This window comes from Gossypium raimondii, chromosome 4, assembly GCF_025698545.1.
Source record: "Gossypium raimondii isolate GPD5lz chromosome 4, ASM2569854v1, whole genome shotgun sequence".
NCBI classification, from domain to species: Eukaryota; Viridiplantae; Streptophyta; class Magnoliopsida; order Malvales; family Malvaceae; genus Gossypium; species Gossypium raimondii.
Genome location: NC_068568.1, coordinates 36,426,010 through 36,498,098, shown reverse-complemented (window position 1 = coordinate 36,498,098; position 72,089 = coordinate 36,426,010). Strand labels below are relative to the sequence as shown.

General features: G+C 33.5%; 3 protein-coding genes across 4 annotated transcripts; 2 read left to right on the top strand and 1 right to left on the bottom strand.

Moving 5' to 3' along the window:
- Nucleotides 1-25,778: 25,778 nt before the first annotated feature.
- Nucleotides 25,779-27,984, bottom strand: LOC105780919 (NAC domain-containing protein 83). The gene is made up of 3 exons (XM_012605456.2): nucleotides 27,620-27,984; nucleotides 27,270-27,499; nucleotides 25,779-26,161 (listed from the first exon to the last, which is right to left on the bottom strand). Exons 1-3 carry the CDS (start codon nucleotides 27,765-27,767, stop codon nucleotides 25,919-25,921), a joined length of 621 nt encoding a protein of 206 aa, XP_012460910.1. The 5' UTR covers nucleotides 27,768-27,984; the 3' UTR covers nucleotides 25,779-25,918.
- Nucleotides 27,985-38,994: 11,010 nt separating this feature from the next.
- LOC105780929 (exocyst complex component EXO70B1) lies at nucleotides 38,995-45,344 on the top strand. Its single transcript, XM_012605466.2, has 3 exons — nucleotides 38,995-39,629; nucleotides 41,818-41,878; nucleotides 42,718-45,344. Exons 1-3 carry the CDS (start codon nucleotides 38,995-38,997, stop codon nucleotides 44,944-44,946), a joined length of 2,925 nt encoding a protein of 974 aa, XP_012460920.2. The 3' UTR covers nucleotides 44,947-45,344.
- Nucleotides 45,345-53,440: 8,096 nt separating this feature from the next.
- LOC105780302 (uncharacterized) lies at nucleotides 53,441-57,550 on the top strand. 2 transcript variants are annotated; one of them, XM_012604544.2, is made up of 8 exons: nucleotides 53,441-53,652; nucleotides 54,237-54,389; nucleotides 54,645-54,892; nucleotides 55,617-55,736; nucleotides 55,831-55,987; nucleotides 56,204-56,343; nucleotides 56,425-56,460; nucleotides 56,561-57,550. In XM_012604544.2, exons 2-8 carry the CDS (start codon nucleotides 54,314-54,316, stop codon nucleotides 57,353-57,355), a joined length of 1,572 nt encoding a protein of 523 aa, XP_012459998.1. In that variant the 5' UTR covers nucleotides 53,441-53,652; nucleotides 54,237-54,313; the 3' UTR covers nucleotides 57,356-57,550. The 2 variants fall into 2 exon arrangements, with proteins under 2 accessions (XP_012459998.1, XP_052485526.1); XM_052629566.1 differs by having other exon boundaries at nucleotides 55,828-55,987.
- The last annotated feature ends 14,539 nt before the right edge of the window (nucleotides 57,551-72,089 follow it).

Genomic DNA, 72,089 nt, shown 5'->3' with positions numbered 1-72,089 from the left:
TATGTATATTCTTTTTTACAACAATGTTAGCTTAATTTTATTTATGCTAGGACGATTGCTTTGATTAAATAATATTTATTTGATTCATGCTTATAATGTTTGTGCCTAAATCGATCATGTTTTCAATTAAAATCAAGTCTGTATTTCATTCATATGTGATTGAAATTCACCTGAATTAGCTAAGTGATCCTAACCAGACAACGGCTAATGGACGCATAATTGAAATGTGCATGCTCAATTTAGATCTTAACACGATTAAATTGTAGGTTGCATAACAAATCTAACCAAGCTCTGTTATATGCATAGTTTTTAGATTTGTGTGATTAAATTGTTTCAAACCTAACACGTCCTTGTTACCTCACATAAATGCTAAGAAACCCATAGTAAATAAGGATCAGTAAAATGCATATTTACTAAGTAAATGATTCCGAAAGGACCTAATGTGGTTTCCAAACTCATAAAAGATCAAGTTGCCGTGGAATGTTTTTCTGAATGTTATTAAGCATGTTGATAATAAATTGAGTTTAATTAAAGTAATTGTCCTAGTTTATTTATGTTATAATTGTTGCAAATTGTGTTTAATTTTACTAAAATCTATTTCATTCATATAGTTTGCATACTTAGGATCATTTGCATTAGGGATCATTGTATTTAGTTTAATATATTTTAATCATCACTTCTCAACTATATTGTGTTTTTATTTACTAAACTGTTAATATAATTTTACAAAATTAAGTGACTTAGCACAAATACAATCCCTGTGGAGACGATAACTCGATACTTACTTATTACTTGATAACAACTGTGTACACTTGCACAAACCTAAGCGTTACAACCTGTCACTTGTATCTTCCCTCTTTGTATTTTTATATCCTGGCTCCCTGACTAACCCTTCTATTCAAGTCCCTTTTGTCGGGTTATTAACGCTCTTCACTCTATCTACCCCGTATTACTGTATGTCTCCCAACAGTTCTTAATGGGAAACCCCTTCTGCGATCCCTTATTTACTCTTGTTTTCAACTTCCTTATTCACCAAGCACTACTGGCTCGACGATTGGCATGACTAATTTCTGCCAAGTTACCACCATCATGCATTTTTGACTTCCATGATTAGTATTCTGACCTTCCTTTCTCGCCTCTTTTACACTTATCATCCGTTGGCGGATTCCTTCAACCTATTGGCTATCCATTGCATGTCTGCTCTTTTATTTTCCTTCTAACATTCTTTCATTGTTGTGGGGTTTCTTTTCCCCTAATTTTTGTCTGGTTTATTCACCCGTTTTGACTGTCCTGGCGGATTCTTATCTTTATACGCCACCACCAAACTATGGTCTCGTACAATCTGTTCCACGTCTAATGCTCTAGCGGATTCTATTAGTTGCCATAACCTAGCTATGGTCTTGCACCTTATGATCCATTTATTTAATGTCTTCTAAGAATGCCCCGATTTTAGTGTTTCGGCAGACTATCTCGTGTTTATTGTCTCGTCAAACTAACTATGATGTTATAGCATCTTTCAACCATGGTCTTACATGATATAACCCCGTGTTTACCATCCCAATAAACTACTAAAAGATGCCATAATGTCTTCTAGCTATATTCTTAGTCCTATTTACCATGATGCCATGTCATCTTTCAGCCATTATCTTACCCATTTCCATTATGATGCCATAGCATTTATCAACTATGGTCTTACGCATATTTTACCATGGTGCCATAACATCTTTCAGCTATAGGCTTACTCATTTTAGGCATATAGCATCCGATCAGTCCCATGGCCTCACCATGATCTTTCCTACGTACCCTTCCCATTACATTCATTCATTTCACCATTCTTATAACTTGATGCTCGAACACCGTAGTGTTTCCTCCACAAGGCTCGGAGCTTCGCTCATCATGAGTGCACACAGCAACACTGTATGACAATATCTAATAGAATTGTCTCTTTCCCATTTTCCCTCCCTAACTTTGCCTAAATCCGACAATATTTCACTCATAAGCATTACATACATTTTATAACTAAACACTATAGAATCATGAATATTGAACTAGGATCGTGGGTGCTTATAACCCATGCAACATTACAACATTTTTTAACATTTTACGGGTTGAGTGCAGAAACACACTTGATGCTTCCTTGCCTTGTTAACTTAGCTTTTCCGAATGTCGAAGCTTCCTTTCTTCTGGAAGCTAAGTAAGAGAACCAATTCCTAGGTTAAACTTAAAAAATCTCATATTAAAATTAGTTTTCCAGAAGCATGCAGAATCCTTAAAATGGTTTCTGGAAACTCTTAAATTTTTTTTCTACTTTTCTGACTTAAACCTTACGATCGTCGCTCCATGCAGAGGTTTCTTTAATCATTGTTTCCTCAAAGCGGTTGAGGAAGAAGATGAAGAATGAAATAGATTGGAGAAGAAGTTTCTCTCGGGAAGTCACACTCCAGCTATTTAAGCCCTACTTTCATAGTTTTCAACCATTTAGGAGCCATCCATTTAGAATCATTATGTCTTCCACTAAGAGACTAGCTGGTTCTAATCAAACCAAACCAGACTTGAATTTCAACCTTGTCCAATATAGTTTCTAACTTTTCCTATTTTTTTAATAGAGACTGCCAACTTTAAGTCTTTTTCAATTGAACCCATATAGTTCCAAATTTTCAGGTTTAAAGAAATTCAGGTGTGACAACTCTCCCACCCTAAAAAAATTATCCTAGAAATTTCCTGTCACGTCCATCTCTAGAGGTGAACTTAGAGAAAATCTCATTTATCCTCGCCTTATTATGACTTACAGAACCCTTAACTTGGGTCCTTATTTGTACTTCGTGTTGTTCTTGCTCTGCCCAGTTTACTAACCCCTTCAAACCTTAGTGAATTATAGATACCTGCTCATTGACGGGCACATGTCCATTCCAATGTTAGATGTATGCTAGTCCATCACCTTCCTTAGATCCATATTTTGGCGAATGCTATGGACCGAACAGTAACCTCCCTAACCCGACCCAGAAGTTATGACTGAATTTTGAAGGTCACATCAGCCACTGAAATGGCCCAGAAGAAACAAGCAGACTCTCAGAAACTTTTTTTCAAAACATTAACTTATTTTTTAGAAAATAAAAGTGGTCATCTCTTTATTTTTAACAAGTTTATTTAAAACATATTACATATTTGACCACTAATTGTTATTCAAAGTTTCCAAAAAATTTCTAGTTTTGTAGTGGAAGAATTAGTGCTCACAATTTGTTACTAAAACCATACTTACTAACTTTAAGGACGAATTACTAATTCAGTCATTTATTTAAATTATCCAATTCTTAACGTTAATGCATGCAATAACTAAATATATCCCCAAAACCAATCCCATGCCACAATTCGTAATTTAAATTATTACAAACCAAATGAATAAAAATATAAAATTTAATACTTTATTTAATAAAAACTGAGACAAGACCTCCAAATTGTTGAATCCAAGCCCAAACCTTGTGGAGTACCTAAAAAATGTTAAACTAATGGGATGAGCTTAAAAAGCCCAGTGTGAGTCTTAATCAAAGGTAAATAGAGTATGCAGAACTTACAAACCATGCAAGAAACCCATTTAAGAATTGAGCATAAAAGCTAACATATTATCAGTAATTACAGTTGTACACATAATTCACAAAATCATGATGTTTCCAATAGTTACGCATATGCATGCTCGAGAATGACAATGCGAAAAGGTCCTACCCATCCATCCACTACACACCACGAGTTCACTAGAACCTTGTCTACCAAATCACCAAAGCAATTAGGAATCGTAGCTCAGTGTGGATAAACCACCAATAATAGTTTGCAGACAAGTTGTTGATAATGTGGACGAGTCACCAAAAATGCAGATAAACTGCCAGTAAATTGTGGTAAACCTCCAATAATGCAGACAAGCTGCCAATAAGATGCAGAAGGTGCTGCCAATGTTGTGGTCAAGCCACCAATATCCAATACATCCTACAATACTCTGGTGCAGTGCACTGACAACAATATTGTGAATTTAAATACCGCTAAAACTCCACAGAACTCCTCTGTCACCCATCAATACCAATTCCTATGCAATGCAATATGACATGCTAAGAATGAAACACAATCATGCATGATAGAAATAGTTACAGTGCAAAAAATGGCATGTTTAACATGATTTTGGTAATAGTTTCAGTGTATGGCTTGCACACTTCCAGTCAATCAATCAATGGTATGTAACAAACAAACAAAGTACGATACAGATAGGGTATACTTAATATGAAATTCGAGCAGTCGTATGTTATACATGCAACCAATGCACAATAACAATTTTCATAATATACAATACAGTGCATGTTACAATCATGCATATAATCAACCTTAATAAAGGCAAACCATCTGAAACTTACATATGACGATTTCACATCAAAGTGATTCCAAATAGGGCTTTAACATTTGGTTAAATTACTTGATACATATCTTGCTCGGCATTTCCCTAATTTGAATTTAGGCGATTCGACCATTCCCAAGCCAACAAGCTTAATTTATTAATTATTAACACATTATATCAATTACAAATATTTCACACAAAGGTAAGATCTGTACTTCACATTCAGCGTGCATCAATAAGAAATATACGTGCATTTGGTTTCCCCCTTGAAGGGTACATACACAATTTAGCCAAACACCAAACGTAAGCATCAATCAAACAACTCCCAAAAACACATCATCATTCGACCAAATCAAACAATAAGTACTTATATACACAATTCACATTTAACTAAGTCCCACACCTGAATTACACAAGTTCGCAGCCTAATCACTAGTCTGTAATTTTCCCCGACTCAAAACACAACAAACCTAATCATGCAACTTGGATAAAACAAAGTTCAGCCTAAAACACCTTTATGGGGTTCGACGAATCAGTACGACATAAACGACACTTCAGATCCAACTTCAATAAATAAACTTACACTATTTCGTAACTAAACGAAAATACGAATTAGGTTTGATTCATTTTCACAACTGATCCAAGGATTTTAGATTCGATCCTTAAACATAAAAATCATAAAAAATTAGTGGCTAAAAAAATAGTTGGTTAAGGCCTTAGAGGCATTCGGCCATAACAGAAAAGTAATGAGAAAGAAAGCGATGTTAGATCACTATCGAAACAACACTTAGATCTAAGATGACGATTCAAACGAAATCAAATGCACATTTAAATGGCAACATTAGGGGTTTTTTTAACAAGGGAAAAGTGAAGAAAATGGCAACAAGGATGTGCAACATATGCAAAAAAACAATGACATCTTTTGATGTTTCTAAGGTCCGTAACACTACAAAAGTTGGTAGCAAAGGGGGTTGCTTTGTGCGACAAGAAGAAGGTTAAATGGATAGCAAAAGGGGAATTTTTGATGATCAAAACAACAGCCAAAGAGGCTGGTAAAATGCTAGAAAATGATAGCAAATTGAAGAAGGAAATAGATACAAAGTGAAGACGTTTTAGGCAGTAACGCAAGAGAAAAATCAGCAATAAAAGGGGCTACAATGGTGATGTAACAATAGTAAAAGATTCAACCAAGAAAGGTGTAAAAATGGCAGCAAACAAAAGGAATAAAACAATAAGAACGGAGAGATAGGGCGGCATAAAAATGGAGAAAGCTAGGTTGTAAGGGCTAGATACGTGAGAAAGTGGAGAGAAAAATTGAGAGATGAGAGGAAGAGGGAAAGAGGGACGAGAAAAATAAAAGAAAAGATAAAAAAATGAAAAACAAATTTAAAAAATCATATTACACTTTGAAAAAGATAATTTGTAAAAATAAATTATATTATTCAAGATAATATGATTTTATTTTAGTATCTTAGTCGGACTGGAATATGAATGGCACTGGCTTAAATGAAAATAAAAAAATATGAGCAAAAGGAATCAAACTCGAGCCTCAAGGTCTATTTACACTACTTCTTAACCACTAGGCTAGAATTCATTCTTTTCATAATTGATCAAACATAACTTTAAAAGTTAGAGCAAGAAAACTTCTAGTTCACTAACCCAATTTCTTCTAATCTGATTTTTGGGATGTGACATGGACATTGCTTGTCTAACATTCTCATATTTCAATTTCTAGCAGATAATCCCACAGTTCCTAAATTCATTTATTCGTTATCCCAATCTTGTCGAAGCACTAAGGCTAGTACCCTGAGTCTAGAGTTTTACACCAACAATATTAACGACTTATCAGCCTCATTCAAAAAGACTTGTCACTAAACGAACTTATGTTTAGCTCTACTTTCATAAAGGTTTCACCATAATGGGTAACCGTTGACAGATAATCCCATCTTGGGAATCTAAAAGATATATTCCTTCTCCTAATGCCAACAGGTGGCTTACATGTTTTAATGGGTTCAAATGGTTCCGTAGCACCCATTAAATTTCCCATCATTTTCATACTCTCCTTCGATTATAAATAAACCAAATCGTTAAGAGGAGTTTCACAACTCCTCTCCTTCTACTCGATCGTCTTACTTAATGTTTCTTGCCTTTTACTTTTTCCTATCTTTCTTTCCCTCTAATTACCTTTGTCGAGTGCAATTCCCTGGAGACTTCGGCATTAAGATTTCAAAAATAACTCTTATACTCATTTCCTTCCTTTCCTGTCTACTAGTTAATTCTTTTGTATAAGTTATAGGAAATGAGACAATTCCTGATTTTCAAGGATACATCCATCGAATATGGTATGCTAGGTTACTCGATACTCCAAAAAATCTATTTTCCTTTTCTTATTTTTGTTCTTGAGGTGAATCAAAAGAAAGGGTCATCTGGGTGACGCTAATAACTACCTCTGTTCCTCTTGGAGGAGATATTTGGTTACATGAAAGTACACATCTCCGTTTTCGGTCAATCTAGAATGAGGTAAGCATTTACCTCCAAGCCTAAGGAAATTTTGTTCCTCAACTTCCCAGATCCTCCCCCAGACTCAACTCATTACAAATCCTTCTATAACATCAAGGAGAGACTATACCAACATCGTTTATCTTTGATTTTGCCTTTCCTGCTGAGGGTTCATCTCTCCACCTCAACAACCCTATTGACTTCCTTCCACTATTGGCAAGATGCGAAAGGTCCCCAACTACCCTTCAAAGTGGAAGTGAAGCTAAGTAGGCTATACTAGAAAAGCGCACTTATTCTAGCAAACAGCGATGTGTACAACTCCCTAGATTCATACAAAATTGTCCACTAGAGTTAGGGATTTACCTATGCTTTGCTCTAGCTCCTCAGACTTGAAGGAGATCGATAGAAGAAATACAACAACTTTCTCCTCATCAGAGTCCAACTCACTCTCCTTCCTTCACCTCTTTAGGGGATTCAGTGAATGTACCTTTAAGGCAATGACTTACTCAGCGGATAACGATACCTTACTTTCATTGTATCTTTCCTTTTAATAAAATTTTATTTCTCTAGTGCTTTTACCTTTCAATCAATGTATCTACCATACCTTAATTTATGTCTTTCTCCTTATTCATCTGCTTTTACTTTCTTTTTGCCTGCCAATCTAGGCCATTGCATTTACAAACTCAGCACTTAACAACATAAATAAACAAGGACTCAAGAGACTTAGTCAGATCGATCGTCATGCACATAAGGGGTACTTCTTTCAATTCCTAGGTCAAGAGGACCGCCTAAACCTTTATTTTGATACAACTAAAATTGTAATGCCCCTACTAGAAGCTTAAACATTTATAGACTTTTTCAGCACTTTCTGACTAACAAATTTTCCAATGCTGAGCTCTTTTAACATATTTTTTTTGTAATTTTATTACAAAATATATAAATTGGAAAAATTATAAATACTTTTATATTTTTAAGTATTTTTATGCTAAACTTACAAAGTTTTTCCCATTTTCAGTAGCTTTACGCTAGGGAAGAGAACCTAATCTTAAAGGTACCTTGAGAAAGATCACAATTGCTGAAGCATCTCTCGGAGCATCTGTCACATGAGGATGGTTGATTGTTTGACAGCCATGGACACCCTAAATCAACTTCCTTGGACCCATTAAAGAATTTAATTCATCTAATGAAAATTAGATTGAATTAATTCCTAGCCTGATGTAGAGAAAAATGCCCAGAATAATTAAATTAGAAGGCACTGACCCTCAAGAAAGAGAGCAACCTAAGCCAACCCAATTTGCTGCCCAAATCAACCATTCAAGTTGATTTACTTATTATAAAACAAGCCCTCACATTTCTCTCATTGCTGACTCAACCCCTCTTCTTTTCATGACTTCTATTTCTAGCCACAAGCCAAAAATAGCAATGATATCCCAACCTCCCTTCCCCTTAGCATGCCCGACCACTTGAGGAGATTTTCAAGGCTCCTAATTGCTATTTTTAGGCCTCACCTATTAGTATAAATAGAGCCCTCAAGTTCCTCTCATACTCATTCATTCACTCATCAAACATTTATCTCATTCACTCTTATTCACTCTTCTTCTTACTAGTTTTTTTTCTTTTCCTTTCCATTCCCTCTCTTGAAAAAGAGCCTTTGCATATCTTGGGAGTAGCCTTAGTCAGATTTTTTTGGAGCAATTTTCTTAGCTGTGGTGGCAATCCATAAGAACAAAGGAAGGAGCAAATAATTTTTGCCTCTGGAACATCCAGAATCGGCTACAAGTTTCTCTTCCCCTTCTAATCTTTTGTTTTCTTCAATTCATAAACATGATTTTAATTAAGCATTTGATTTTCAATAATATCATAATTGCTTAAATTTATTTGTGTTGGAATGATTTGGTTTCCTTGGTTGGTTTTATTTAATTACATTAAATGATGTTATCGATTTTCGATTTATTTATTCATACAAGTAAAATCATGACTAAGTTTCATTGCATGATTAATCTAAAGGAATGTATGAATTAATTAGTTAATCTGAACAAGGTTTAAACTAATCGACACAATACTTGTATGGTGTAATGTTTAATCATGTAAGGATTAAATCTATAATAATACCAAAACTATTATTACCTTACATAACCATGTAAATTGTTTTACTTATGAAATTTTAAATCTATTAAACATAGAAATATGTGAGATATGTTTAATAATTAATTAATTTAAATATTTTACTAAGTGTGATTAGGGTTAATAAATGTTCAATTTGGCTACTGAAATTTTGTAATATCTTTTAATAAATGGAATAATTCAAAACTAGGAAAATGATTGTTCGACACTTAATGCTATTGTGATAAACTCTTAAGACTTGCCTAACTTTGTGTTTAATTTCATACTTAGATAATCTCTAATTTATTAATTTAGAATAATTAATTCACGTTTATTTTTTACCTATATTTTTAACTCATATTATTTTACTTAAGGCAATTTGCATAAATTCTAACTTTTTGCAAAGAATTGTTTAACAGTCCCTATAGAGATCATAACTCGATATACTTATCATTTTATTACTTGATAAGATTGTGTACAGTTGCTCATTTCCATCGTTTCATGTTTTTGGCTCCATTGTCGGGGAACTGTTAAAAAGACATTATTTGTGAATTTATTAATTTTTCATTTTGGTATATTTTTTTGTTAAATTTGAACCTAATTATTTTTGGCTCCGAAATTGAAAGGAATTTTAGAGAAAGAATTCCAGATGCTTCAGACAGTGGCCAGTTCAGTTGAATGCCTACAGAAGATCCTCAATGCAATAGAGTTCAAGCTTGGTTGAATTCGTTGCCACTCAATTCAATTTCTACATGGCAAGAGTTGACAAAACGTTTCCGAATGAGGTATTTCCCACCTAGCAAGAATGCTAAGTTGCGAAAAGAGATCACTACTTTCCAACAATTGGATGATGAATCTTTGTATGAGGCATGAGAGAGTCATCACGGAATTCCGCATTGCATCCAGCTAAAGTCATTCTATAGTGGTCTCAACGTACACACAATGATGGTGGTGGATGCTTTTGCAAATGGTGCTCTCCTTTCTAAGTCTTATAATGAGGCTTACGAAATTATTGAGAGAATTGTCAGTAATAATTACCAGTGGCCAACAGATCGAGCAGCTTTAGGAAGACGAGTAGTAAGAGTACATAAAGTAGACGTTTTCACTTCACTCGCAGCTCAAGTATCTTCGATACCTTCAATGCTTAATAATTTTATTGCTAATGGGTTTAATAATGTTGCAACTCAGCCTCCTAACCAATTCGAGAACATAGCCTGTGTATATTATGGGGAAGGGCACTTATTCAAAAATTTCCCATCAAACCCAAAGTCCATTTATTATATGGGTAGTTAGGACCAAAATAGATGAAGGCAGGGAATGTAGTCTAACTTTTATAACCCATCATGGCGAAACCACCTGAGTCTTTCTTGGAGTAACTAAGAAGCTGGACCTAGTAACACTCATGTGCAATCTATACAAATCAAACCACCGTGGTTCACCCAACAAGTTCAAAAATCACCACAAGCTGAACCTTCCAATGGTTTGGAAGACTTGTTGAAGGCATACATGACTAAAAGTGATGCCATGATCCAAAAGCAAGCAGTATTGATTCAACGTCAAGCCGCGACTTTGAAGAACTTAGAAAACTAAATGGGTTAGCTTGCTATTGAACTTAGAAACCGACCACAAGGCGTTTTACCCAGTAATACGAAAAATAGAAGAAATCCAGGTAAAGAACATTACAAAGCAATGACTACAAGAAGCGGAAAGACGTTAGAGCCCAACACTATCGAAATTGAATAGGAGCCCACTGGCGTACGAGCAAAAATGGAAGTTCAACCAAGTGTTGAAACTCTAATTTCACAAGAACCAGAATCTATAAATTCTTATAAGGTAACCCCTAAATCGGTCAATTTTGATAAACTAACATCTTCGTTAGATGCAGAAAAAATGTCGCAATAGAAAAATTGTTCAGTACAAGTTAAGAATCCTCCATCACCCTACCCTTAAAGACTTTAGAATCAAAAGTAGGAAGTCCAGTTCAAGAAGTTCTTAGACGTATTCATGCAACTTCATATCAACATTCTATTGGTAGAAAACCTTAAGCAAATGCCGAATTATGTCAAGTTCATGAAGGAGATCCTATCCAAAAAGAGGAGACTTGGTTAATATGAGATGGTAGCTCTGACGAAGGAGTGCAATGCATTCCTACAAGATAAGCTACCCCCAAAAATAAAGGATCTAGGATGTTTTACCATCCCATGTAATGTCAATACATCTTATTGTGGTAAGACATTGTGTGATTTGGGTGCGAGCTATAAATTAATAGCTATATCCTTATTTAAAAAGTTGAGGATAGGTGAAGTTAGACCTACTACGGTTACACTTCAATTAGCAAATCGATCCTTAGCACATCTTGAACGAAAAATTGATGATGTATTGATACGTGTAGATAAATTCATTTTTCTTATTGATTTTTATTTTAGATTTTGAAGCAGATAAAGAGATGCCAATCATCTTAGGAATGCCCTTTTTGGCAACTGAAAGGATTTTAATTTATGTGAAGAAAGATGAGCTTACCATGCGGGATCGAGATGACCAGGTAACATTTAATGTATTTAATTTTATGCGATTTCTTGATGCAATTGATGAGTGTTCTATAGAATCCAAATTAGATGCATTAGCCACATAATGGGACCTCAATTCTGCTAAGGACCAACTGATACGAGTTTTAATGTTAAACGCTCCAAGTGATAAGGAAGGGGAAGAGTACTTAGCTTTGCTTGAAGCTAACTCAAGGTGATTTTTCCTCCATCCCGTTTTGAATATTTGGAATTGGAAAACATAGAGCATGTTGAACTAAAAGTGATGATCGAGGAGCCGCCTAAATTAGACCTCAATGTATTACCCTCACATCTAAAATATATTTTTTTAGGTGACGCTTCTACTTTGCCTATGATTATTTTAGCCAAGTTAACTAAAGAACATGAAGAAAAACTGGTTGAAGTGCTGAAGAAATTCAAAAGGGCTACTGGATGGACCATACCCGATATCCGTGGTATTAGTCCATCAGTATGCATACACAAGATCACCTTTGAAGATGGTGAGAAGGGAAAAGTTGATGGACAATGGAGACTAAACTCGATTATGAAGGCTGTAGTAAAGAAAGAAATCATTAAATGGCTAGATGTTGGTATAATTTACCCCATCTCAAATAGTTCATGGGTAAGTCTAGTCCAGTGTGTGACAAAGAAAGGACGTATTACGGTCCTAGAGAATGAAAACAACGAGTTGATACCAACCAGAATAGTTACGGGTTGGAAAATCTGCATAGATTACCGAAAATTGAACAAGGTGACTCGGAAAGATCACTTTCCTTTGTTGTTCTTGGATCAAATGTTGGATAGACTCGTGGGGCGAGACTATTATTATTTCAAGACGGATACTCAGGTTACAACCAAATCACAGTAGCTCTAGAAGATCAACATAAAATGACATTCACATGCTCGTATGGTACGTTTGCCTTAACTGTATGCCTTTTGGTTTATGTGATGCTCCTGCTACATTTCAAAGATGTACGATGGTGATTTTTTCTAACATGAAAAAAAAATTTTGGAAGTTTTTATGAATGATTTTCAGTGTTCAGAGATACTTACGATGATTTCCTAGCCAATCTAGCCAAGGTACTAAGGCGGTGCGAAGAAACAAACCTTGTGCTTAATTGGGAAAAGTGTCATTTTATGGTAAGAGAAGGTATTGTTTTGGGACAAAAAATAACGAGATGGGGGATTGAAGTAAACAAAGAAAAAGTAGATGTCATTCAGAAACTCTCACCTCCTACATCTATAAAAGGTGTTAGGAGCTTTTTGGGACATGCCAGATTTTATCGAAGGTTCATCATAGACTTCTCCAAAATTGCTAAACCCTTATGCAAATTATTGGAGAAGGATGCAACATTCAATTTTGAAGAAGAATGTTTGATGGCTTTCGATGAATTGAAGGAACGATTGGTCTCGTTACCAATCAGTGTCACACTAGATTGGGAGTCTCTATTTGAATTAATGTGTGATGTGTGTGACTTTGGTATGGGGGTTGTAATGGGATAGCGAAGGAACTCGTCCCATTTACTATACAAGTCGGACTTTAACAGAGGCTCAACTGAATTATACGGTAACAGAAAAAGAGTTACATGCTACCTTATTTTCTTTTGACAAGTTTCAATATTACCTTGTAGGTACCAGTGTGACTCTTTTTATGGATCATTCGGCGATCAAGTACTTACTTTCCAATGAAGATGCTAAGTCGAGATTGATTCGGTGGGTACTTCTACTTCAAGAATTCGACCTTAAAATCCAAGATCAAAAAGGGGTAGAAAACCAAGTAGCAAATCACTTATCCAAATTAGAGTAACAAAAAGAAACTTCTTCTCTTGTTCCCATTAACGAGACATTTCTAAACAAGTACATATTCAAGGTAAATACCCCTTGGTTTGTAGATTATGCTAACTATTTAGTTTTTAGTTTGATTTCGCCTGATAAGTCATACCAGCAAAGGAAAAAGTTCCTTCACGATATAAAGTACTACTTTTTAGAGGAATATACTTATTCAAATAGTGTGCAGACCAAATAATCAGGAGATGTGTGGCAAAAAATTAGGTAAACGATATTTTATATCACTATCTTTTAGCCTCAAGTGGGGGACACTTCGAAGGATCACACACCATAGTTAAAGCCTTACAAGCCAGATTTCACATATGCTTATGTAAAGAATTGTGATCAATGCCAGAGGATTGGGAACATATCAAACAAAAATGAGAAGCCACGAATGAACATTGTTGAGATAAAATTATTTGAAGTTTGGGGAATTAACTTTCTTTGTCCTTTTCCTCCTTCTTTTGGTAATAGGAACATTCTAATAGTAGTCGACTATGTGTCAAAATGGATTGAAGCCAAGGCATATCCAACAAATGATGCCAATGTGGTGATGAAATTTTTATAGAAGCGTGTGTCCACAAGGTTTGGAAGCACGAGGGCTATTATTAGTGATGAAGGTTCCCACTTTGTGAACAAATGGTTAAAATGGTTGCTTGGCAAACATGGAGTAAAGCATAATATTGGCACAACTTACCATCCATAGACAAATGGGCAAGCTAAGTTAGCAAATAATGAGACAAAAGGTATACTAGAGAAGGTAGTCTGTCCAAACCGATGAGATTGATCCAAAAGATTGGATGATACTTTGTGGGTCTACCGGACAGCTTTCGAAACACCCTTAGGTATGTTTCCTTATCGATTAGATTTTGGGAAAGCTTGTCACTTGCTATTGGAGTTAGAAAATCGAGCTTATTGGGCTCTCAAACAGCTTAATTTGGATCTCAAGCTTGCTAGAGAGAAGCGAATGCTTCAACTTAATGAATTTGACGAACTTCAGATTTTTTCATATGAAAATGCCAAGCTATGTAAAGAAAGACTGAAAAGATGGCATGATAAACACATCCAAGTCCGCGAATATGAAGCAAGTCAACAAGTTTTGTTGTTGACCTCCAGGTTAAAAAAATTTCCCAGTAAGTTAAAATCCCGTTGGTCCCGTCCATTCACCATTTGTCTAGTCTTTCTATACGGGGTCATTGAACTATCTGATGGTGAGGGAGGTAAGTTTAAAGTCAATGGTTAATGCCTTAAACATTATTAGGGTGATAAAATTGAGCGAAATAAAACCTCGCTCATTTTAGTGGATCCTTAATTTTTCACTCTGATCTTTAATAAATTAACTTAGACATTATTTTCTTGATAATTATATTAAAAGAAATTTTGTCTAGGAGGTTAGATTTTAAGTGGGACCACTTCTGACCATTCCAATCTTTCCTGGGAATTGTTTTTTATATAATTTTTCGAGAAAATATTTTCTAAGTGTCTTAATAAAATTATATTTTGCTGAATAAAGGGTTTTTTTTTTACCTAATTTTAATGTTCTCTTTGATTTATTTTTCACTCAGGTACTTAAATTAAATTTTCTGAAATTAGAGGCTCTAATTTTGTAAACATTTTCGTAGCCCATAATAATATTAATAGTAACGGTAATATATATACACATATATTATATTTATTATATATATTATTAGTTTTTTATAACTTCTTGAATGTTTTAAATTATGGATGTAACCCTTTAATTTGTAAAACCTTAGACCATATTATTTCTTCCCTTCCAACCACCGGCCATACACCACCTTTTGCTCCTCTATTGGCTTCCATTCCCCAACACCGTCGGCCACCCTAGGAAATTACTCCACAACCGCACCTTTCCTTCAATTGAGCAGCACCTTAAGCCCTCTCCCCAACTCGACGCTGCAGCAACTCCCCAACTAGCAACATCTGCACGTCCCCTAACAACAACCAACAGTAGTCACAGGTCTCCCTACTCCCTTAAGCCATCAGCTGCTGCACCTTGCCCCAAGCTACTGCATCTCAAAACCACCACCCAAGCTACCGTTGTTCACCCTACAGCCCTAACCCAATGCCACAAAAATTTGTTGCACCTTGTTTCTTTGCATTTTTGTCAATTAATTACAAAGGTGGTAAGAGCTTGTTTTTCCCAAAAATCTTAATTAAATTTAATTTGTTTAACTTTTCAATTGTGCATGAATTGTGAATATCAAATTATTTCAAACTAAATTTTTGGGAAATTATTACTTTGAGTTGTCATCTTATGTCAAGTTTCAAGTTGTTAATATGACGTGGAAAAGAACCATTCCACAGTCCAAATTGCAAAATTGCTCCGAATAAGCAAAGGCAAGATACGAGAACATCTTCAAGAAACAACAAATGCTTTCGGAAAAAGGATTTAATTTGGGAGAAAGTAATCACACGAACTTCATGGCGAGCATTCAAAAAATTGCTGAAGCATTAAATTGGGAAGTGTTTTGTGATGAGAAACCGACCCTAGATCCTGATTTAGTTTGAGAATTCTATGCAAATTTGACCTCATCTACTGCAACAGAAGTAATTGTCCGAGGAGTTAAGGTACATTTTAATTCGAAAGCTATTAATGATTTCTGTGACTTACCTGACTTTGAAGATGACAATTATTCTCCTATAATGAAGAATATTCAAAAGGAGATTTTGCAAGAAATTCTACGGGAACTCACAATTCCCAGTTCTAAATGGACCATGTCAGGACTTGGGAGTCATACTTGTTGTAGAGATCAATTGACACCTTTAGCAAACGTATGATTTCATTTCGTCCATTTTAGTCTAATTCTAATTCTTTGTTATATTCCATTATGACAGCAAAGACAATTAATACAGGAAAGATTGTCCTAAAAGAAATTTGAGACTGTGCTGCAAAACGTTCAGGCTCAGCATATTTCCCTTCGATGATCACAATACTATGTATGAAAACTCGTATCTATCCAGCTGTAGAGATGGTAAGGTATAATCAAGGAATAATTACTGATTAGGACCTTGCCAGAGTAGCAGGAGATGCTATCTTTAAGAAGCAGTCTAAACTTGTAATATCCCGATTTTTTACCCTAATCGGAATAGTGGTTTCGGGACCACAAATCCGAGTCTGAAAAATATTTTAATATTATTTTTTGTGTTTATGATGTGTGAATTTACATGTGTGGAAGTTTCATGAATTAATTTCATTGTTTGTGTACTTAATTTGAGAAAATGGCTTAGTCGCGAAAAATAAAAATTTGAGGGTTAAACATGAAAGTGCCCAATTGTTATTGTTTATATAAATTGGAGGTTTTATATGGCAATTAAAATATTTTCCAAGTTAGTGGACGGCATTAGGTATAATATATAGTTTTCTTATATTAATATGTTATAATAAACATTAAAAGAAAGCCATTATCATTATTTTGGCTTTTTACTTCATCTTCTACACGAAATAAAAAAGAAAAAAGAAAATAAAGAAACAAAGCTAAGGTTCGGTCATTGTTAAGCTTGATTCAAGGTGAGTTCTAGCTCAGTTTTTAATAATTTTTATGTTTTTGAGATTTTTGCTTTGAATACTTCAAAACCTATGTCTTAATTTTGAGAATTGTGGATGATTTTGAAATGTGTCATTGATGAATGTTTGAGTTTTATGATGTTAGTTGATAAAATATGAAATATAAGGGTTAGATTAACATGTTTTGTCTTCGAATTTTTGGTGAATTTGAGTAATTAGGGCTAAATTGAGAAAATAAATTTTTGAAGGACTAAAATGCGAAATAAATGAAATGCATGAACTTGTATGTATACAAGGAAGACTCAGCCTAACTATGCTGTTGTGAAATTTTGTGTATTTTGTGTTTTATGCAATAAGAACTAAATAGTAAAAAGTGTAAAATGTCAAGGGAAAAATGGTAATTTGCCCATTTATGTGTTTTTGGATTAAATTGAGTGAATTGTGTGTTAAATTAGTTAATTTTGAACTTATTTAGATCAAGAACTGAAGAAAACAGAATTAGATCGAGGGAAGTCGAAAGTAGTCGAGTAGTTGATTTCGTCCGTCGATATCCGAGGTAAGTCGATAAGCATTTAAATGTTGTTAAATTCAAGAATATATAAATGATAAGTGATAAATTAAATTATTTTATTTGTTATATGTTTTGGCCGAATGGGATTATTGAGATAGGAATTTTGTTTCGAGTTTGATTCAATCGATAATCAACGCCTAAAAGCCCCATACGAACCCTAGGAATAGATAGGATACTTATGTCATGACATAGGACTCCGATATGTGTTTTCGTGTAAGACCACGTCTGGGACATCGGCATCGACCTGTGTTTACGTGTAAGACCCTGTCTGGGACAGTGACATCAGTATGTGATTACATGTAAGACCACGTCTGGGACGTTGGCATTGTACGAGCTTTCTGATTATCCGTGTATCCTTTATAATTCCGAACGGTTCAACGGGCAATGTTAAGTGAAGACCGAATGTGAAATAGAAATAATAATAGTGTTCAGGTATGTATTTATATCATGCTATGGAATTAAGGTAAATTGTATATTGAATTGATGATATAAAGTTATTTGATATATGAACAATATGTGAGCATGTTTGTGCTTATAAGTGATTCGGTAGTATAAGGAGATTTGGCCTATTATTATAGTTTTTGAATTATAAATTGTTAAGTATACAAATATTTGAGTATTTGTGCAATAAGCTTTATAAAGTTAAATGTTTACTTTTATTTGATTTGGTTGGCTTGGTAAAGTGGTTTGATATTAATGTTAAAATGAATAATGTTTGCTTACGACTTACTAAGCTGCAAAAGCTTACTATGCATGTGTTCTTGTTTACCTTTGTTTTATAGATTTAGAAGTCACGATACGAGCTCGGGGATCGTCAGCAAATTCTATCACACTATCGACGTCTTTTGGGTATTTTGATAAATTTTTGAACTCGATATTATGGCATGTATAGGCTTGCTTATGTTTTTGGTTAGTTTTGGAATGGCCATGCGAAAATGGCTCATCTTCTTTTGATCGAATTTGGTGTTTATGTATATGGTCTTTATGGTCATTGAAATGGAGTTTATAATTATGCATATTTGATTATGGTATAAGCTTGTGATATGAAAATAAATGTGATATATATATAGTTTGGACATATTAAATTTGGTTAAGTGATTAGTACATGTATAATTGTTATGCATTGGACGATAGATTGATTGGTTATGAGTTGAACTAAATTATCGAATGTATATATATTGTTGCTAAATGAAATATATGTGTGGATAGATACTAGCAAGTATATTATACTTGTATGGTGTAATTTGGCTTTTGGTATTATATAGATTCGGTTATGATTTATAAGTATAGAGCTATGTTTAGTCCATAAACTTTTGATAATTAGTTTGAAATGATATTATTAATTATGTATATTCGACTATGGTATGAGTTTTATATATGTGCATATTGAATTCGGTTTAAGAATTTAGCCTTAGCTTCTTATAAATGTAATATAATTGCCGTGTTTATGTTTGTGTGTATAATTTTGGTTAAGTAAGTTTATGTTTAACTTGTTATTATGTTTTGATAGTGGGTGATGAATTAAGTTACAGTATAGTAAGTATAAATCTTACATGGAAATATGAAAGTGTTAAGCCATTAGCTGAATTATTTGATTTGTAATCGATGGTATATTATATGTATATGTATATAATAGCCAAGCTTCATTAGGTTAAGTTTAAGTTTGAATATATTTATATATATTTGGCCTCATAGGTATTTGCCAAATTCCGCTATTATGTGCTTGTATATTTGGTTAAGTGAGCTATTAACTCGTTAAATTTATAACTTGGTTATGTAGCATATTCGGTTATAGTATTTGATTAAAATAAGTTCGTTTTATATAATGTGCTAAGGATTAAATAATTTATATGCAATGACCTAATATGCTTATGTTGACCATATGGGGACTGTGAAATATGGATGGCTGAATATGTCTAGGTTATTTGAGTTAGGTTAAAATGGTAAAATGTGCACTTTTAATTTGCTTGAATGATTAGTATATGTACTTGAATTAATTATTAAGCATGCAAATTTGTTTACTTGATTTGTTTTATTTTTGTTTATGCTATATAAAAACATATTTTATATATAGTGCATTATTCGGTTGTGTATAAAAAAATTTCATAAGTTAACTAAAATTTAAAATAAGCTTTGTGTCCGATAATGTCTCGTAACCCCAATCCGGCGACGAACACGAGTTAGGGGTCTTACAAAACTGATCAATGACATTGAAAAAGAGGGAAATCTTTTAGAACCAGTGCATCCAATTGAAATTCCTGACTTGGCAGAACATACTGAAGCGACTCATGAACCAAAGTTGGTAACTCCAACATTTAAAGACCCTTTTCTAGCACCATTCCATGGAGTGCCAGTCGAATGTAATGGACATATTGCAACAAATGCAATGGCAACAACAAGCTTTTTGGAGATACACAAAAATACGGGATAACTCATTCAGAGATGCATTTAAGAAAATATTTTGTAACTTGTTTGTTTTTGTGCCTGAATTTCCAAACTTTATATTCAAACCATGGACTTTGATGGAAAGGAAGGAACAAGGTGACTCAATCAAGAACAAGAATGATGAAGCAAAATATGGGTCGGATACTAAGGGGTCTTTACTTTTCTTTTCTTTTGTTTTCTTTTCTTTTCTTTTAGGATACTTTAAGTTTTCATTTCCTTATAGGTTATTTTTATTTTTATTTCTCACATAAAAAACACTAAGTTAGAATCATTAATAAAATTGAATAAACTGCGCTTTATTTCTTAAAATTCTTGAAAAATAAGAAGTATGGCAATGAATATGTACATGTTTATGATTGGATTTGTCTAGGAAAGGTTTGGTATTTAAGCAGTCTAATTTGACTCACATCCCTTTCCTGGAATCCTACCTGGTGTACAATATCCATTCACTTCTTTATTTTCGTTCATTTTATCTTTCGATTTTTTTTTACAATGGGGACATTGTTTCACCTAAGTGGGGGGGACCAGAAATTGAAATTTCTTATTTTTCTGAGATCATTAAAATTGCAAATTTTCTAAGAGTTTTGAAGAAGATGTATTTTTTCCATCAAGTTATGATTAAGTAAATTTTGCTCGAATATTTGAATTTTTGTCTAATTATGTTAGCTTTTGTATATATAAAATAGATTATTTCAATTATTTTATGTTAGCTTAATTTTGACAAAATGCTTATCTTAATAAATGTGTATAAACCAAACCATGAAATTTTCTTCTAGTAGAACTAGGTATGCATGAAGGTTTAAGTCTTTAGAATTGAGTCAATAATTTTTTTTAGGCAAAATCTTAGGGGAATAGTAGTTTAAAAATTATTTAGGTAATTTTTTTGGATCGTTTGAGCCTTTTGAGCCTACCCTATTAAAATTTATCTCTTGAAACCCAATTTTGAGCCTAATGACTTATTCTTTGTTTAGTCCTTATATTAAAACGAACCATCCCTTAATTGAAAAATTACTCATCTTGACTTTTCTCATTGAACTTTAAATTCGGCTTATTTTAGGATTTTTTTTTTTTTTGTCTTTAAGTTTGGGGGAGTTAAAAAAGGAGTATTTGGGACCTAAAATGCAAAAAGAGATTTTATGCTTAGAAAAAATATATGCCCTTACATTAGTGATGAAAAAAAAACCAGTTATTGTGAAAATGGACAAAATGAGCATATGATTCCAAATTGAAAAACAAGGAAGCGGATAGTTTTAGGGATGATTGTGTAGTTTCGAAGGCCTAAGGTAAGCTGAGTTTTAAGGTATCTTAGCCTAAAATGTCTATCTCTTTTTCCTACCTTGAAACCTAGCCCCGTTATAACCTTTCAAAAGACTTATTGATTTGAATTGATATATCTGCTACATTAGTGGAGAGAAATAGTTTAAGTCAACATATGAAGGCATCATTTAGAGCTAAGGATTGCTACTGGGAAAGATTAAATATACATTAATTAAGAGAAGGCATTTTAGTTCATCTTTTTGTTAGCATATTGATAATTGAAAATAATCGAATGGCATGTCTATATATACTTAAGTTGCATAGTACAAAATTTCTATTTTTGAACATAAATTCACTAAATCCACAACTATGGGGTAAATTGATTTTCCGAAAGGAATTTTTCAAAATGATTTCTTGAAGCTCTTCTCGTAAGTTAGCATTACTCAAGACGAGCAATGAATTAAGTTTGGGGGTGTGAAAGCGAAAAAATTTATAAACTTTTTTAGCACTTTCTAACTAACAATTTTTGCCAATTTCGATCTCTTTTAACATATTTTTTTGTAATTTTATTACAAAACATATAAATTGGAAAAATTAGAAAAAAATTTATATTTCTAAAGTATTTTTATGCTAAACTTACAAACTTTTTCCCATTTTCAGTAGTTTTATGCGATGGAAGAAAACCGAGTCTTAAAGGCACCTTGAGAAAGAACAGGATTGCTGAAGCATCTTTCGAAGCATTTGTCACATGAGGATGACTGATTATTTAACAGTCATGGATGCCCCAAATCAGCTTCCTTAGACCTATTAAAGACTTTATTTGATCCAATAAAAATTGGGTTGATTATCTTAATATTATATCTAATTTAATATTTATCTTGTGGATAAATATTCTATTAATTTAATAGAATTAATATTGAACTTAATTTAATATTTATCTTGATAAGTACTATATCAATTTAATATTAAAGTGATTAAGTTTAATCATAGTTGAACTCTCTAAACTCTCCCTATATAAAGAGAGCCAGATTCATTATTTTTCACACACTTGAATTCAAGAGAAAGTTGTAGAAAGAAATTTCTCAGAATAAATTATTCCAGAAGATTTCTAGAGATATATTTTTATTTACAATTTGACCCTAAAGTTTAGAGAAATTACAAAATTACCTCACTGGTAATTTTGTAGAAAGTTTTCTTATTCGAAGTGAGCCCACACTCGGTAGACGTGAGCTTGAGGATAGCGGAGAAAACTATTAGGTCGAAGCGTTCATCCTAAACGAATCGAAAAGGTACAATTTTGATTAAGTGTTGATTATTTTAGATATCACAACCAAGTTCTTTTTTTTGGAAAAAATATTAAAACTTTGATTTTTTCCTTAAACTTATTTTCCGCTACGTTTTCCAAACTCGTTTTTTCCTACAGTTTTATAATTTGGTCATTCTTAGTGTTAAGTAGCCGATTAGTGTAATTTACCCTTGACTTTGAATTGTCGTAATATGGTACTTAGTGAGCAATTAGCTAGACTTCCTATTTGCATGCTCATCGCTTAGGAATCACTTTGTCCCCGAACTATCTTAGGTTTGGTCCTTGGAATACTCGAGTGTTCCATTGTGACACTAAAAATGTTAAAACTCAACTTGTCACACTTGCAGTATACTACCCATATTTTTTTTTTTTGATTCTCAACCCTGGTGCATGCACACCGAGGCGCGGTCATATAGACATTTTGGTTGGTTAATTATATTTTGCAGGTTATTTTTTGTGCTATTTAATTATTTTGTTTTTTTGTGTTATTTGGCTGTTGTTTTTAATGTTGTTTTGTTGCCATGTTTTTTTGTTGTCTCACTACCATTTTGTTGTTGTTTAACTATCATTTCACTATTATTTTGTTGTCATTTCATTATCACTTCACTATTATATTGCTATTATTATTTTTGTTTATTGTTTGGATATTGTATAACTCTTGTTGTATTGTTAATTTTTCTACTAGTTTTTGTTTGGATATTGTATAACTCTTGTTGTATTGTTAATTTTTCTACTACTTTAGAGACATTTGTTTGCTAAGTTGCAACTATCTTAGTGTTATTTAAGTATAAAGACTTTTTAAATGTATTTTCAATTTGTTGGGAAACATTTATTTTAATATATTTAGTATATTTGTTGTATTATATTTTTTAAATTTGTTTTTATATAAAAAGTAATCTAAAAAATTTAATAAAGGTCAGGTCGAGTCGTGCTCAAGTTTAGCATTTTTAATCCAAGCCAGGCCCAAGCCTAAAATTCTATCCAACCTCGGCACGGCCCATGATTAGGTCTATCAAATAACTCCACTAAAAGCTTTGCATTTTACATTATTGTCCTCACGAGTGACGAGCTTGACGATGGCCTCAACACCATTTCAACACTAACAATATTCAATAGTAAGAGTGGTGGGTCATAAAGACACTCTTTAATACCAATTCTTTCCTAGCACTTTCACACAACTACATTTATATCTAGTAACTGATGAACCACAAAAATCTCTAATAGTGAAAATTTCTTTTCTGATATGAAAGCTCAGACAATGTTGTAACCACAGAGCATACCAAGAAAATTAGCACTTCTTCACCGAAACTCTAATACCAATTGTTGGGGGCACTAGGTAATATCCCTCACACGAATGTAGCTTCAATACTGAACACCAACAAATTAGTTGGGAGCAACGAAAGCAAATTGAAACTACCTAGGCACAGTGGATTAACTCGAAAAATTACTATTGAATATCAAATACGATAGAAAAATCAATAAATGCAAATTAAATAATAAAGGAGAGAACACACTAAATTTACAAGGTTTAACAGATTGCCTACATTCTCGGACAACAACACTGAATGATAACTTCACTAATACCAAAAAGATTACAAACTAATAGAAACCTTAATCAAAAGGATTTCTCAAATATATACTAAAGTATACCAAAGAGTGGGAGAAAAAACAAATGTTGGGATGCAATTCAAGTCAATGCATAAAGCCTTCTTTTATAGCAAGGTTGAGGCAACAACCTTTTGTCCCATTCAATGTGGGATAAAAGCACTCCAACTTCAACACTTTCAAAAACTTAGAACCTACAAATTTCGTTCTTACAGTGACTAGGGATTCAAATAGCAGTCGGATAGCGGTATCTCAATAGCTATTTCACAATAACAACATCTCCTACCACCATTAACCCCTAAATTAGGGTGTGAAAAAAATTGACCATAACAGCAGGTAATGGAATTTGTAAGTGACTAGATGAAAAGCTTGGAAGCAATGCATATATTTTATAAGAATATTTAGTGATACATGCACGGATTGGATGAAATTTATTAATTTCCATTCATCGAAGCTGTCAATTTTTAAGTTTGGAAAATCAGTAAACTTGCGACGACTTTTTAGATGGTATCCAGGTATTTCTTGGTTAAGATGTCTCATAGCATTTAAACATCTATCTCTTAGCTTCGAAACGCACTTTGAATCACTCGATTTTGAGTTCGGGAGTTCAATTTATGACTGTTTTAGTGAAGATTGCGCAAGTAGAATTTTTAGACGGAATTATTACGAAAATTGCAAATTTAGGGCTTTTAATTCGAGTTTAAATCATACTGGTTTCACTTTTTAGGCTTAATTTTATTACATATGAGCCCAATATTGTATTTGTTAAGTATTATTATTTTATTATTTATTTATTTCGAATTTTGGATATATTTCAAGTATCTTAAATTATTTAGAAATTTTATGTTTATTTGTTAACAAGAAAGTTTAGTTTAAAACTTCTTATTTAGATTAATTGGAGTTTTAGTATAGTTGAGAGTTTTATTTGAATTAACTTAGCTAGCCAATATAAAGGTGTCTTTATTGTTCATTAGAGAGACAATTGTTTTCCATTAATAAAATTTTCAACTCTAGGAGTTAGTTTCTTTGTGCAAGATTGCTTTCTTGTGATTTTTAGAAGCAATTTTCTTTAATGAGTCGTGGAAATTTATTCTTCATCTTTCAATTTACCAATGATTATTTCTTGGAGAGTTGATTAGAGCTATATATTAATTGAATTTGTTGGGGTTTATACATCAAAAGGGTTCAATTTGACATTTATTCATCTATCCATCATATCCGTTGGTTTTTCGATCCATCTTCCACTTTTTTTTTATTCTACCTTTTATTTATTTAGTTATTATCTTTAATATTTATTCTTTATTCTTAAATTTCTTGTTTTCCTAAATCTATTTAATTTTTTCTTTTCAAGTCAAATCTGAATTTTTTTTGGAATCCAACAATATGATATTCTTCCACCCTTTATTATTTAGTTTGTTGCTTGTTATAATTTTGGGGTATATATATAATAAAGTCAGCTTCTATGAGCCGATGCCCTTTAGTTCCATCAATCACCATGGTAGGAAATGTTGATTAAATGGACCACAGTCCTTTTTCTAACTTTTTCCTTGGATATTTAAAAAAAAAGTTCTGTATGCATTTATATTTGGACATTTTTCTGTCTCACAAATCATTTCCCTTTGATGATAAAAATAATTTGTGCCACCACATTCCCTCCCCTATATTGTTTCAATATTTGAAGAAAACTTATAAAGCTGAAAAGGGGAGCAAAGCAAATATGATGGTAACTGAAAAGGTTTTGGATTTTGCTTGCACAACACGATGAACTTGCCTTTTTCTCTTTTCCTTTTTTTACCTATTTCCTCATTTTCTTATGGAAGAGTGAAAATAGTAAAAGATGTGATATAAGTGATTGTCACTAGTTTCTGATACAAGAAGTAATGAAAGAACTGCTTTCTTCCTCATCTAAGCCATTGGGGGACACCTCTGTAATTTCACTTGAACTTGGTGAAGTGGGTGGAGGAGGTGGATAGAACACGGGGCAGTCTTCAGCTGTGAAATCGATACAAGTAGCCATCTTCGCTGCATGTTTTCTAGCTTTTCTTTTCCTCTGAAACACTTGGAAAACTAGCCAATCTCCATCCATTTCCCCCTTTACCATCTACAAATATGACAATTCCTTAGCTAAATCAATATCTTTGATAATTCTCCTTGTAATTAATTATACGCTTTCAACTTTTTTTTTAAAAACCAATTATAAGTACCTTTAATAAAAATACATTTAATTGAAGTCTCGGATATTAAATTTTTCATAAATTAAACCATTTAACCATTAATTTTAAAGGTTAATCATTAAAATGTACAGTTGCATTTTTTTAAGTTACTTTTGTCATGTGTAATATCGAGATTGTGTCATGTGACGAAAAGTGATTTTACTTTAAAATTGTTAAAAATATAAAGAATATAAAAATCATATAAAAATAAAATTATAAAAGCATCTATAATTTTATATATAGCATGGATTATTGTTTGCCCTCTCAGCCTAATTCACCACATTAGTTTACATCTCTAAACACTTCCCTTTTATTGGTCATCATTTTTTTAACCGCTTTTATCTATATAATCCATTCACAATTATCATTATCATTCAAAACATAAATAGAAATTACAACAGAAAATGGCAAAGTGAAGCTGAAAATGTTGGCACTGTCATGGATGATTTCCTTGGTTGTTAATGGGTGAGGGAGAATACTAGTGAACAACGTGAAGATAGATAAAAGACTCACAATAGACGAGCACAACAATGACCAACATAATAATAGTGGACGGGCACAGCAGTTAGAGTATTATTCTCTGATGGTGGAAGTAAAGAAATAATTGGTTTCAAGGATCAAATAATTAATATGTATTGTACTGTTAACGAAGGTTATTGGGGAAGTGGAAAAACTTTGGATTTTATTTTTTAAATTTTGTTTAATAATTTTTGTAACGTTTTGTAATTTTATATATATTCAGTAATTTCCTTCTTTTTTAAAAATCTATATTTTAAATTTTTTGTCATTTACAATAATATTTACACTTTTCTATATTTAATAATTTTAAAGAAAATCATTTTTTGTCAGGTAACATGAAAATAATTTAAAATAGAGAAAACATTAAGAATTACATTTTAAGGATAAACCATTAGCAGTTAAAAAGAATTGATAATTGAAAAATTGCATTAAGAAAAAAAGAAATCAGGTTGTACCCTTAAGCCTTAATTATATTACCTGAGTTGAATTAAAATGAAGAAGGCGATACTGATGCAAGAACCATCGAGTGTTGGTGTGATTAGAAGGCTTCCTTCCACAGAAAATCAAAGCTCTTCTCATCCCTACCACCTCATTGCTTCCTGTTTCTATTATTGGTTTCTCTTTCCCAATGGGCTTCCAGTACCCACCACTGCCCCCTCCGTCTCTGCCTCTGCTGCTAAAGAAATACCTCTTTTCATTCACCTCTCCTGAAACTCAAAACACCCACACCAATTATTAACACTCTCTTCTCTACCTGATGCAACATACATACATACATACATACATACATACATACATACATACATACATACATATAAATTACTGACCTGGTAAGCTCCAAGGATGAGTCCCCAAAACATCAAACTCGGAAATGACTGAAGCAGGTAAGGGAAGGCTTAAGGCCTTTCTCTTCAAGTAATGAACCACCAGCTCTTCATCTGTCGGATGGAACCTGAACCCTATCGGCATCTTCATCCCTCCTCTTCCACCCTACCTTATCTGGTATATGTCTCAAATTAATCTGAACCAACCAAACTCAGGTGATACAAATCAAGCAAAGACACGGAGGTCTGTTTTATATATAAATGTAAAAGAATGGCAATAGGCAAAATTGAAACAAAGTGTGTGACTGAGTGGGAGAACTCCTTCCTTGACTAAAACATCCATTCCGTTCCAATTGCTTTATGTTGACGGGTCGTTTCTCTTACACTTATAAGCGTGTAAGAAAACTTCTAACTTCCACTGTTTTTGGTCAACCATCCCTGTTTCCCCTACAGTGAGCCCCACGTGTGCCACGTTGCTCTTCATTTTCCGCCACCCACTTATTTCATGCTCTTTCACATGAAGATAAGCAGCCGCTTTCACATTCTGAGATAATAAAGTGTGTTTTTTTTAAAGGGAAGAGCAAGTCTGGTTTATTTTAAATTAAAATATTAACAGAGAAACATACTTTTATAATAATATTTATTATTTTAAAATAATTTTAATTTTTATTGAGTTAAATGCCTACAGAATTTTATATAAATATATAACAATATTGTCTCCATTTAACAATACATAAGACATGCTTTAGTAAAAACAAAATTTGTAATAAATTAAATTTTATGATGTGACAAGAAGATTAACTTAGTTAACAAAACTCAAATCTTAAAACAACAACATTATGATTATAATGAAGTTTATGTGTCTTATTATTATTCTTAAAATTAAAAATGAAGATGAAATGAGTATGAATGAATGTTGTCCCACTAATAGTTCTTTGGTCATTTCTAGTATATGTATATGCAAAGATGATGAAGGACAACCTTGCAATTCACCCAAAGTGAAGCCCCAATTCTTGGAGTCGACGAGATCAAAGATTTTGTTTGTACCATGATTACTTACCACATGCTAATTGCAAGTGTTTTTTTGCCTTAAAATCAATGCCGACATGAAAATTAAGCTTTCTTTGTTTATTCCCCGACTACAAGATTTGTTTCATAATGATGATCCTATGTTTTGAATTTTCCATCCCATGTAAAAGAATCAAACATAACCCAATAAGCAAAGCAATTTATGAGTCTCTTTAAAGGTCTCCCTTTGGGAGCCTTGATTTATAAGTCCTTGCTCTCTCTCTCTCAAAATATCCTTTGTCTGTCTTTGCGGGTAAGCCCAATAATAGGAAAACTGAAAAAGCCCATCCTTCTGTTCTTCATACATCACTGTTCAACCATTTCAACTTTTCTTGATTTGATTCTTCCCATATTAGCTTTAATCCTTATACTTGAAATACATAAAAAAAAATATTAAGTCATACTTTTTTTTATTTAAAATTCTTAGTCTAATCATTAACATTATTAGTATTTTTATTAAAATTTATCAATTTAATATGTTCATTAATCTACTCTCATATGATAAAAATATGATTGACCAAAAATAAACATGGTGCACTGACCAATTTTATTGGAAATTACCAACAACAATAATAATTAGCCTACAATCTTTTTAACTTAAAACTTTTAAGCTATAGAGTCTAAATATAAAATTCTATAAAAGTATATTTTAATCTAAAATTATTACTTATTTATACTACTATATAAAGGAAGGCCCTAAGGTCTTCCTTCTTTGACACCTGTCCTTACGTCTTCTTTTTTTTTTACATATCTAACAATAGTGGCTAAATTTCTTTTGTGATCCCTTTACTTTGTAATTATACAAAAATAGTTAAATTTCAATTTTAATCCTTATACTATGCTTAAATTTAATATTTGATCTTTATACTTTAGTTTTATACATAATCTGGTACCTCGACGTTTATAGTGTCATTAGTTAGTCTAAATATTTTATTTTAAATTTAAATGTTGATGTAAATTTAAAGAATTGTTAACATCATTAACTTTTTTGTTAAATTCAAGTCTATTGTAGTAATATTTTTTCGAATGAGTACTTTTTAAAAAAATTAGAATGTCACACCAACAAGTTTAGTAGAAGAATTTTAATTATATTAGCAATTGAATTGAAAAATAGAATGACTAAATTCTTTAAAATAAAAATATGGAGACTAAATTTCAAAAATAAGAGACATGTTGTATATCTTTAAATTTTAACTATTTAATTTAAAAGTAATCTGGGGTGAGTTGGAAACCATACTAACATAATTGAGAAGATAAGGGTTTTTTTTTCATTCTAAAATAAAGAAGACATAAGTTTCTTTTATAGTTTTTCTGTATGTTTAGTAAATGAATAAATAAAATTTAACTGAATTTTTATCAATTAGTATTTTGATAAATGAATAAATAATTTTTATCACTAGCGTCTGTATGTGGCAAATTATTTGTAATGAGAATTCAGGATTTAATAGTTTTATTTTAATTTAGAATTTGTATGTATTAGAGAAAAATTGAATGCATATGATTTGTTAATTACAAATTTTGAAAAGCTTTGATAAATATTTTTAATTGAAATTAAAATTCTTTAAAATAGGAATAAAAATATACTAAATAACTAAAATTTTACTTTTTTTTATTTATGGGATTTCAAAATTTATTTTTTTGATACTATTATACATCAGTGATCATCAGCCCAAATCTAAGGTAGGATCCGGGTCGCCTACTCGCAATCCGGATAGGTCTCACCAGACAATTGGGGATAGCGAGGGGAACTCGCGGACCCAACTCGCAAGGAGAGCTCTCACGAACCAAGGGAAGACCGCAGTCTTAGTTTGCATATACTCAAGGAGCTCGTAGAAGGGAGACCGCGTGGTCTGGCAAGCAACCTAAAGTGAAACACGTATCCAGTAGGGGTGTGCATAATTCGGGTAAAACAAAAAAAAAATCGGTTAACCAAATTTTTTCGGTCAGGGGTCGGTTAATTTTTTTATAATTTTTCGGTTAACTGTTAATTCGGTTCGAAACCGGTCGGTTAACCGATTTTTTTCGGTTAACCAAAAAAATTAATAAATAAAATTATCAAACCCAACCCAATTACCCAACCCAATTACCAACCCAATAAAACTAAAACTAAAGTCTACCCAATTACCCAACCAATTACCCAACCCAATAAAACTAAAACTAAAGTCTACCCAATTACCAACCCAATAAAAATAAAACTAAAGTCTAACTCTTAAGTATCTACCCAATTACACATGTTTTTGTTTTTTTAGGTTTAATGCAAATGGAGATTTTTTGGAGAGAAGAAATGGATATAAATGGAGAATATTAAAGACTTACATTTCAACTATGTGTTAATTTTAAGAATTATATAATGTTTTTAATTATGTAGTGATTCAAAGACTTATGTAATATTTTTAATTATGTAGTGATTCAATTCGGGTAATTCGGGTAATTCAGTTAATTTGGTTAATTTGGTTAATTTTTAACCAAAAATAAAAATCATACAATTTTCGGTTAATTCGGTTAACTGACCTAATTAACCGAAAAAATTTCGGTTCTGTTAATTTTTTTTAAAAAATTCGGTTCGGTTAACGGTCAAAAATTTTGGAAGGTCAGTTAATTCGGTTATAGCTATTTCGGGTCGGTTAACCGAATGCACACCCCTAGTATCCAGCATGCCTGAAGTCTGTTCAAAATGTCAGTCTTAGGAATAGTGGGGTCAAGTCATGAACAATGGGGTCATGTCGTGAACAGTAATAGTATGTATAAATATTCGAATATTCTCATTAATATGATACGAGATAAAATTACTCAACAGATACAATACCTAGAACTACCATAACCCCTTCTCAAATAAGAGGATTATGTGCTTTATCGCATTCGAACTTGTGTCCTTCTGCACTGGTAACAATGCTAATGTCAAATGAGCTAAGATTCAGTAGGTTCAATTTTTTTTTTGTATAATGTTTTAAATGTTTTAAATGTTTTGTTAATTTTTATATAAAAATAAATATAATACATAATTAAAATTAAATAATAATTTTATTTTACTTGCAAGCAATGATTTATTTATTTCAATAATTTTTTTTTGAAAAAAAGCCCTAAAAAAGTTAATTTCAATTAATAGCATCAACCATTACAAATTCAGGGATTGCCGTAGGGTAATCCATCCCAAAATTCAAGTTACAATTGTTTGTAATAGCATACTTGCTCATAAAATTCGTAGACTTATTACAATTACGATTGACCCATTTGAACTCCACATTGTTAAGCATATCCTTGGATTTAAACAAATCATTAATACGATGCCTCATAATTGTGATATCCACTCTCCGATTCCTAATTCTGTTGGCTAGGCTTGCGCAGTTTGTTTCGAAGATAGCTTTAGCAATGTTCAGGATCTTGCCACCTTAATACTTTTTTCAAACGCATATAATTCAGCCCACTCAGCCTGCATCCTATGCTATTTAAGACCACAACTCCCACCCATTACAAAACCCTCAGAGTCACGTGCTAGAACACCAAACCCTATTTTTCCGTTTATAATAGCTACATCAAAATTAATCTTTACTTTATCAATAGGTAGTTTCTCCCACTTCTTATCCACCAAGTGGGGCGGTAAGATTGGCCTGTTGATCACATTATGAATACGAAACTCCTTACTAAGACTTTTAACTCTCTTCCAGATAACCCAAGTAGCTTCCTCCTTACTCTGAAAAAGTATGTTATTTCGATTATTCCAGCTATTCCATAAAATGGTGATGAAATCGGTCATGGCTTTCTTATCCAAGACCCTTATCACCTCTTCCAGCCAGTCAATGCAGCTAGAGAAATCGTTATTAATAATTCTCCTACCAAGGCCCCCAATAGTAAGAATAGCCCGAGCATTTGGGCAGTCCTAGAGAGTGTAAAAGGGTTTCTCTCTTTTTACTGCACCTAAAGCGATCACTGTCAGCAGTCTGATGAATTGATGCAATCTTGTCTTTCATAGGAAGGAGCTTATGACCCAACTACCAAGCGAACACCCTAATTTTTGGGAGAGTTTTAAGTTTCCATATCGTTTTCCAAAAAAATCTATGAGGCCCCATGCCCACTTGTTTAAGAAGGAGCCACGAGTAAGCAGTTTTAGAAGTATAAGAACCATGATGGTTTTGGAATTAGATTATGCTATCATTCGGACCGTTGGGAAAGAAAGGAAGGTTGCATATTCGCTCCCCCATGCAACTGCCATAAATCTCATAAACTCTATTAATATTCCAGCACGTACTCTCCTTATTCCAAAGCTCGTGCACTTTCTTTTCATAAATAGTCTGACCAAAATCATGAATCAAATCGTTGTCAATCCTTTCGAAACCCTAGTTGTCCTTGTGGATATAAATTTTTCCATCATTCCCTATTTGCCACCCAAAACTATCTTTGAGGACTCTCGCAATAGTTGCAATACTGTTTCATGTGAACGACGGTTTATCAACTTTTTTGGATTGAAATATGTCACCTTTAGGGAAGTATTTAGAGCTAAGGACATCATAACACAACGTGTCCTTGATCGTGAGTAGCCTCCGCACTTGTCTGCCAAGAAGAGCTATGTTGAATAGTCGAATGTCTCCAAATTTCAGCTCTCCCATTCCTTTCAACATGCATACTTTGTCCCAAGCTAGCATAGCCCACCCATGCCCTTTATCTTTACATGCCCACCACATTCTTCATATATTTGCTTGCATCTCCTCGATAGAACCTCTAGGTGCGAGAAAAACATAAAAAGCGTAAGTTGGCAAGGATTGTAATATATATTTAATAAAGATTTCTTTGCCCCTATAAGAGATGAGTCTTTTTGACCAACTATTAATCCTGCATGAGAAACGATTAATAATACTAACGAAAGCCTTAGACATTTTCTTTCCAACATGGAGGGGAAAACCGAGATAGTTATCTAAACTTTCAACTACTTTCATGCGGAGCATGTTGCCCAACATTCGTCTTTAGTCCATGGGAGTCTTTAGACTAAATAAAACCATGGATTTTTCCAAGTTTATTTGTTGACCCGAAGCAAGCGTAAAATTTCTAAGGATTCTCATGAAAGCCTCAACTTCCTTCTTGTTGTTCCTTATAAAAAGAAGAGCATCATCAACGAAAAATAAGTGATTCACACGAGGGCTATTTCTGCTAGCTCTAATGCCTCTAATGAGGTTGGCTTCTTGCACGTTTAATAGCATTATCGAGAATGCTTCCATTCAAAATAAGAATAGGTAAGGAGAGAGGGGGTCCCCATATCTAAGACCCCTCTCGAGTAATAGTCTCCGAAAGAGTCGTGTTACATTTCACCACATATTTCACCGTTTTAACACATCGCATGACTTTATCGATCCAAGCATCTTCAAAACCCAACTTCTTCATAACTTTTTCGAGGAAATTCCACTCCACCCGATCATACGCCTTGCTCATATCGAGTTTTATGACAAGCCCTTTGTTAAACTATTCTTTGAGCTCTAGAGATAGTGCACCATCTCAGAGGAAATAAGGATGTTATCATGGATCATCTGGCCCGAAACAAAAGCGCTTTGGTTCTAACTGATATAAAAAGAGAGGGTGGTCTTGAAACGATTCGCTAAAACCTTAGTGATAATCTTGTAGATCACCCTGCATAAACTTATAAGTTTAAAGTTAGTCATGTCCACAGGATCTTTAATCTTAGGAATAAGCATGATAATCGTTTCATTAATACAAGAGATATCCTTGTTGCCATCTAAAATTTCATGACAAAGTTTAAGGACATCTTTACCCACAACCTCCTAGTTCTCTTTAAAGAAAATACCCAAGAGGCCATCAATCATTGGGGCTTTATGCGGATCCATATGGTTGAAGGCATCAAGGATTTCCTCATCTGTGAAATGCTTAGCCAACTTAGCATTCATATCATGAGTAACATTTACTTGAATGTCATTAATATAATTCTCAACATTTGGAGAAGCAGTAGACTTAAACAATTTACTAAAATAGTCCCTAGCAACTTTGCTAACATCATGGATATCCGTCACCCAATTACCATTATCATTATTGATTCTATCAATTCTAGTTTCTTTTAATCTACGAATAGCCCTGACGTGAAAGAATCGAATATTTCTATCGCATTCTTTAAGCCATCTAATTCGTAATCTTTACGCCCAGTAGCTTTCTTTCTTGTCATAAAGGTGTCCCAACTTGAGATGAACGACTCTAAAACTATCGGTGTTTGAATCTACATAAGGGTCATTGATAAGCTTATCAACTCTCGCCATTAGCCTTTTAATGTTGTTAACTATTTTCCTGTACTTATCATTTTGCCAAAAACTTAACACCTTCCGACCATTCTCCATTTTATCAATGATATTAGTATCCTCCCTACTCCAAACTCTTTTTATAATGTTCTTAGCCTCCGTATCTCTCACCTAACAAACATTAAACTTGAAGGAGAGTCTCGAGTCTTTGATATCCGCTTTAGGCTTCTGACCCAATGTGTCCAACATGACCGCATCATGGTTCGAGTTGGCTTGTCTAATAATGCTAGTCACAATGAAAGAAAATTTATTAATAGCATTAGCAAACATAAGAAATCTATCAAGCGTTTCTTTGACCAACTTATTACCTTCACGATTATTAACCCAAGTGAACCACCCTCTGTCCGCTTTTAAGTCCACAAGATCTAGATCCTCCAAGACATCCCTAAAGTCTTCCGTAGTTACCCTTGGCGTCCTTCAGCCACCTTCTTTTTCGGCTTCATTTATAATACCATTAAAGTTACCCCCAACAATCCGGTCTTCCTTCACCGATCTTCCCACCCTTCTATGAATATCCAGATCTATTTCTAGTGTTTGGATCAACATTGCCATAGAAGCTAGTAAACCTAATTTTTTTTGGTTTTCTATGCACACAATCGAGTCAATATGGTTGTTTGAGTAGTTTTGGATCACCACGTCGATATCATTTTCCATAGCATCGCCAGGCTTCCACTACGCCCCTTCGAGCTAACTGCCAGACAACCATCCATCTTGCAAATGTTTCTAATACGAGCAAAATTGTTAGAAAAGATTTTTGTTTCACAGAAAAAGACCATATCGGGGTTGTTAGCAATGATAAGTTGCTGAAGTTCCCAAACTATCGCAGGGTTCCCCAACCCACAACAGTTCCAACACAAAAGCTTCATGGCTCTTGGCGGGGCTGGTCTCCAGCCATCGCCTTACATGGTGATAGACTTTCTATAAGCCTCATTCGAACCATTCTGGATCGGCTCTCTTCTGTTAAATAAACTTAAATGAAAAGTTAAGAGTTATGTAAGTGAAAGGTCAAGAGTTGAAAGGTCAAGAGTTATGTTGTTTTTTAATGGGTTTAAATTAGTAGTTTTTGTTTAGGAAAATAAAAGGTCAAGAGTCATTGGTTATTATTAGATTTAATATTTTCAGTTTTTTTTTGTTTTAAAGGGTTATCTATAATCTATAAATAGTTTGTAAGCATTTTATATGAATGTGAACAATTTTACATTGAGAACAATTTTATCAAATTGGTATCAGAGCTATGGAGAGTGTGACTAGTAATGTGACATTGCCTCGACTAACAAAGGTGAATTATGAGAATTGGAGCATCCAAATGAAAGCTCTGCTCGGGTCTCAAGATGGTTGAGAGACGGTCCAAGAAGGTTTCGTAGAACCGACAACTACCGCGGGATATACGGCGGCTCAAAACAAGGCGCTGAAAGAAATACGATCGAAAGATAAAGCGGCATTGTACATGTTATTCCGAGCTGTTGACGAGTCGGGCTTTGAAAAGATTACAAGTACGACAACTTCAAAAGAAGCGTGAGACATTTTAGCAAAGGTGTACAAAGGAGCTGACCGAGTTAAACAAGTCCGCCTTCAAACTCTTCGTGGTGAGTTGGAAGGCATGAAGATGAATGAATCGGAAGGTGTCTCTGACTACATCACGCATGTTCAAACCGTGGTGAACCAACTCAACCAAAACGGAGAAACGTTAACCGATGTACGAGTTATGGAGAAGATTTTGAGATCATTAACTGACAATTTCGAAAATGTCGTATGTGCCATAGAAGAGTCAAATGATCTAGCAACGCTCACAGTCGATGAACTCACTGGTTCTCTCGAGGCACATGAACAACGTAAGAAGAAGAAGAAAGATGAAACACTAGAGCAAGCACTTCAAACCAAGGCATCAATCAAAGACGAAAAAGTTCTCTATTCTCAGAGCTTTCGAGGTAGAGGTCGTGGTCGTGGAGATCGAAGAAATGGTAGTGGTGGAAGAGGCCGAGGTCAAGAAGGGAATTATGAGGAGAATGAGCATTCAAACCAACAAAATTGGCGTGGAAAAAGACGTGGTCGTGGAAGAGGCGGATGGTCGAATTATTCCAATGTTAAGTGCTATAAGTGTGGCAAATATGGTCACTATGCGAAGGATTGTAACTCTGATAAGTGTTACAATTGTGGTAAGGTGAGATATTTCGCGAAAGAATGTCGCGTTTCAAAAAAGGTGGAAGAGACAACCAACCTAACCACGGAAAATGATGAGGCAAAAGAAGGTTTTCTCTTAATGGCACACAACGAAGTCAACACCAACAACAACATGGTGTGGTACCTTGACACGGGTGCAAGCAACTATATGTGCGGGCACAAGCACCTATTCAAAGAGATGCGAAAGGTTGAAACGGGACATGTGTCGTTTGGAGATGCGTCGAAGGTTGAGGTAAAAGGCCAAGGTACTATTTGTTATTTACAACAGGATGGGTTAGTTGGGTCAATCCAAGATGTGTATTACGTACCAAACCTCAAGAGCAACATTTTGAGTATGGGGCAACTAATGGAAAAAGGTTATTCGGTATTTATGAAAGATCGGGTGTTACACTTGAAAGATAAGGAAGGGCGTTTGGTTGCTCTAGTTGAAATGGAGAGAAATCGTATGTACAAGTTGAATTTGAAAAGTGTTCGAGGAAAATGTTTGCGAGTCGATGTTGAAGACAAGGCGTCGCTGTGGCATCTCCGTTTTGGCCACTTACATTATGGTGGTCTAAACGAGTTGACGAAGAAGAACATGGTGCATGGGCTACCAGATATGGACTATGAGGGAAAATTTTGTGAAGAATGTGTACTTGGCAAGCATGCGAGAATTTCATTTCAAAAGAAGGCAGAATATCGGGCTAAGCAACTTCTCGAATTGATTCATACTGACATATGTAGACCAATCACCCCTAAATCTTTTAGCGGTAAAAGGTATTTCATTTCTTTTATCGATGATTTCTCACGAAAAACATGGGTTTATTTTCTTAAAGAAAAATCTGAGGCATTCGAGGTGTTCAAGAAGTTCTAAGTGATGGTGGAAAAAGCAACTGGTAGACACATCAAATCTGTACGATCTGATAGAGGTGGCGAGTATACTTCGACGGCTTTCATGGAGTATTATGAGGAGCAAGGCATAAGACGATTCCTAACCGCACCGTACTTTCCCCAACAAAATGGTGTGGCCGAGAGGAAGAACCAGACTGTTCTCGACATGGTTTGATCAATGTTCAAGAGCAAGAAGATGCCGAAAGAATTTTGGGCAGAAGCGATGCAGTGTGCCATCTATGTGCAAAATCGATGTCCACATGTGAAGTTGGATGATCAAACACCACAAGAGGCTTGGAGCGAAAAAAAACCATCAGTTTCTCATCTCAAAGTATTCGGTAGTGAGGCCTATGCACATGTACCGGATCAACGAAGAACGAAGCTCGAAGACAAAAGTAAAAGGTTTATTTTTATTGGGTATGATGAGAAACAAAAGGATACAAGCTACTCGACCCGATAAGTAAGAAGGTTGTGGTAAGTCGTGATGTACGATTTAATGAAGCAAGCGAGTGGGATTGGAATAACTCAACGGAGGTTAACATCAAAGATGGAGGATCATCAATCGCTACACCAACAATCATACCGACAAATCCTGAAATTACCGATGATGAAGATGAACTGAAACAACCAAAAATGTGAAGTTTGCAAGATTTGTATGATTCAACAAATGAGGTACATATTGTATGTCTTTTGGCAGATTCCGAGAATATAAGTTTTGAAGAGGCGGTGTGAGACAAGAAGTGGCAAACTGCTATGGATGAGGAGATTAAAGCAATTGACCGCAACAACACATGAGAGTTAACGAAATTACCGAAAGGAAGTCAACCCATTGGTGTGAAGTGGGTGTTCAAAAGAAAGATGAATGCTCAAGGCGAGTTAGAACGATACAAGGCGCGACTTGTTGCAAAGGGATATAAGCAAAAGGAGGGGATCGATTATGATGAGGTATTTGCTCCCGTTGTATGAATGGAGACAATCCGGTTGCTCATTGTACAAGCGGCACAATTTAAATGGTCGATATTTCAAATGGATGTCAAGTTGGCATTCTTGAATGGTGTGCTCGAAGAAGAAGTATACATCGAAAAACCATCCGGGTACATAAAAAATAGAGAAGAGAAGAATGTGCTGAAATTGAAGAAGGCACTTTACGAGTTGAAGCAAGCACCGCGGGCATGGAATACTCGTATCGATACATACTTCAAGGAGAACGGGTTCAAACAATTTCCTTATGAACATGCCCTCTACGTGAAGAAGAATGGAGGTAATATGTTATTTGTTGCTCTTTATGTCGATGACCTCATTTTTATGGGGAACAATGGTGAGATGATACTAGATTTTAAGAACAAAATGACACAAGAATTCGAGATGACAGATTTGGGTTTACTGAAGTTTTTCCTTGGTTTGGAGGTTAGACAAGAAAAGACAGGTATTTTTGTGTCACGGGAGGCATATGCAAAGGAAATTTTGAAGAAGTACAATATGGCACATTGCAACCCAGTATCAACACCAATGGAACCAGGTGTAAAACTCTCGAAATTCGATAGAGGAGAACGAGTCGACGCAAGCAAAGATAGAAAAAGCATGCAACAAAGAATCGTCTCGTAATAAATGCATATATTTAAAACCCCAAGAAACTAATTTTTCATGCATATTACATAGAAAAGTCAAACTTTCTGGCTATTAATACATAAGAAAGGGACGATTTCCATGCAAGAAAACGAAAGTTCATGCAAGAAAGCACATAAAATGCAAGAAAACACATAAAATAAAGAAAAATAGTATACAGGGCGAAACGACAAGATTCACCGATTCACGAAGACCACCGTTCTCCGAAACACTCCCCCCGCAGATTTGACACAACGTCTACATCCACGTTAATTTCCACCGTACTATCATCGGTTAGAACACCAACCCCATTTTGGAAACTCTATTACATAGGGACACACAAAAACACACCTTCACTGCCCAATTATTCAATCAAAGAATAAATGCCGACACTCGAAAACAGAAAACAAAAAAAGCAATCGCACCAATCTTGGAGAAAATTTTCACGCGCTCTCTCCTCCTACCAGTATTTTTTTTCGATAATTATTATTTAGTTAAGGGGTAATAATTAACATGCATGAATGTGATAAAAACATACCCATATTATAAATTAGAGTTAATGATTTTCATTTTAAATTAGTCCCAAAATTTCTATACATTCTAATTATATCCTTAAACTACGGATGCTATATCAATTAAACTATTTTATCATTAAAATAATTAATTTAACCATTAAAAGTCGTGCCAATTCTTGAGGCATAATTTGAAATGAAAGTTTTAAAGAAAAGTAAAACATTACTACATAAATTTTAAAAATTAAAACTAAAATAAAGTAAAACAAAAAAAAGATTGTAAAGTTTTGAAAATCTTAAAATCAAGATTTTACAATATTCATTTTCTTTATTTTTTTATTTTAAACTATGACAAATAAGATTTGACGTCTCATTTAGTGATAAATTAATGATTTTAGTAATGAAAATGTCTTATTGATATAACCTAATAGTTTGGGATGTAATCAAAATGTTTTAAAATTTAGGGACTGATTTAAAAAGGAGGTTATTTTTAGGGATGCAAAGTGAATGTAACAGTCCATTTTTAGTGGTCTCAGAAACAGTAGTTTCGAGGTAAAAAATCTGATGAGTGAGTCCATAATATTATTTGATATTTACAAGTCAAATATAATATAATATTAAATTTTGATTTGATAGTTTTTGCTAATTGAACGAATAGTTAAGTAAAGTGGTTTGTCCCTAAAACCAAGTGATTTTGAAAAACGAAGGTATCAGGACCTCATTTTCGTAAACCGAGCCTGTAAATATTATTATTAAATGGTTACGGAGTTTTTATATAGGTGTATTGAAATTTGATTCGGAAATTTTAGTGATTTGATAGTTAATTAAAGGATAATGACTAAACCGTAAAAATCACAAAATTCAATCACTTTTAGTTTAAAAAGGGCTAATTGATTATAAAATCATAAGTTGGTGACTTTAAATGGTAAATAAACCTTAGTATCTATAGTGGACGGTTGTAAATAGATAAATAAATAGTTTATATGTTATTTTATATTCAAATATTAGCTAAGTTATAATAAAACAAAAGTAAAAACATTTTATTCCTATTCATTCTTCTTTTTCCACCGAAACTAAAAAGAAATAAACACCATAGCTAAAGCTTAGTTCGGTCAAGCTTTAAATCAAATGCATGGTATGTATTTTTCATCTGTTTTAATAATTTTTATGTTTTTGAGATCGTTGTAGTTTAATCTAACTAATCTAGGGACTAATTCATAAAAAAGTTATATGTTTTAAGTTATGTCGGATGAAATTATGATGTTTCTAAAGTTTGATGATATATTTATAAGATTGATAGTTAAATATGACTATTTTGTAAAGTGGGTTTGATTGATTTTAAAGTTTAAGGATTAAATTGTTAAAATAGGAAAGTTGCATGAAATTATTGTAAAAATGATAAATATGAGTTGTATAGGGACTATAGAGCTAGCTTTGATTGTGATAGATTTGAAAGTTTCGAGTTTAGGGACTAAATTGAATTAAAGGTAAAAGTTTAAGATAAAAGTGTAAAATGTTAATAAATAGTAAAAAAATGTGAACAGCATCATGTACTATGTAAAAATGTTGGTGTTACAGTATCAGACACTCTGTGCTGGTGTTATATTTATCTAGTACTATGTACTGGTGGAGGATATCGTACCAATGGCTTAAGATTCTGCATGTGTTGCAGGTTCTCTAAAGTTTATGTGAATAGCATCGTGTATTGGTTAATGTCTCATTTGTCAGCTTGTGTGAGCATTACCCTCCCGCGTATTTGAAGTCAATTTACTATTGTTCTCCGAGCAAAACAATTAATTATTGAAATGGAAATGAAACAAGATGACATGATGAATTATGTTACTTTGATTATAATTTGGTATATGAATCTTGGCATGTTATGTTTCGATGATTTGATTTATCCAGGCTTAACCATTTGACATGGTAGAAACGAGGAAACAAGGCAAAGGGAATGTAATTTCTATGTTATGTATGAATTGTAAACTTAAAATTGACAGGTATGAAATGTTTTATTTTATGAACTTACTAAGCTTTACGTAAGCTTATATTTATTTACTTTGGCTCGATTATAAGTGGCATGTAAATAGAGTTTTTGTATGTTTGTGTTAATAGGTATTTTAGTAATGTTTTATGCCATTTGAACTATATAATATGAATATTGATGTAATTCTAATTGATATTTGAAATAAGAAAATTAAATTTAACATGTATGAAATACATATTTTAACCTTTAAATTTTTATTTTATAATTTGACATAAATAAATAGTTATTCGAATGGAAAGCATATATTAATACTTAATAAATTTATACAAATTTCTTAAAAGATCAAAACTAGTTACTGAACCAGATTTAAGCTTTGTATCCAATATTTAAAATTGATACTACTATGCAATCTGGATCCATGTGCATATATAATCTTGATTAATTCATTCAAATTTTTGTTACAAAATAAGAAACAACCCTGCAGTTTCTTCAAATCGATAAAGTCATAGAACGTGGTGTGTGGTACATAATATAATATGGTCTGGTTCATAATTAATTATCTAACAGAGGTACCTGATATAATTGAAGTACTGGAAGAGCATAAGCAAAGAAGCGACGTGGGAAGCACCAAAAGGTGGCGAAAGAGGCCACTGGTCAACCCCTCACATCCCTAAAAACAGATTAAAACACACACACCCCACAACCATTTCCTGTCTTCACATTGGACCATTTCCAACCAAACCAATTTCACTAGTCGAAAATAGTTGCGAATTACAACACCGATATTTCTGCTACCTCTTTTGCATCTTGCTCTATCTACTTTTTCCTCTACCTTTCATCTTTGTTTTCCTTTTCCCTACAACCCTCTTCTTTAGCTTAGCCTTACCCCTGGAAATGAATCACAACCCTGACAAGTCTTCGAGTTTTAAGAGCAGAGACCATGACCATAAGAACTCGGTGCCACGGGCAGAGTCCCTCAAGAGTTCCAAGGAAAAGGACCCTGCTGCAGCTGACAAGAATGAAACTAATGAACAAGGAGGCGAAGCAAAGGAAGCTGAGATAAAATACACCTTGGAAAAAGCTTGGGAGGACATTCAACATTTCTTGTCGGGGGAGGAGGGTCTAGAGATTCCAGACATCATTGACAAGTATTTGGATCTCGTTGAACACAAAGTATCTAGGCTTGAAGTGCCTGAAAAGTCCAAGGGGTGTCCTGTTCCTGATCCTGAGGATGATGGGTGGTTTCATAAAGTTGTGGAGCAGATGTCTAAGCTGCATAGTCATGTTTCCACAGTCTTCAAATCGGATTCCAGTCGGGGTCCTTTAATCAACCGCATTGGGAGGATTCACCAACGAGTTATGAGTTATTTGGAGGATGAGTTCAGGGTTCTCCTGGAAGAGTCGAGAACCGTAGAGGCTGCTGCAGATCAAAGCCCTGACGCTGGTCAGGATCAAGCAAAAGAGGAGCCCAACTTTCCAGGGTATTCTAAGCAAGTTTTGGCCACCTTGAATAAAATTTCCAAGCTGATGATTTCGGGGGGATATGAGTTTGAATGCTACGAGGTGTACATGGTCACCAGGAGGAATACAATTGAGGAGACCTTGAACAAGCTAGGATTCGAGAAGATTAGTTTGGATGACATACAAAGGATGCAATGGGAAGCAATGGAAAGGGAGATCCCTCCATGGGTCAGGGCCTTCAAAGAATGTGCTAATATCTACTTCTCCGCGGAGCACAAGCTCGCCCAAACCATCTTCTCCGACAACCCTTCTGTAGCTAAAAGCCTCTTTGCCAACCTCATCCGTGTCCTATTTCTTCAGCTCCTCAATTTCGCTGAAGCTATTGCCCTTAGCAAGCGTTCCACCGAGAAACTCTTCAAATTTCTTGACATCTATGAGACCTTGCAAGATCATTCTTCCGCCATTGATAGTCTGTTTCCTGAAGAATGCGCCAAAGAGCTCAAGGCAGAGTTAACGGCGACTCGGAGCAAGATTGGCGAAACCGCGATTTGCATTTTTTGTGATCTTGAGAATTCAATCAAGTCTGATACAGGGAGAACCCCAGTTCCTGGAGGGGCAGTTCATCCTTTAACTCGCTATACAATGAATTATCTCAAATATGCATGTGATGAGTATAAGGACACCTTGGAGCAAGTTTTCAAGGAACATTCAACGAGCAAGCCTCGGGATTACCAAGGCAATTCTCAGAGCAACAATGATGAAAATCAATCCCCATTTTCAAGGCATTTGATAAAAATAATGGACTTGTTGGACTCCATTCTAGAGGCAAAGTCTAAGCTTTACAAGGACGTGGCCTTGAGCAATATTTTCATGATGAACAATGGACGCTACATATTGCAGAAGATCAAAGGGTCTCCGGAGATCCACCAAGCAATGGGGGATGACCGGTATAAGAAGAGATCATATGAACTTAGGAACTACCATCAGAGTTACAAGAGAGAGACTTGGATGAAGCTCTTAGATTGTTTAAACATGGAGGGGCTGAACGTGAACGGCAAGGTGGTGAAACCAGCGCTGAAAGAGAGATTCAAGAGCTTCAACGCCATGTTCGAAGAAATTCACAGGACCCAAAGCTCGTGGGTGGTGTCCGATAAGCAAATGCAATCAGAGCTGAGGGTTTCCATAGCAGGTGTGATTATACCAGCATACAGATCCTTCTTGGGAAGGTTCTCGGGATACTTGACCCCTGGAAGACAAACAGAGAAGTACATTAAGTTCCAGCCTGAAGATATAGAGGCTTATATTGAAGGACTGTTTGATGGAAGCACTAGTTCCATGCCAAGGAGGAAAACATAATTGAGAAATCATTAAAGAAAAGAAAATTCAGCCCTTTTTGTTTTCTATCAAGAAAACCAAATCAAGGTGGTGAGGATTTGGGAGCTCTTTTCTCTTCTTTTTTGTTGTTGCTTTTAGGGGGCTAAGATGCTTGAATTAGATGTGCATGTGCCACCATAGTAACGAAACACGCAATGTGGTGATTAGCAGGTATACAATAATTTTGCTCTTTTCTTCCAAATTCATTGAACCTACTCCAACTTTATGATTTTGGTCCATGTAATTTCTTCTTGCATTTTTCAGAACCTTTTTCAGTATTCGTATGAGGAACATGATTTTGATTGTAACCTTTTTTCCTTCGTGATTTTGATTTGTGTAGCTTCAATTACTTTTTTAATAAAAGAGGAGCTCAAACCCTACCAACACAATCTCTATCATAATCAATGCTCCTAAAAGAACATTCTCTACACCTACAGGAGTAAGTTCATAAATCTAAAGATCCCCTCTCTCATGCAAACTAACAGTCCATCGAAAATGGTCCAAAGTTTGAGTTTCGATGGAAACCAACAATCCGATTCTCCAAGGGACTGCGAATTACTCCTCCTAAAACAACTTTTTTCAGATCTCCCTTCTATAGTTGCCCAAACCTCAAAACTAATGTGAGCATTTGTAAGATAGATCAAGACTTCATGATTTACTGTTGATAGCAGCCACGATGCTAGCAGCTTATATTGCTGTCTATGCAGCACATACTCAAGATTCTCAATTAACTGCCCATCTTTATTAGCCAAGAACTGAGATGGAATACTAATTGTTCCTAATACAAAACCTTGCACATCATACCCTTTAAGAATCAATATGATTTGATGTTTCCATAAAAGAAAATTACTCTCACCAAATTTAACAGTATCATGCTTGAGAAATTGATGGATTTCTTACCAACAACAGAAACCGCTGATCCAGGCTCTGAACAAGGTAAGTTCATTTGTTCACCACCATTCGAAGATGATGCTGACTGTCTTCATTTCTTGAAACAACTTTTGGTGTCATGATGAACAAATCAATACACGATCGCCAATTTACAGAGAATAATCTGGTTCTGGTACCATGTTGAATTTGACACTTGAGCAGCAAGAAGTAGAGAATAACAAAAAATAGGATAAGAAACTAACTTAATATATTATAATTAATATATACAACTAACTCGTGCATGGGATAAGAAACTAGTAAAGTAAATTTCTCCACAAATAAGAAAACCTTGCTTAAATAGCATAGTTAGAGTAATGTCATCTATTTTTATAATTTCTTAACACTTGGTGATCAAATAATTATACTAAAATTGATTTCAGGTTAATCATTATTGTTCACTGAATTTAGTTAATATATTTGTTATAATAAACGTGTAAATCGATTGCAAAACAATAAGAATAGAAAAGAAGAAATTCACTATTAGATCACAATTTTGTATAGACTTCTCTTTGCCATGCATTAATTAAACTTTCTAATTTGTTAAATGTTATTTTTCAGTCCTCAATTTAGTTTTGATATTTACTTTTTCAACCCTAATACATTGTAAAAATATATAATTTAGAACCTCATGTGATGGCCTGATGGTCAAAGTTGCTCACTGCCTTGGTGTGGTTTGAGTTCGAGTCACGCTAATCGCCTTTGTTATTTAGGCTTTGCCCTGTTATTGTAATTCACCAAATATATATATTTATTATTATCGATTAACTACTATATAAATTAGAAGGGATTAATCATAAAATTTAAGAGGTTCATCTCGGTGTTGATTTCATGTTTTTTTGATGAGTAAAATGTGGAAGTTCTTGATTAATTTGTGGGGGAATACAAGTTATCCTACGTTAAAACTTAAAAGGAGTGAATATATTAGAGATTTGGACTTGCATGTTAGTTTTTAGACGACGGGTGCACGAGTTTTGAGAGTAAGAAATGAAATGAAAAATGGCGATAGAGGAGTGAATGGCACATGCAAAGAGGTAAAGGGTGGTAAAATAGTGTTATGGGTCAATTTCCAACATAAATCCTTCTATTATCAACCTATTGATTGAGTTGTTAGGAGAGTTTTATAATTCTTAAGTCATAATAATTTTCTTGGCCCTCCAACATTATAAAATAAGTCATTTTAGCCCTTCATTTAATTATTCGGTCTTTCTTTTTTTGCACTTGAACTTGCATTTTTTGTCAATCACTTCAATATAGATAGAAAAGTTAACGTTTGTTAACTTTGTTGATGTGGCATACACATGGATTGCCACGTGGATGACACATCAACATTTAATTCATTTTTAAAAATTTAAATATATATTTTATATATTTTACACTTTTAAATAATTTTAATGATTTTTAATTTTTAATTTTTAAAAATAAAATTTATAATTTTTTTAAATTCTAAAAAAAAAATTTAATGTTAACAGGTCACCCACGTGTATGCTACATCAACAAAGTTAAAAAAAACGTTAAGTTTTCTATCTATTTTAGGGTGATTTGACAAAAAAAAACTATTTTATTTTTATATTATGTATGTCCGTTTTATAGTACATGTTCGGTATTCGTGACTACCTCTCCCAAAAATGTTGTCTTCAAGATTTAAACCTACGTCCTCCCATTAGGAGTGTAATATGCCTTATCATTGCACACAAACAATTTTTTAAATAAAATATATCCCAAACGATTTTTTATTTAAATCGGTAAATAATTTATTACCAAATTATTTTTAAAAAAACATTTTACTAACCAATTATAATTGATTGTAATATTAATTATAATTTTTAAAAAGTGATTCTAATATTATGATATTTTAAACCTTTGTAATCATATTATCTTTAAAATATTAAAAATAAAATTATGAACCAATTTATTTAATTTTAATTATTAAATACAATAAAATTATGCATCATACGGATAAAAAAATTAGTGTATATATTTTACAGTAAGGTTTTGAATAATTTAAGTAAGTTTAAGTTCTAAATGAGTTATTCTTTTGAAAGCGTAAGGCACATCAATATTTAATTAATCGAAGGTCTAATTAAGTAATCTTTCTAAAATATGTAATTATACAGTCATGTTAATTAAGGTAATGCTAACTAGAATACGTAATCTTACAATTAATTTAAGGTCAAATTGAACAACTTTGATTAAGGTTTGCACGTCACAATAATTAGCATCAAACGTGATTCAGGCTATTTTATTACAAAATACGGATTTTAATTCCTTAATTATGGAAACCAAATAATGCTATTTAATGAAGATTTTAGAGAATGAACTTCTTTACAAAATAATTAAAAATAATCAAAAGGAATGATTTCTATGGAAGTTCTCTAAATAGATTAATCAAAATTCAATTAAACTCGGTAGTTACTAATACGTATAACAGATCATGGTCATTAGACATGTCAAGCACTAAAATTTAGAGGTTAATTGAAATAATTAATCAAGAATTAGGTTTGGTGGTGAAGTAGTTAGTGTCCTTGATAGCATCTATTTTTTTTCAACAAGGTTCGGTAAGTACATACGTTTCAATTAGTAGAATTCGTATATTCCGCAATAACATCGATCCACATTAATCTTTCAATTCAATTACTCAAGATTTTCGGTTCTTGTCGAATCTTTCGATAATCTTGACGAATCTCGAAATCAATCATTAGCTCGTGTATAAATGTCTCTTGAAGGACCTGTTCTGGTTGCATCGGATCAGATTTGATCGTAAGGAACACCGATTGGGCTCCAGGTGAATGTGTTATTTTACAAGAGAATCTAGGCAAACCATGTGTAGGTTTATGGACACACGGTCTCCCATATGGGCGTATGGACGACACGGTTGGACCACAAGGCCATGTGCCCTATAAATCCTAGGCTAGTTCGCTTCTCACACGGGCACGACCCTTCCACACAGCCATGTGCCTACTGTAGGGAATTATATCTTTTACCACACAACCACAGCTTGTTTCACGGCATGGCCACACGGCCATGTAACTCTTCCACACGACCTATGGCTTCTCACATGGTCTAACCACACGACCCCTATTTTACAATTTTGCCCAAAAATTTATGTTATATGCAGTTTAGTGCTTGGATATTTCTTGAATTGTTTTTAGTGTTTTATTTCATCCAATTGAGCCCATGATAATATGAATATTTTGGAACCTATGATTTGATTGACTAAATTACTACTGTATATGCATGATATGTAATGATACATGCCTATTGTCTCTATATTTTTGATAAATTGTTACTGTTAAGTTTTGTCACTGTATTACCATTTACATGTTAAACATGCCTTTTGCTACTATTAAATCGTTTACATATTAAGCAAGTCTACTGCTATTGTTGAACCAAATACATGTTTATGAATGTCTACCATTTCTGTACTGTTCTGTTCCAAGTATGACATATTACATTGCATGGGGTGGGACACTTTGAAAGGAGGAAGTTCTAACAGTTTAATAATCTGCAACTCTAGTGGTTCAGCCACAAATATTCTAGCAACTCTTATCTGCAAATACATTGTGCATTCACAACCTTCTGGCAATGTAATAACCTGTAACTTTGGTGGTTCATCCACAACATGGTGTGTAGGGATGGAAGAGTTCTAGGAACTCTTATTATGGTGTGTAGCGGTAGGGTAGGATCTTTTCTGTTAAACTCAAACTGCATTGCATTCATAAGCATGCACATACAAATCTGTGAATTCTAAGATGATATTTGATGAGTTAATCTGAAATACCGATATCCTGAAATTGTTGTTGAGAGTTATGCTATGAATCGTGATTCTATATGTTTTGTCTATCATTTGCACTAATTTTATTGTGATCAAACTCACACTGAGCTTCTTAAAGCTCACTTCCCCTTATTTTCTATATTTACAAATAACCCATAGGTTAGGACGCGAACATGGTATATGGCTCAGAATCGTTTTTTTATAAAAATATTATTAGGCTTATTTCTATAATTCTTGTTATTTCGAAACTGTGTTGTTGTTTTTATATGACATGTGATTTATGTTTAGGGTTTGTTTAGCATGCATGATTTTTAATTTGAATTTAGGATATTGAACATGGAATTAGATTTGGTTATGCATAAAATAATTACGATTTAACTTAATTAAAACCGAATTAAAGATCACTTTTTGTTGATAGGTTATAATTAAATTTTGAGTAATAAATGAACTAGAAATTAACTAAGTTTTCAATGGTAGTCACCGTTATAAGAAAAATGTTAAACTAATCGTTTTTTTTTTTCTGTTATCTCTAGAGTTTTTCTAAAGGGTTAAATATAAAATTGGTATTTGAACTTGTCAACTTCTCCTAGATTGGTATTTATGGTTTTTTTTGTCCTAGATTGATACCCAAACTTTTTTTTTTCTGTCAACTAAATTGGTACCTGAGTTTAACGCCGTTAATTTTTTGCTGATGTAGCAGCGCTGGCCAATTGCGCGCAGCCACATGGTGTCCTTTTGTACCTCTTTTTCTTTTTCCCACATTTTCTTCCCTTTTTCTCTTCTTTTCTTATTTTTCTTTTTCATTTTTTCGCCCTGCTTCTACGCTTCTTCATCTTTCTTCCCGAAAATGATTTATGAGATCTGGGTTTGGTTTTTTTTCCCGAAATCTTCTTCAATACTCCTTTATCAGTCCTCATGTCTCCTATCTTCTTCCTTCCACCCCCATCTCAAATGCCCGACACTACTCCTTCCTCCTTCAACCACTCATTCACCCCACTTTCAAGCTTCTAAACCATCAACTTTCAAGGGCAGCTGCTCGACCAAGCAACCAATTACCACCCTAAAACGTAGCCTGGGAAAAATTCCTGCTCAGATCTCAATCCTAGACTTTTTCTCTTCTCGCCCTTCAACGCCCCTACCAAAACTAGAGTTGATTAAAAGGAAAGAAAGGGGATGTTTTGGGTTTCTCCACTCAAATAAAATCAAAGAGAAAAAAGAAGTAAAGACAAAAGATTGTAGTGACTAGACCTGTTCATGGGTCGGGACACCTGGCCTGAAGGCCAACCCTAAATGTGAGAGGGTTTGGATAAAAATATAGGCCCGTTTGAAAAATGGGTTGGGCCTCGAGAAAGGTATTTTTTGCCCAGACCAGGCCCGAATTCACTAAAGGACAAAAAATTTACTTTTTTTAATCTCCCTATTTTGCTACCATTTTACTATTATGTTGCTACTATTTTGTTATTATTATTTGGATATTGTATAAAACTTATTTTATTGTTAATTTTGTTATTATTTTAAAGGCATTTATTAATTTTGTTATTATTTTAGAGACATTTGCTTGTTAAGTTGCATCTATCTTAGTGTTATTTAAGTATAAATATTTTTTAAAATTTATTTTCAACTTGTTGGGAAATATTTATTTTGATGTTTTTAGTATTTTTTATGTATTATATATATTTAAAAATTATATAAAAATTAATACGGGCGGGCAAGACCCGAGTTTTAGCATTTTTATCCAGGTCAGGCTTGGGCCTGAGCCTTGCAAATGAGCCTAAATTTTTAGTTGAGTTCGGCCCGGCCCAGCCCATGAACAACTCTAGTAGTGACTTTGGTGATTAAGATTTGAAGTTTTTTATCGGGGTTTGTTTAAATTTTTAAATGCTCAACTTAATTTAATGATGAAGAATGGATGAAGATTTGCATTTCCTTAAAAGGAAGAGTATTTCTTTGAATTTGGGTTTTTTTTTTTTTTTTGCTTTACAATTATAATCTGTATTACTACAAATTACTGTACATGGACTTAACAATGTGATTTCAAACAAAATCAAAGTTTCCAATGTCATCAACAAAGGAAAAAGAAAAAGAAAAGGAAATTAATTACACAATAAAAAAATTTGGGGGAAAAAAGTCAAAAGAAAAAAATAAGTTTTTTTTTTTTAGATTATGATATCAACATAACGTCATTTATGTCATGTGTCACAATTTTTTGCCGCTACATGTCTTAAACTTAACAGTGTTAGGCTCGGGTATTAATATAGTGGACGGAAAAAAAGTTTGGGTACCAATCTAGGACAAAAAAACCCCATAAGTATCAATATAGAAGAAGTGAACAAATTTGGGTACCAATTTTATATTTATCCATTTTCTAAAAATAGGCTAAGTCTTCTAAGATAAATAAATGTTTTAAAATAACTGTTTTATAAATTCTGATAGCTTACTGGGCCATTTCGGTGACTAATGTAATTTTTCGAATTCCGGCTTAACGTCTAGATCGAGTTGGAGAGGTTATAAGACACCTCAATTTGTTTTGTTAAAATAACATTCAATTTAATCTGATATGTACTAATACATATAAACGACTATCTAAATTAATATTTAAATATTTTATTTGTTAATTTATTTATGGTATAAGTACACCATTTTGTTTGTAAGTTAGTTCATAGAAAACATTTATATTATTTATATGTATTCTGTTTTTTTAATATTTATTTTTACTTGATTAGTATAGTTAACTATTTAGGTATAGATTTTAAGTCTACAACAAATTTATTCAATACAAATTTTAATATTAATCTTAAAAATACATAGTTTAATTAGTATTAAAAAATTTAAAACATGTAATTTATAAAATATTATAAATATAATTAATAATTAGTATTTAAATTTGAAAAAGAAAACATATTTTTAAAATTTTAACATTTTAAAACTCGTATAAGAACAATCTTTAAACTTTATTAAACTCATATAAGATGAATTTATTATGGAATAGTAATTTTACAAATCTATTTTTAAACATGTAATTCAATATATTTTAATTATTACACAGGATAAAAAAACTAATTAATTATAATAATATGAGTTCTAAGATTTATTTAGATAATATTGGAATAAGGGAGGAAGGTTGCACGGATTGATTCCGTATCAAATAGGTATTTACATTAATTAAAAATTAAATGTACCCAATATTATTTTAAGGGATAGTGGCTTGGACTTTAATAAAAATTTCAATTTGGATGGCGAGAAACTTTTGTTTCCGAAAACTACAAGGAGTGGCATTATGTTAATCCCATGCCATTAACAAGTAGTTTTGTGTAAGCTGAATATGGAAGATTCCCACACATTTAGACAAATCTAGTGACTATGTATTTATGAACCCAAACTCGGTGACTTGATAAAATAAAAAGAAAATCCCAGCGCCATTAATGGTTTTCTTCCGCCCAACAAAGGTTACCAAATCTCTTTAAAGTTGGGGAATGTTGTCTGGTTTTGGGTTGGTAGAAAAAAAATGAAGTTTCATAGAAGAGAAAGTGCAGAATTTGAGAAAGTCGAACAAATTTTGATTAGAGTAGAGAGATAAATTGTCATTTTAATTATAAATATAATTCAATGTTATATTTTATGGACTCACAAACTAAATCTTAATATTATTTTCTAAAAATAATTTAATTTTAAAATTTAACTTTTACAATATATTTTCCTTATAAGATTAATGGAATTTACCTTCAACAAAAATATTTTTTTATAAAAAAAAAGAGAAAGGATTTAATAGATTCCAAACTCAAAAAGGACCCAAAAGCTCCAGTTCATACGGTTAACCGCACGAAACCTTCTGCAAAACAAAGAAACGCACTTCGTAACAAAACCCTAATCCCCAAATAGAATGATGTTTTCCCTAATTCACTCTCCATGACCACCACTATCGGCCCACCTTTTATACTCACCCGCCGTTGATTTTTGCCTGCGTCTCCGGCAGTCGCCTTTTGCAGGTTCCCTCTCTTCTCCTTCTCCTTCATTCTCTATTTCTTAGGGTTTTCTTTGTTTACTTATTATTCTGGCACCGCTAAGTTTTTGTAAAAATCATTCCTTGATTAGTTCTTGCTTTCATGTCCTTATGCTTCAATTTTATTTTGTAGCTTAAAGCGTGCTGCTTCAAATTCACAATTTTGTTTCTTAAATAGGAGACTCACTCTCATTTTTCTTTTTCTAACTTGAAACCAACTGATGGTGATTTAAGTATCATTATTCCATGATATTCTCTGACTAGTGGGGTGTCATATGACCAAAACAAAATAAAATAGAGAAATAAGAATAATTTTATTTTAGCAGTAAAAAGATAAATTTGAATTATATATCCTATGAAAGAGGGAAAAATATTAAATTTTGAATACTTTTATGAATCAGGAATTGTTTAGTTGTGGAATATTAGTTAAGGTTATTGCTATATAAGCTGCACTTTTATTGGAGTATACTTTCAAAGCATATCATCCTTTCACTAAAATGTTTGTTGTTTATATGAACTTCGCAATTCAATATGGGTTTGCTTAGTTAGCATGCATGTTTTGTAATTCAGGTTGTGGCTTCTGTTGAAAGGTTGGATTTTGAAGGTCTCTACTGTTTGTCATTGTTGCTCAGCCTTCAGTAGCAACAATGGGCAGTTCATTTAATGCTCAAATCTTGGTGGAAAAGCTAGCCAAGCTTAATAACTCACAAGCGAGCATAGAGAGTATCCTTTCAGAAAATAATTGCAGATTCTGTGCTTCTTTGGCTATTTAGGACGGTTATTTTTTGGCCGGTCTTGCTTTCACTGTGGGGTCATGTTTTTCACCAACTGGCAGGCATAATAATTGATCAGATACTCATTTATTACTTCTCATACATAACTTACTGCTTATGTTGCTTTGTTGTGGCTATCTAGTTGCCGTCTAAGTTACAGAAAATGAACTTTTAAAGCTTATTTTTGCATCCTTAACTTGTTAAGCTTTATCACATTGGTGTATTTTCCATATGAATAAGGCAAAACAAGTTGTTGAAACTTGGGACAGACAATTTCATTGCTCCCCACGCGAGCAGAGATTGGCCTTTCTGTATCTTGCCAATGATATTTTGCAGAATAGCAGGCGTAAGGGTTCGGAATTTGTTGGTGAATTTTGGAAGGTTCTTCCTAATGCTCTTCGTGATGTGATTGAAAATGGAGATGAGTTTGGAAGGAATGCTGCATTGCGTTTGGTATAGCCACCTAAACTTCCGTATAGATCTTGTTTTCTTGGGCTTTTAATTGAAATCTAAGTAAAGGGTTAAATATGACTCATGGCCCTGATTCATGACCTAAAGTGACAAAAACAAAGTGCTTAACTTGTCTTGTAAAATGGAAGACCTGAGTGGTTGCACTTAGGTTCCTTAAGAATGTGATATTGCTACTAAATAAAGTTAAATTGACGATGCTAAGTTTATGCTCATAATATGATGACATTATGCTTCTGTTGCCAGTTATATTTTATGTCATGTCGATCCTCACTTTTTGTCCACTTATTCTAATAAATTTGTCTATAACTAGGCATAGGCTGAGTTTCAAACATCACTTATATTAGTATCCATTGGGTTCTGATTGGTTGAAAGTACTTGCACTTTTCCTGGTGGTACTTATTTAATTGTCAAGGTCCAGCAGTTGAACTTTTGTTTCAGTACAACTATGTTTCTAGGTGGAGTTCACTGTCTTGGTATTTATTGTGGTGTTTGTCTAATTTCTGACAAATGAAATGCTGTTAATGGAACAATCATTGGACAATGCACGATGTTTTTTTTTTCACTTTATTGTTATATTGTGTATGGTTGGTTAGTATTTTCTTTCAATACATATGTACTTTAAATTCATGCTGTGATACTGTTTCAAATGATCAAATTCCAAATTGGATGATATATATCTTTTTTTCCTTTTACTTTTGAAATTTAGATCCGTATATGGGAAGAGAGAAAAGTATTTGGTTCTCAGGGACAAATTCTCAAGGAAGAGCTTGTTGGCAGACAATCAGAAAACAATAATAGAAATGGCAGGCATGTAGGTGTAAAGCTGGTAAGATAACTTCCATGTGGATTGCATTTTCTGTTTTGCAGTTATGTTTTTGTCATGGACTAATGTCATTTCTCCTTTATATTTGTCCTAGCAGAAGCAACCTGTTAGAAATACAGTGGACAAAATAGTGTCAGCCTATCAAGTTGTTTATGGTAGTCAGATGGATGAAGATGTTATATTCAGCAAATGTAGGAATGCTATTAGTTGTATCGATAAAGTAGATAAAGAAATTGGTACTGATGTCAATACAGGTATGATCTGCATTGCTCATTTTGCCAGCATATTTGAGTTGCACTTATGTTGCTTATTAAGAAGTTAGTACCTTTAACTACTATTCATCATCCTTGTTGGCTATTACTACATTGTGAGACCAAATATTTCTCATTTGAAAAATGGTTAATTACCATGGAGACTTTGTTCATATCTCAAGACACTTATCGTTTTTCAATCCCAATTCCTTTGAACAGGGCAGTTCCGTGGATCTGCACTTGTGGAGGAGGTCCAGGGTCAGCATGCTGTATTGAGGGATTGTATTCAGCAGCTAACAGCTGTTGCATCATCAAGAGCTAGTCTAGTCTCACATTTGAGAGAGGCTCTTCAGGAGCAGGTTACTTTGACTAATCTAATTACAGAAATATTATTTGTGGTTGATTTAAAAAAAATAAAGCTGATTTACTTTTGTTGCCAGGAATTCAAGTTGGAGCAAGTTCGTGCTGAGCTTCAGGTCTGACAGCATACACTTCTATATCTCAATTTGAATATATTTAAAAAATAGCTACTAATGTAAATACATGCATTCTGATATTGCTCATCATTTTTTACAGGTGGCACAGTCCCGATCGGAACATGCCGGTAACATCTGCGGACAATTTTTAAATATTGACAATCCCGAGTTGGTAGCTGAGCAAAGTTCAAAGGAACCTCACACATCTATTGCACCTCAAAGTTTTATTCCATCAGCTACAGAGCAATCAGCTCCTGTGATGTATGCCCGGCAAGCATCTTTTCCTGATAATTCTGGCCGCAATGAGGAAGATCCTCGGAAATCTGCTGCTGCTGCAGTAGCAGCGAAGCTAACTGCATCAACATCCTCTGCGGAGATGCTTTCCTATGTCTTGTCTTCCCTTGCTTCTGACGGTGTCATCGGTAATCCTATGAAAGACTCGTCTGGTGATTACCCTTCTGAGAAGAGATCTAAGCGTGAGAATGACCCGTCTTACATACCATCTCAGAATCCTCAACAAGCCTCAGTTCCACCATTCTCGCATCCTGAATCGCACCAACATAATGTTGTGACCACCACCCAGCAGTTGGCTCTAAATGAGGTGCCACCTCCTCCATCATCGTCTCCTCCACCTCTGCCACCACTGCCGCCTATGCCACCGTATGCTGTGCCCCAGTACATGCCAACTGCTGGATCAATAAATGGGGCGACATATAGCTATAGCATGACATCACAGCAGCCTTCCTTGCCTGGTTATTCCATAGCTGGAGCTGCAATGAGTGGCATCTCCTTATTTGCCACATCATCAACTAATTCTTACCAGAGTTTCCAAAGCTCTGAAGGTTTTCATAACCAGCCGTCATCCTTGCCAACGGCACCTATTTCTCGACAGTAGTTCAGATAGGATGCTTTAAAATGAATTGTTCTTGTTAGATAAGAGCAGTCAGCACCAGACCAATCTTTGTTCTGCATGTGCACAATGTAAATTTCTTGTAACTTACATATATCAATTGTGTTCGTATTTGGTATTTAAAACTATTTATGGCATTCTTGGATTGTATAAGAAAATTTTAGTCAGGATTAAACCCTATGTGAATACGTTGTGTTTTTAACATACCCTAACATGCTATCGGATTTTTTCCGCTGATAGTTAAAGAGGGGCACAGAGGAGGAGTGTGGTGGTGGTGAAACAATGGCGTGAGTATGACGTGTCAAGTGGTTTTGTTAAATATATATTATAAAAACCAACTAAACATCATATCTGGCTTTCGGACTGACAGTTGAGGGATAGGGAAGACATGAAGTGGAAAATAGATATGAAACGTAGCATTGTTTGATGTTTGGCCGTGCCTAAGACTCAAACCCGGGCAGTAATAACATTCGTATCATCATGACACACTTTGACCCTACGTAGAATAAATACACGTTAATTTTAAGGAGTGATTTTAAGGTTTCTAAGTTTCTTGGGATTAGTTGCATCTAAAATTTGATGTCTTTAACTTACAACTTAAACCACAAGCAGCTGCGATTGAGTTTTTGGAAGAAAAGAATCCAACAGAGGAGACGACCAAAGCTTTTAACTGTTAGAAATGAGTTGGGAGTTGCAGTCTCACATCATAGATGGATCTGGGATTGTGTGATAATTTATGCAGTCGGGTACATTTGTAGTTCAACCTTTGACCTGTTGTTAATTGTGGAGAGGAAACAAAAGCTGCCTTCCAATCCAATCCATATTATTAGTTTGTCCCTGAGAACCATTGTTGTTTTTACATCCCATGTGTACCCCCACTATTTCTATAACTTGATATAAATTATGGGTGTTTTTTTTGTTACTATTTAAAGTTAATACTATATATTGTCTCAAATCCCATGTTATCGACGAAGTTCATAGAAGAAGAGTGCAGCCAAGTCAAGCATTCATTCGTAACCGAATGAGTCTCTTTTAGACATTATAACAGTAGTAATAATATTAAAACAACTCCAACTTGAAAACAGACATTCCCTAATGACAAAATTGTGGAAACACTAGTCAGATCCCAACATCCAAATAGATATCTATAAAAACCAACCTTAAACTCTCAACGTTCGTACTTCTTGAAATACCAAAAAAGAACTTACCATCGAAAAACTTGCATTCAACGTCAGCTGCTTCAACATATACGAGACAGAGAGCCAAGTGAGGAACAAAAGCTGAGAAAAGCCGTCATGTCGTGTTGGCTTTAACCATAGGGGTCAAACACAAATGATGCTGATAAAGTAAGATTGGTCTCATTTTTGAAAAGCTGTGTTTGCCTCCCAGTTTTTGCTTTTACACAAACTAAACCCAACAGGGACAGGGGGAGAGACATTCAAGTTAAGGGTCTAAGTGGGAGACCGTACGACACCAACCCCAGTACTCCATACTTGCTTAAGTACTTGTTTTTGTAGTATTTTAATTGAACCGACCAGATACAAACTAAAATATTATATAACTCATCTTGTTATATATTCATACATAATCAAAGTGATTAATTAGTGTCAGATTTTGCATATTTACTAATTAACTATGCCATATCCATGATGGATTTTCCTTTAAAAAAAAAAACTGAAAAGACTATCAACTTGTCTATAGATTAATTGACATCATAAAACACCGACGTTATTCAACTAATTATCTAATGAAAAAAAAAAATCTAATGTGTGGAAACCAAAGTAAATGTCGAAAACTTTGGTCTTCTCCCCAACAACAATTTGTCTGCCATCGATTACCAGCAACAATAACTAATGAATCAACTTTTTTAAAATATAAACTAAATTAATCAGCTTACAGTATATATATATATATTATAAACATCGGCAATGGCAATAAACTCGTGACTTTCTTTTTAGTGTAACACAAATCTGCTTATGGCACGTTTAGCAAATTCAAAGCCAAATTGATTACCGACTAAATTAGATAAATGTCAAATGTAATGGATCGACCGACATCCAATGTTTCGAGGAATCGTCCCCCCCCCCCCTTTCTTTTATGTATATAACGATTGTAGGGTTTCACGGGCTTTTCCCTACGACATGTTTTTTTGGTTGCTTTTTTCACCTTAATAACCGTACTCCATTATTTCTCATTCAAGCTTTCAACTTCTATTATAATTGTAAGTGTGGATGGGTGAAATTTATTAAATTGAGTTAATTAAATTTATCAATATTTAGATTTCAACAATTAATTGATTTGCAACACATTTTAGATAAGATTTAAGTAAATTTGGTTAAGATGTTTTTTTATTGATGAAAGGGTTATTTTTTATCAGGGGTGAAGTAAGAAAATTTTTTGAGGGGGTCATAATTAAGTTGTATATTTTTACAATAGCACAAAAAAAGTAATTTCACCGTTTTAATAGCCTATATCTTTATAACTTTTGAAGGACTAAATCAAAATTTTATCATTTTTGGGGGTCAAAGTGCAATTTTACCAATACTAATTTTAAAAAAATAAAATTTCCATTATAGGGGACTAGGGCTCTTGCCAGCCACTTGTCTCTTATCTTTGAAAAGCAAAAATGTAGAGTTCGAAAGCTCAAGTTATGACTGCTTTAGTGAAAATTGCGTGAGCATAAATTTTCGGACGAGGTTATTATGGGAATTGCAAGTTTTGGGCTTTAATCCGAGGTTAGATCATATCGAGTTCAATTTTAAGGTTTAATTTTGATTATAGATGAGTCAATATTGTATTTATTACGTTTTATAATCTTGGTATTTATTTATTCCAAAATTTAGAATATTTTTAAGTATTTTAAGTTGTTTAGAAGTTTTATATTTCTTAGTTGGCAAGAAGGTTTAGTTAAACTAGAATTACTTCTTGTTTAGCCAAATTAGAAGTTTAATTAAATCAAGAGTTTGTTTTTCATTTTATTTATAGCCTATATAAAGGCACTTTATATTGTAAACCCTAAGGGATACGATTGTATACAGTTTAAATCCCTCAGGACTCATCTTGTAAATAGGTTTTAATCTTAACCGTCAATGTAATTTAAATTGTACCATTGGATCTGGGGGAGCTCAACTATAAATAGAGGTCTTCTCCCTCATTTGTAATCATCTCATTCATTGTTATTGAATATATTTGAGAGTATTTACTCAAACACCTTGTGCACATTGTTTTCTTATGGCTAATCTATTCGATTCGAGTTCCTTTGTCTTTTGAGTTTACTTTGACTTTATTTCGGTGTCTTAGAGAATTTTCTTTGTGAATTCTCATTTTTGAGAGTAAGGCTAACTTAGGAGGATTTGAAGCAAGGAAATTATTTAGAACCGCATGGTTTTCCAGACTTAAGTTTTAGCCCCGTGACAATCAGTATTAGAGATAAGGTTCAAAGGCACTGATTGATATGAAGACATGAGTAGATGAGAAGATTAAGCCTAGGGAGACCTGTGGTGGGGGTAGGAAAGCTAGCAGAGTAAGGGATATGTTGTTGGCTTTGGAAAGCTGAGTGGTCAATTTGGAGGAATCCATGGGTTATGTGTAGCAAACACTTGAGGTAGTTAAGGGACGTATCGATGATTGGAATCGATGAAAGAGTAGCTTAGGGAATATGTGACGGAGGCTCTTAGTTCCAATTTGGATGCGATAAAAGGGGCTCTCAATGCCATTATGGATGATCAGATTGAGAAGCATGATGCTTTCGAAGCCATGGTAACAACTTTGAAGGAGTAGATTATGGAGCTTAAGGGGTAGTTCACTATCTATAAGGCTGTTTTGGGTAATGGGATGTTAGCTTCAGGACCGAAGCAACTTAAATTGAATGTTTCTAAACCAAAAGATTTTAAGGGGACAAGGTTCACAAGGGATGCAGACAATTTTTTTCTGAGGATGGAATAATACTTCTGTGCGATGGGTATTGAAGATGATGCCACTAAGGTAAACACTACTTCAATTTATTTTACTGATGTCGTTATTTTATGGTGGCATTGTAAGTCCATAGATGAGAGATTAGGTGGTAATACTATTGGAACTTGTGTGGAGATCAAGAATGAATTTAGGAAGGAATTTTACTTGGAGTATACTAAGGAAGAAGCTCAGGCTAAGTTGCATCGGCTTACACAACGAGGCACAGTTTGAGAGTTTATTGATTTGTTACTCCAAATCCTTGATTTGAGTGAGAAAGAGGCATTCTACTAGTTCAAAGATGGGTTGAAGCCTTGGGTGAAGAAAGAGTTGCACCGATTAGAGGTCAAAGAGCTTACCAAAGCCATGACCGAGGTGGAGTCCTTATCGAGCTTAGTCCAAGGAAAGACAAATTTGAGTCTTCCAAGCCTAAATAGACGGATAATGGTGGGGGAGACCATGAGGAAGAACATGATAAAAATGTCAATGGTGACAATGGTAAGAATGGTGGTAATGGGAAACAACATAATGGGAAGTGGAAGCCAAAAACAAACCGAATGAGCTACTGAACTGCTACTTATGTTGTGGTCCGCATGGGTGCGGAACCGTCCACAACAATCCAAGTTTTTCGTGATCAGTAAAGAAGAGAAAACGGAGCCCAAGGCGAAAAGGGTATTGAAGCTTAGGTTAATGATACTCAATTTTGCAAAAACGAAGATGGATCGCAAGTAGAAAATGTTGATATTAGTGGACACCAACATGACAGACTGAATAAGAAGTGCTCTTGTTGATATGAGGGCATCTGAATTGTTTATGTCGAAAAGAGCCGTGGGTAAACTTAGTCTCTTAGTTAGCAAATAAACTAAGAAGATTAAGATTTTTAATTCTAGAGAGGTCCCAATTGTGGGACTATGACTGCCTCGCAACGTACCAACGTCAGAAGTGAGAATACTTCTACAAAATATAGGTATTTAGGCAGTGTCTGCAAGTATACGGGTCAGGTTGTAATATAGTTTGTACAATGAAGTACTGGAAATACTCCGAGGATCATACGTAAAGGAGGTTAGACTAAACTAAAATTAACTTGTGCGCTAACAGGTCTAATTAGTACTTTAATTAAATTATATTATGATGGTTCATAAATTGATAATAAAAAAATATTTTATAAAAAGAATACAATAACGACAGAACGTATTGTAAACTTATCAGATTTAAAGACAGAAGACTAACTCACTTCAGTGTTAATAGTTAACTCCTACTCCGGGTTCTATTCAATCACCTATACATTAACCTAGTAGGGTTTTTATAGCATCCTATTTCTTTAGTGGTACAAGAAATGGTGGTTTTAGAACCCCAATTTTTGATGGTCGAGTTAGTAAATATTTATAATATTTTTTATTTTATTATAGAGTTCAGTTGAGTCTTGGTTCGGCAATTTTAGTAATTTAACAGTTAATTAAAGAAAAATGACTAAATCGTAAAAGATGTAAAAACTTAATCGCTATTAAATTTTATTGATTAAATGGATTAATTAACATAAGTGGAAGGATTTATTAGTCAATATTACAATTGTTATTATAAATGGATGTTAGTAGGCATATTTTATACTTTATTTTTAAAGTTAAAATAATATTAATAAAGTAAAAAAACATAAAAAAATATGTTATCATCTTCCTTAATTTAACTTCCACCAAAAAACCAACTAAAATTCTCCATTGAAAGAGCTGAGCTTCGACTGAAACTAATTACTCTTGCATGGTATGTATTTTTATTCGTTTTTAGTAATTTTTATGTTTTTGAGATCACTGTAGCTTAATCTAGCTAACCCAGGGGTCATTTTTGTAAAATTGTTAAAGATTTTTAAACTTTCCATTAATGGTTTTTACATGTTCTTGGTGTTAAATGATGAATTTTAAACTTGGTTGTTGATTAGGACTGTTTTGTAAAGAAATTTTTGTTAGTTTTGAGTTTAGGGACTAATATGAAAATAACTAAAATTTAGCAGTAATTTGGAAAATTTTCAAGTTCTTTAAGGCTACTTTGAGATGATAGTAAATTTAGTTTTGATATATTGGGGTTAACTGTGAAGCTTTTAATAGTTTCGATTTTAAGGACTAAATTGAACGAAGTGTAAAAGTTTAGGGAAAAATTATAAAATGAAAATTATAAGTAATATGCATAAAAATGAGTTTAATAATGTATTTGAAATTGATAAATTGAATTTAACTATTATATAAATCAAGAATTGAACTATGCGAAGGATAATCGGGAAAAAGGAAAACTCGCAGATTAGTCCCTACAAATCTACTTGTTAGCCGAATATACTAGGTAAGTTCATAGTATAAATATATGTATATATTTATTTTTTATGTTGTTATGAATTAGTTAATTAAATTGTAGTTGAATTTTTAATGTTGGATTGAGGTTATTAACTATTTAGGATTAAATGTAAGGTAAGAGGATCTATTTGTAATGTTATAAACATACATGAGTTATATGTTTTCGGAAAGAACATAATCAAGTTACAGCATGTAAACGAGTGTATTTCTAGGAGTGCCTCTGAATTATAAATGTTATGAATTTTATTAAAATGCCTGTTTGAACAAAGTAAACGATTAGGATATGGTTGGTATACCAATAGGGTTAGAACGCATGCTTGTACGGGATTGCATTTCGGTGCCTTTGTATACACTTCGACATCTCTGTTTGCATTTTGGTGCCTCTGTTTGCTCTTCGGTGCCTTCAATTGCACATTCGTGCTTCTGTTCAGCATTTCAATGCTCTCTAGTGTGGTGTAGTTACCCGAGTATCCGAGTTATGTTACTATAGTTCATCGGGCTATTAAAATTGTAATTGATCTTTAAATGAGCTAATACATGTGTTTATCCATGAAAAGAATTAAGCTATTGAATAATCATACAATAATTTTTCTTTTTGGTATTGATTGATGAAATGTATATACAAATGATCTTGATTAAACTATTGAAGGCATGAAGTACTTGATGAATAATTTCAGTGCTAATCCCATTTGTTTTTGAAAATGGTTGTCAGGTTTATTTAATCTAAGTTGTTTTCTTTTCAATTGTTAAATTGAGGTAAGGTGGTTTAGATTTAGCTGTGGACTTACTAAGCTATATAAGCTTACTCTGTTTATTCTTTGTTTTTTATAGTTAACGTTTTGCTGAACTTGTTGGACGGATCAACTTCAAGGTTCACACTATCAAGCTTCTGTTCGATAGATTTTGACTTGTTATTTCGATTTTGCCGCATGTGTATAGGGTATTTTGAGTTGATGAATTTGAAGTTCTAGTTGGAGTTGTAATGTTTTTAAAGTTTATATGTAAAGTGTTAAATTTAATGTTTTCATGGTAAGCTTATAGGATGGATGTGATGAAGTTATTTTGGAAATTTCATGTTGATTTAAATTATGAAATGGTTGAACTTGGAATGTAATGTTTATTTATGCTGTAGTTGATTGGTGAAATGTGAAATTGTGGTATATAAATGTGATAAGACATGGTGAATTTTGTTAAGTAATAAGATATTGGTATGATTGAGTTTGATGTGAGTTTATTTTGGTAATAGTTAGATAAGTTTTGGTTTGATTAATTCATAGTTTAGGTGACAATTATGGTACATCACACAATGATGATTATATGAGTGTTTAGATGAATAGTTTGAATTATTTAATTAAGTTGGATGTGAAGGGGCCTTATGACATATTGGTTTGAACTAGGAGTTTGACATGTTTTGGCATGTTTTTGATGTGTTTTAAGTGGTTTGAATGAATTATTTTGATATGCTTGGGACTTAAGTAAACCATTGTTGAAAATCTTGTATTTCAAAGTACCATAAAGCACACATGGTCTACCACACGGTTTGACACATAGTCATGTCTCTCACACGGGGTATGAGACACGACCGTGTGCTTTGTTTAATTTTGGTGATTTTAGGTTCACATGGTCTAGAGCCACGACCGTGTGTTTCCTACTACACAACCTTTTCCCTTGCACACCGTTGAGTGACACAACCATGTTTATTGTACCACACGGCCTCAGCCCTGTCACACAGCCGTATGACCCATATTTTCAAATTTTACCCTACTTTTATGTTATGTTCCAAATTAGTCCATGCTTGTATTTCAATTGTTTTTAAAGTTTCATAGGCTTGATTTAAGTCTTGTTTTAGTATGAATAACATAATTATTGAATGAATAACTGCTGATAATTGATATAAATTAAAATTTTGAATGGAATTGTACGTTTTTGTCTTGTAGATTGTTGTAGCATCTCGTAACCCAAATCCAGTGACAGAGATGAGTGAGGGGTGTTATAGTGTCTCAGCCTTCTACTAACCTAATGAGTCGACAAGAACTATTTATCTCTTGATGTCACTAGTCAAACCAGGTGAGGGTAAGGTTTTCACGGTAGGAAATACCAATTTCAGGTTCATTCCTACCTTTAGGACTTCCTAGGGTCATTAATCCTAGGGTTTAACTTCTTATTTTCCCAACCAGCTGATCTGCTAAGAAACCTTACAGAGGCATTAACTAATCCCACATCCACTTGTTAATCTCCCTACTGGATTATTTCCTTATGGATCTAACACATACAATAGAATTAAATTGAAAGATAAACATTTGTAAAAATGAAGAGTAAAGATGAGAAAGATCCTGAGATGCATATAAATATCGAAGTGTGAACAAAAATCCATAATGAGTCCGATGAATCCACAATCTGGATCTCTCTAAGAACAGAATGAAAACTGAAATAAAAATTACAAGTAAAAATCTAAACTACAAATGGAAGTAAATTAAAAAGGAGAAAAAATGTCCCTCAACTATATTGAGCAATCCTATTTATAGGCCTAGGGTTAGTAGCTCGTCTTTGACCTAAAATGGCTGACTAATCTTCGTGAAAGTTCAAGTGCGAATGAAAAACACACTCGATCCATTAAATGACTGCATCGCATTGGTGTCGCGACACTAACGGCAATATGCATCCTTGGGCGTGTCTTCAGGGTTGTGTCGCGACACCCTCTAGTTAGTGCCACAACATCCTTGGCAGGTTGCTTCTTGGGTACTTTATGTTGTGACATCCCACCTCCGTGTTGCAACGTCGCAAGTAGTCTACTGTCTTTTTGCCCTCGAATGATGTCCTGCACACTCACCGAATATATTAGTCTACCTTTAAGTCTACTTTGGCCCATAAGGTCATATAAACTGCCTAGACTGCTTATTTTATTACCTAAGCGCTAAGAGTAAAAACTAACTAAAAACATAACAAAATTTCTTTCCTACAAGCTCATTAAGTACAGAAAGAGGTGTAATATATTACAATGAATTGCGACATATCAAACTTCCCCACACTTAATGTTAGATTTGGTGCCTTGAGTGTAGTATATTCGTTTATAAACTTGTTATTTTTTTGAAAAAATTGGTTAATAAAATAAATTCATTGATTATATTAATATACTCTGTATAATTTTCCTCACATGGTTTTTGCATGCAAAGAAAAATGGAAGCAAATGTTGCTCACTGGTTGTCTAAATGTTTAACTAATACTAAGCAGTATTACGTGGTCGGATCGTACTATGGAAATACAACTTGTATTAGTAAACAAACCTAAACATGTCCTTAGTCTAATCGAAAATGAGCAAACTAATTAAAAGATTAATATGTCGTCTATCAAGTCCAATTGGGGAGGTGTCTTGTCTTGGTATCGGAGCGGATGACTTCCAAAAGATAAAGACATAGATGTGACTTACTAGACTGATAGTACATCGGATAAGACCAAGTAGAATAGATCCTAAACTTATGACATTCATAGTGTGGCATACCTAAACCCTGAGTTAAATTCATAGGCCAAAACATGGGTAAATGATATCCTCTCATTGGTATTACATGGTTGATGAATAGTAAACGTGGCCATGGGTTGTCATTCTTTGTGATGGATGACTTGTTCACTGTTTGATAGTGACTGACTTTTCATGAAGGAAGATGTAATGGTTACCATGAGGTAAAATATGATCATATTGAGAGAACATATATTATCCTAAATAGATCAATGACATCCTATGAGGGTAACACACTTATGACAAGGTCATTGGACGAGCACTGAGTAGTTGCTTTTGTAATGGTATGTCGTTGGGGAGAGTTCAATCACTAAACTATAGTAGAATGACTTCGTGACTAAATGAGTTTATAATTAATAGACAAAATGTCAGAATAATTATAAATCATTTGAGCCTCAACTACATATGTCCAATCGGTCCCTTTGTTAGCTCGTTGAAACCATAAATGAATATTGTGTTTGAATACAAATGAATGGAATGAATAGGAAAAGAGAAACGGGAAACATTTAGAAATGATTATGATTTTCTTCGAAATAGAGAAATGGATCATTTGGAAATGAATGTAGGTTTCCAAAAATGGAAATGGAAATGGAAATGGAAATGAAAATGAAAATGAAAATGTAAATAACTCATTTGCAATCCTATATGAATTACTTAAAAAATTATCAGAAGAATGAGTTTGTGTTTTTGGACTGTTTTGAAGCTCGAAAATGAAAATAAAAATTCGGTCATAGTGAACATGTTAAGTTGTGAAATATTGAACATATTTTCTCGAAATTTTACTAGGGGAAAAATCATCAAAATTTTACCAAGGGTAAAATCGTTAGAATTTTACTGGGGGTAAAATAGGGATAAAAAATTATTTTATATATAAATATTAAAGTTTATTTTGGGAAATAGAAAAATTGAATTGGGTTGGATCATATTATAGAGTATTGAGTCAAAAAGGTCCAAGAAGTACTCGTAATTGGACCCGATATGAGAGAGGCCTACAAACCCTTCAAGGACGTGAAAGGGGTGGCAACCCTAGTGGGAATACTAGGGTGTGCCATCCACCCTAGTCCTATTCTAAGTAGAATTTTTTTCTATTTGGAATAAACCACTAAAACTCAACAATGGTTCTAACTTCTCTTCTTATAACTTGATGACACTGGTAGAGCTATTAACACAACTTTGAGAGATTGTTATTCTGCAGAAAAATAGAGAAAATTTATTCTTAACTATTACATATATTTTTTGGAATAATAATTCTACCAGTTTCTATTAAGAAGAGAGAATTTCTGTTCGCCCCAAAAGGAGAGAACTTTTTCTAGTTCTGTGTTCCGATTCAATTGGTTTAAGCCCACACTCAAAACAGTTTGTGATGCGAGAATAGTAGAGAAGATCATTTGGTTGAAAGTTGGGAACAATGAATGTCTGCTAAGTTAAAAGCACAGGTACGAATTCGGTTAAGGGTTATTGCTATAAATATCACAAATTAGGTTGTTTTTTAAAATTTTAATTTTTTACTGTGCAAGAAAACCATTTTCAAATTGAGTTTTTTCCAATAATTGGTATTAGAGCGCTATATTATCCTATGTTTATGGTGTAAATCGAGATCAAATCTCTTTCTTCATCTTGTTTGATTAATATTTGATAAGATGTGACATTCTTGTAATTATTCGCATGTTTAGGGGAATGTATGCGAATGAATGCAATAATATATATGTTATATTATTATTTTTGCCAAGGTTGTGGTGATTAGGAAATAGACCATGGACTATCATCTCCACATAGAATTATCTTTTATTTATAGAATTTTTATAAGCTGAAAACGAACAGAGGACATAAATGTAATTTTTCCAAAAATGAGTCCATGATGAGAGAAGATGGAATGATGGTGGTCGAAGACACAATGAATGCCTTGTGGTGAAAAACTACGTAATTTTTTGGTTTTTCATTTATTTTCTAGAAATTAAACCATGTAAACCTTGGCTAACAATTTTTTTTATTATACATCTCTTTACATAACTATTTAATAATTAATTATGATATAATTGTGATATATATGTATGAGATGATCCACAGTTGATCTATTAAAGATAAGAATTATGGTAATGAGAAAATACATGTGTTGTATTGTTCCATTCACTTTTTTAGTTCATTCGATTACTGTGAGAAGTTTTGTATTGAGAAGGTGCATGTTTAGGATCGGATCTGGTAAGGAAAGGCTTGGTTTGTAAGTGGTCAAATATGACTCACCTTCCTTTCCTCGAAACCTACATGGTGCACAATTCACATTCAATTCTTTGGTTTTTCCCTTAAAAGAAAAACTATGAAGAATCAAAATTGTTTGATTGACTCTTGTGAATAATTGAACGTGAATATTATAAAATTGCCATAGCATGTCATGCAGATATGAGATAAGCATGCCATATAGTTTAGGAAAGAATGCCGCATTTATTTGTAATGCATATATTAATCATACTTGATTGAAACCAGAAATTATAAAAACCTTGCATGTTTTTAAAAATATTGAGTGGAAGAAAGTCCTTAAACAAAACTTACAACCTCCATTTCCCTAGTGAAGTAAATGAGTTATATTTTGCATTTCCATGCTTTCTACATGTTTCTCAAAAATCTTAGCTATTAGAGTCTTGGTAAATGGGTCCGCAAGGTTGTCCTCTAATGCGACTTTGAATACATCCACTATTTGGTCGGCTACTACCTCCCTTATGGTATGATACTTTCGATCAATGTGTTTTGTCGTCTAGTGGTTTCTAGTTTCCTTGGTGTTAGATATTCCCACACTATTATCATAATACAATGTGATAGATTTTCCAGTACCGTGTCTTTCGAAGCCATATTGGTAATTTTGTATCTTTAGAATCAACCATATATTTGGCCTCCAAAGTGGAGTTAGCAGTAAAGCTCTACTTGACATTTCTCCACACTATGGACCCCCTGCCTAAAATAAAGACACAGTCTGATCTCGATTCCTTTGAATTCGGACACATTTGGAAGTCTGGATCCGTATAGTCGGGAGGAGTAAGATATCCTCTAGAATATACAAGTATATAATCCCTCATTCTCCATAAATACTTGAGTATATGGTTAACTACTTGCAAGTGCCTTGGACTAGGATTTACCTGATATTGACTCACCAGCCCTACTGTGAAACAAATATCTAGATGTGTGCATAACATAGCTACATGAAATTTCCTACTACAGAAGCATAATGAACCTTTCTCATTTTTTTCTCTTTCTTCTATTGTCCTAGGATAATCCTCCAAAGAAAGATGAAATCTTGATACAGAAGGTTAAGTTATTATCTTTGAATCGGTCATTGCATAACATTCCAGTATGTTCTCTATGTATGAAACTTGTAGTAATGCTATCACTCTGTTTTTTCGATCGCTCAGGATTCAAATAGTTAGAATAAAGTTAGCTTCTCCCAATTCTTTTATGCTAAACTGTTGAGTTAACCACATTTTAATCGATGACAATGTCCCCACATCATTTCCAATGAGTAAAATGTTGTCAACATATAGAACGAGAAAGACCACCTTTCCATCTCTAATGCGTTTATAAACATAAGATTCATGTACGTTTTTCTCAAATCCAAAAGTTTTAATTGTTCTATCAAAATCTTTGATTCCATGAGTGAAATGCTTGCTTAAGTCCATCTATAGATCTAAGCAGTTTACGAACTTTATACTTATTTCCTTTAGCTATATATCCGATGGGTTGCATCATATAGACACTCTTTTCAAGATAGTCATTCAAGAATACTATCTTGAAATCCATTTGCCAAATCTCGTAATCGAGAGCTATCACAATAGATAACACAATATGCAGGTTAACTTGAGCATGGTAATCGAAGAGAAGGTTTCTTCGTAATCGATACCTTCTTTCTTAGTATAATATTTTGCTACGTCTGGCCTTGTAAGTTTCCACTTTTCTATATACATTTCTTTTCTTTTTGTAGATCCACTTACTGTAACAACTCGATTTTCAGTGGTATCAAAAAATGCAGTTTCAAAATCCTATTTTCGTAAACCTAGTCTATAAATTTTAAATATTAAAATTTACAAGGATTTTATAAAAGATTATTGGCGTTTGGTCGAGCAAATTTTTTCAATTAAATAGTTAATTAAGGCTCAGGGACTAAATTGTAAAGGTTCAATCGCTACATTTTTTTAATTGGCCAGAGTTTAGGGACTTAAAAAACAATTAGCTAAAGTTTTAAAATGGCAAGTAAAACATTTTATATTAAAGGATAATGGATGCTAATGAGATATTTGCTAAGTGTGATTAGTAAATGGATTAAGTAAAGTAAAAGTAATTGAATACGTTAATCAAACTGTAATTAAGCTATAAATAACCAAATAAGTGGAAAGAAAGAGAACTTGTCATCTCCTTCTTCCTTCCATGACCGATCTCCATAGGAAAGAAAAGAGAAAAAACCATTTAAGGGTTTCAACCATTCAACTATTCAATTAGGTATGAAATTCAAGTCATTTTCTTGTAAATTTTATAGATTTGAGGTCATTGGATCTTGATTTAGCTAACCCTTGTATCTATTTGTAAATCTGTTAAAGTTTTTAAAAGTTTCCATTGTTGATTTCTTGAAGAATTAGGTTCGAAATGAATAGATTTTAAGCTTAGGTTATGAAAAGGACTAGATTGTAAAATTATTTAGCTTGTGAGTTAACTTTGTTTCATTAGAGACCAAATTGAATAAATGTAAAACTTGTTATGAAATTATGTTAAAATAGAAATTATAGGGTCCCTAATGAAAATACATGAAATCATATTTTAATCCTACACTTGAAATTGAAAGTTATGACTTCTCAAGTTTAGGGACTAAACCGAATAAGATGTGAAATTTTAGGGATATCAAAAATAAATTCATATAAGTTCACTCATATCATGG

Coding starts and splice junctions, on each gene's coding strand:
- LOC105780919 (XM_012605456.2), bottom strand. CDS start 27,767: ATGAAGATGCCGATAGGGTTCAGGTTCCATCCGACAGATGAAGAGCTG. Junction 27,500..27,619: donor TCATCCTTGGAGCTTACCAG/GTCAGTAATTTA, acceptor TTTGAGTTTCAG/GAGAGGTGAATGAAAAGAGG. Junction 26,162..27,269: donor TTCATTTTAATTCAACTCAG/GTAATATAATTA, acceptor TCATATTTGTAG/ATGGTAAAGGGGGAAATGGA.
- LOC105780929 (XM_012605466.2), top strand. CDS start 38,995: ATGGAGACAATCCGGTTGCTCATTGTACAAGCGGCACAATTTAAATGG. Junction 39,630..41,817: donor ATGCAACAAAGAATCGTCTC/GTAATAAATGCA, acceptor CATGTGTTGCAG/GTTCTCTAAAGTTTATGTGA. Junction 41,879..42,717: donor TGTCTCATTTGTCAGCTTGT/GTGAGCATTACC, acceptor ATATAATTGAAG/TACTGGAAGAGCATAAGCAA.
- LOC105780302 (XM_052629566.1), top strand. CDS start 54,314: ATGGGCAGTTCATTTAATGCTCAAATCTTGGTGGAAAAGCTAGCCAAG. Junction 54,390..54,644: donor CTCACAAGCGAGCATAGAGA/GTATCCTTTCAG, acceptor TAACTTGTTAAG/CTTTATCACATTGGTGTATT. Junction 56,461..56,560: donor AAGTTCGTGCTGAGCTTCAG/GTCTGACAGCAT, acceptor CATTTTTTACAG/GTGGCACAGTCCCGATCGGA.